Here is a 72,089-nt window from a genome sequence, read left to right as displayed (position 1 = left end):
AAAATTTTCAATTATATCTCTAAACTTTGAAGTGTTTTATTTTATTTTTTTTTTTTTTTGTTATCATAAGAAAAAAATTGATGTGACTATCGATATGATAAAGTAATTGGAAGATGTAGATGTGATTTTACAATATCATTCAAGTAAACTGAAAGTAAACTAACATCACAACAAATGTATACAATTTGGATATGTAAATGATTTTAACAAAATATTTTGAGATGTCAAAAAAAATGGTAGTAACAATCTTACACTTCGTTTGGAATTGTTGTAACTTATAAAATAATAGTTGTTAGTTGTGTTTTTAGAAAAATCAGTTATGAAATGAAGTAAAATAGTGTTTAATAAATTTCAATTTTAAATTTAAAATCTATAGTTATGGTAGTTGACAAATAAATGATAAATTAGTATAATTTTAGTTATATGAATCAAAATAGACTCATTATTTTAATGATTTTCACTTTGATAGATTAATTTGTAATTTATAATAATATATTTTTTAAAAAATTATATATGATTCAAATTTCAACTAATTTTATTTAGTTTGAATTATTTGATAAAAGTTTAAGAAAAATAATTGTTATAGAAATTTTAATCGATTAAAATTTAAAATAGATATGAAAAAAATATATTAATATGGAAGGATATTATAATAATGTATTTACTTAAACCGTTAACAAAGTATATATTTTTTGAAAAGTTGAATTTGAAAGTTACAAATCTATCAACATTTACACGTTAGTTAAACTTTAAAAGTGATTATGTTAGAATAATTAATAATTTGATTTGCCAAACAAGATAGATGGTTAATTAAGATTTTCCCACAATCACTTTTTAGGATTTCAAACACAAACCCAAAGAGAGCCTTAATCTTCTATATAATTATAAATAGTACCGCATATAAATTTATTATCATGTCAATTCTCATCATTCGCGAAAAAATAGATATATTTTTTTAAACAACATCAAAGTTTAAAGAACTTTATTATAACAATGTTAAAAAATTCAAGAGTACAAATGAAAATTTTGAAATCTAGAAGTATAACTAAATATAATCCTAAAGTTTAGGAGTATTGGTATATGTAGTTTAATGAAATGTTAATTACCATGTTTGTCCCGATTGATACTACAAATATAAAATTTTAGTTAAAATGACCTAAATTGTAGTACGTCATATAAAAAGTAAAGATTTATAATTTTATGCTCTTTCTAATAAAGATAGTTCCACTCCACCATGTTAAATTAGCCCATATAGAAATTAATTTAAATGGTCATGAATTAAAGTATGAGTAAGAACTATATGACGTTTTGGTGAACTATGTGACGAACCAAACTTTATATATTCATTAAAAGTAGCAAATTGATGCATGCAATTTGTTACGTAAAATAATTATAAATGTGAAATATATTTTTGTCCTTTTTTTTAAAAAAAAAAAAAGCGAAACCAAAACCAAAAAGCAGCTGGGGATGCCATGTAGAAAGGCATCAATAATTAAAAAAAACCAAGAAACGATGTCGTTTAGTCCAAAAGAGCTCCATTACCCCGAAAGTTTCCGTCAATTGTAATCCCACCCAAAGCCCATTTTATTTGACCTAATCCACAGCAGGATCAGACAGCCAATAAGAATGGTCCACGTGTACTGTACATTTAGCAAAAGCCAAAGCGAGAGCCATGATATTTGAAAAAGAAGAAACAAACTAAGTTGCTTTGATTTGGTGTTGGATATTTTTGTCAATTAATTCACAAAGAAATTGGATGTTTTTTTTTTTTTTTTTTTGCTTGGTTGTTAAGTACTTAGATGCTACGTTTTGTTTCTGATTTGTTCAAACCATTAAAGAATTAAATGAATAAATAAAGTAAGCTTCCATTATCTATTAATTCTTTCCATGCACTATCGTAATTCAACATATAAGAAAAACATGTCACAATTAGTTATAATTTTATGCTCTTTTAATCTATTATTATTTCATAACTTTTTATTTCTTGTTTTTATTCTTTATGACGTAGTAAATTTTATAGTTTGTGATTTTTTTTTTCTGTTCTTAGAAATTTTCTTGTATATATTAAATAACTACTAGACCTACAAATTTTAAGATAATATATTGGAATAGATACATTACGTGTGATAAGAAGAAATTGTAATTTTTGAACTTATGATACTTTTTCAAATAGAAAGTTTTTTTTGCTCTAAAATCATATTAAATTTTCACTAGACCAATCAAAAGCTCAAATTGATGTCATAAGTTATGTTAATATCTTATACACTCTTTAAGTTTTTGCAACCAACATAATTGTTATATGTATAGTACTTCTTAACAAATATTTTATAGCACTTAGAAATTGAAAATTATGAGGGTTTTATTTTGTATGATAATGTTTCTATTTGTTATGTCTAATTTAAAAATCTACGAGAAATTACCGTGAGAAATAACTTCAATAATTCAAGAGGCAAGTTAACAGCAAATATATGTATTAAAAATGTATTAAGACAAATAACTTGAAATTGTTCTCGAAGGCTTTTTCATTCCGAAGTACATTCGGAAAAATACATTTTGAAAATTACAAGACAATATATAGAGATTGTAATCAAGGATTGTTGAGAATTTTTATGCACTCATTTTAAGATAGATGAGTTATTTCACCTATTGTCAATTGATTTTGAGATGAAATCTTATACTATTAAATATGGTATCAAAGCCCATAAAACCCAAATAAGTACAATAAAAAAAAAAAATGAGAACCCATAAAAAATGGTGAACCCAAAAGAGGCAACATCTTGAGAGGGTATGATGTGGGATATAGATAAGCTACTCTTCCCATCGTTAATTGGTTTAGAGATGGAAGCACATGCTATCAAATATGATATCATAGCCCATTAAGCTTGTTAAATTGTAAAGATATTCTTATGTTATATTGAGATTTGTTAGGATGGTTATTAGGTTGAGTTTTGAGGGGATTTGTTAGCTTTTTTTAGTACTTGTATACCTATTTATACCTTGTACTTTACATTGTTAATGGATAGAAGATACACACAAATTCACATAGTATTGGTGACATACTACTAAATATTCAATATTTAGCACTTTGCCGGTTGTTCATCCTCCAAATTGCGCCAACAGCCCATCCTCAGATCGCGCCTGCCTGAACGGTCGATTGGTCTGCGTCGTTCGTTCGTTCGTATCGCGCCTTTCGTTCATCCGTCCTCCAGACTCCACACCGCCTCTCGTCCGATTGGTCCTCCAAGATCGCGCCTAACTCCGTTTGCATCTATCGTTGGTAAGCGCAAGTCGTCTATGTTCGTTCGTTCATCGAAGGGTTACCATCTGCCCAGATCTCCGTCGTTCAGTGAAGGATCGTCATTCGTTGCGTCGAAGTCATCTGGAACTTCTCTATCGTTCTTGTCGCCAAGCTGTGAAGACGAGCCACGGGAGTCGAGCTGGGTGAGTCGAGCCAAGCAAGCCAAGCCGAGTGAGCTGATCAAGCTCAATCTGTCTGTTTCTGCTGGTTTTTCCTCGCTATAATGGAAAAAAATGATGTATTTTGTCCGATCAGTACAATTCTTAATGGCATCAACTACATTACCCGGGCCTATCAAATGAAGAGCTTCCTTGTCGTAAACTGTGGCGAGTTGTTACGAGTGGTGTCGCTAAAACTATCATATAAGCTATTGAAGAAAACAACCAGTTTATGGAAAGACTAGAAGACTGAGACAACAAAAACCATCAAATAATCACTTGGTTGGGTAATACTTCTGGCCATCCACACCCAGTTTGATGCATTCGACACAGCTAAAGATCTTTAGGATTTTCTGTTTACATGGTTCCAAACGATTGGTCTTGCTCACTACTATCAACTTTATACTACTCTGGTTGGCACAAGTTAGGAGATTAGGCAGTCTGTGAATAAGTATCTTGCTATTCTTCAACCTATTTGGACTCAGTTAGACCAGGCTAAGATCGGTTTATATCATCTATGACTTATCAAGATTCTAATGGGGCTTCGTTCTGAGTATGAGTCTATTAGTACTGCCTTATTACATCGCAGTCCTCTGCCATCTCCTGATGCTGCGATTCATAAAATTCTCTTTGAGGATAAATTCTTTAGGCTAGTCTCCTCACCATCCTCAGACATTGCTCTCGCAACCACCCATTCACGGTTTTCAACTGAGTCAATTTTTGCAAGAATTGCAAACGTCATGGTCACAAGTTTTCCAGTTGCCCCACCATTGAGTGCAGATACTACCACAGACGGGGTCATATCTTATACAATTGTCCTACCAAACCACCTTGGCCTTCAAGGTACACCAATAAATCAAAAAAATTCCTCTAAGCATGGTTCTTCGTTTGTTGCGGTTGTTGCCACTACCTCTGATGTGGTAGCTTCCAATCTACCAAGTATCCAGATCAGCGATCTCTAGGACTTGCTGAAACAGGTGTTATCTCCCAATTCTCCTGCCCTTGCTGTCACCAAGTACATCTCGGCTTTTTGATTCAGCCTGTTGCAATCACATGACCTCAAATATGGCCTTGTTGTCTTCCTCTACCCCTGTAAAATCCCTGCCTTTGGTACATTTCGCCAATGGTAACCACATGTCTATTTCACATATTGAGACTCTTAGTACACCGAGTATTAACCTATCCACTACTTATCATGTCCCGAACCTAACCTTTAATCATGTTTATGTTGGACAACTGTGTGACCTAGGACTAACTGTTTTCTTTTCCTCTCATGGTTGTCAGGTTCAAGATCCGCAGACGGGTCTGATGGTTGGTACGGGTCGCAAGGTGGGAAGATTATTTGAGTTCACGTCCTTTCAGCCACCTATCTTGCCATCTGTTTCTGCAACTGTCACAGATACCAACATGTATCAGTGGTACCTTTGTCTTGGTCATGCGTCATCTGACAAACTTCGTAGCCTAATTTATGTTGGTACCTTAAATAATGTTTCTCAGTTCCATTCATTTGATTGTTTACATTGCAAACTGGGAAAATAGCCTGCTCCGTCTTTTCCTACATCAACATCTTTATGTGATAAACCATTTAGTCTTATTCATTCCGATAATTGGGGCCCTGCTCCTACCTTTACAATAAATGGTTATCGGTATTTTGCATTATTTATTGATGACTACTTTCATTTTACTTGGATATATTTTCTTAGGAATCGTTCCTCTTTACCCCAAATTTACATTGAATTTGCTAAAATGATTAAAACTCAATTTTCTCAAACCATCAAAATTCTTTGGACTGACAATGCAATTGAGTATAAGGACTCTCACCTACTCTTCTTTCTAGCTCAACAAGGCACTCTTATCTAACACCTGTGTCCTTATACTTCTTAACAGAATGGTCGGGTTGAATGAAAGCATCGTCATATTCTTGATTCTGTCCATGCATAACTTCTCTTTGCATCTTGTCTTGAAAAGTTTTGGGGTGAAGCATCACTCACATCTGTTTATGTTATCAATCACCTTCCCTCTACTGTTTTCCACAACTTGTTTCTTTTCGAGCAGTTGTATGGTACTCCTCCTTCTTATTCTCATTTCAAAGTTTTTGGTTGTGCATGCTTTGTTTTACTTCATCTCCATGAACAATCCAAACTTAAAACTCAGGCTCGTTTGTGTTGCTTTCTTGGTTATGAAACTGAACATAAAGGGTTCTGGTGTTGGGATCCCGTATCAAACTAGTTACGTATCTCTCGTCATGTCACCTTCTGGGAACATCATATGTTTTCTAGTATTTCTTCTTTCCATGCTTCCCTTCTTGGCACCTAGTCATTCTTCACTAATCTTGCCACAAATCTATTCTCTGCCTGTGATTCTTTATCTGGTTTTGAGTCTCCTACGACACCCGTCCCAGAGCTTGATCAGTCTTCTCCTTTTGTTGTACTCTCAGATCTACCATTTGTCTTTGATGCCGATCATGACCCTGCACTTGTTCGCCATCTACCCGGATAAGAGAAACCCCTCATTATCTACAACACTATCATTGTTTTCCATTATTATGTCCTTAGTTGAACCTCAGTCCTACCATGAGGCTTGTACTAACCCTCTCTGGCAGCAAACAAGGGATGAGGAACTTCAGGCTTTAGAAAAGACTTATACTTGAGAGTATGTTGATCTACCGTCTAGCAAGATACCTATCAAATATAAGTGGATCTATAAAATCAAGACCCATTCTGATGGATCTGTCGAACGCTATGAGGCTCGTCTAGCTGCAAAGGGTATTCACAAGAATATGGTATTTATTATGAGGAAACCTTCGCTCCAATTGCACAACATCTATTCGGAATCTATTGGTCGTAGTAGCTGTCAGGCAATGACCCCTTCTTCAAATGGATGTTAAAAATGCTTTCCTCAATGGCACTCTGTCTGAAGAAGTTTATATACAGCCACCACCAGGCGTCTCCCCTCCACCAAAGAAGGTCTATCTTCTTCATCGTACACTATATGGGCTAAAACAAGCTCCCCATGTCTAGTTTGTAACCTTCAGTTCTACCGTTACCCAACTTGGGTTTACTTTCAGTGCTCATGACTCTTCCTTGTTTATTTGGAAAATTTCTTGTGGACTTGTTCTTCTTCTATTATATGTGGATGATATGATTATTACTGGTGATGATCTTTGAACTATTTCATATCTCTGACGCTATCTAGGTGAACATTTTGAGATGAAAGATCTAGGAGCTCAGTTATTTTCTTGGTCTTCAGGTTTAATCATGCTCTGATGGATATTACCTATCACAAGCAAAGTATGCATAAGATCTTTTAGCTCATTCGGGTGTCACTGATTTAGCACCAACATCGTTGGATTCCAATGTTCATTAGACCTCTTTTAATGGTGTTCCTCTCTAGGATCCAGCACTATATAGACAACTGGTCGGCAACCTTATCTATTTAACAGTAACTCGTCCAGACATAACTTATGCAGTTTATGTTGTCAGTCAATTCATGTCCACTCCACACATTATCCATTTCACAACTGTTCTTCGTATTCTATGTTATGTTAAAGGTACACTAAGGCATGGACTTCAATTCTCCTCTCAATCCTCTTTGATCATTTTTGGGTATTTTGATGCTGATTGGGCAGGCGATCCTACGGATAGACGATCCACCGCAGGTTACTGTTTCTATTTAGGTGATTCTCTCATTTCCTGGCGGAGTAAGAAATAAAAGGTTGTTTCTTGATCTAGCATTGAATTGGAATATCGTGCACTTGATGATGCCACTTCAGAGGTCTTATGGTTGTGTTGGCTTTTGGCTGACATGGGGGCTCTCAAAATTCTACCACTATTCTTCATTGTGACGACCATAGTGCCATTCAGATAGCACATTGATGTTTTTCATGAACGGATAAAGCACATTGAGACTGACTACCACTTTGTCCACCATCATCTCCAAAGCTCTAATTTGCGCCTTCAATCCATACCTACAATTGAGCAACCGACCAACATCTCCTCTGGCCGCTTTCATCAGCTACTGTGCAAACTCAAGTTGATCTCTACCCTATCACCTTGTGTTTGAGGGGATGTTAAATTACAAAGATATTCTTCTGTTAGGTTGAGATTTGTTAGGATGGTTATTAGGTTGAGATTTGAGGAGATTTGATAGCTATTTTTGGTACTCGTATACCTATTTATACCTTGTACTTTACACTGTTAACGGATAGAAGATACACACAAATTCACAAAGCTCAAATGGGTATTCAGTCCAATATATATATATATATATATATATATATAATTGAGATTCGATCAAGATGGTGAACCCAAAAAAGGCACTAACTTTAGGGGCATGTTGAGAATTAAATTTACCTTACATTGAGTACCACTTTTAGAGATAATAATTTGTATAACAACATTTTAAAATAATTGCAAATATAGTAAAATTATCTACTAGTGATAATCTCTATCACTAATAGACTACTACTGGCGATATGGTCTATTATTGATAGACTTTGAAAGTAAATTTTGAATTTTACTATATCTACCAAATTTTTTGTATTATAATATATTTATAAATACTTTGAATCTGATTAATATATTTGCAACGATTCCTTATAACGAAAGTAAAAAACTTGCAACAAAAACAAGGGAAAAGAAATTAATGTATTAAAATAGCAAAGGTAGGTTAGAGCATAGACATAATTATTATTAAAAAAAAACAAGGGTAGGATAGCAATAACAACAGTATAACGGTATCTATTCAAAAGGCATATCAAAGTGTGATTATTTTGGCAAATATCTTTGTCTATTCATAAAGGGTCTTTTGTTGGCACATAATTAAATTGAAACTATTAAAAAAAATTGTGGTGTAGCGAGAAATTCATAAATTTGAGATGATTAAAAGAACAAATATAACCTTTATTAAAAAAAAATAAATAAATAAATAAAGAAAAGTTTGAAACTGATGAGAGAAAACTGAACCGTAGAATGGAATGGGTCAAAAAGATAAAAAAAGGAGATGATGGTGAAAAATATTATGGTGTGATAGCTTTCTAAATTTCTTCGCTCTTTTTGGCTTTTCCAGAAAGCTTTATAAATCTTTTCTGCCTGCCAAGAAATCTTTGAAGAGTGGCAAATATAAATGTTTATTTATTTATTTATTTATTTCAAAATTTTAGGGACATTAGCAGAGCAGGGTTATTATATGTATCTGAAGATAAAATTTTGCAGTAGATTCGGTTGTAATTTTCTCGGGAAACAAAAGGAATTTCTAAAGATTTTGACGATCTTTCTCCAGACCAATTATGGGCCCGACCGGTCCAATCTGTCATGAACCGGACAACCCCATCATAACTACCCTAACGCCACCCTTCTTAAACGCCTTCCATCTCTTTTTTCTTTTTTCTTTTTTCTTTTTTACATTTAATTATTCATAAATTTTTAAATACTAAATTTTTATTTTACGAATTTTGAGTTTTATTTTCTGGGTTTCAAACCGTATTTTTTTTAAAAAAAAAAGAAAGATACAACTATGAAGACAATTCGACCATTTAGTTGGTACCCTCTTAACACCTTTATCATTTTTCAACTCCATTCATTTAAATATGATGGATAAGTAATTCTAATGTGGGAGGATTTAGTCCGGAAGATGCAGAAATAGTCCTTCAAGATCCATTACGTGTTTAAGACTTTTTGTTTTTTTTTTTTATTTATTTTGCATATGTTATTTTGGCACAAATCTTTTTAGTTCTTAAAAAGAAACAGTTTGAAAAGGTTCAATTGTCTGAAATGAATTTCTAAATCGGCAGATTTATCAACATCAAGTTTGAAAAAAAATAAAAAACAACCAAATTCTTACTTGCAATTCTATGATTTAATTATGTATGATAAAAAAAAAAATTGCTTTGTTTTTTTTTTATATTTTTTTTCTACCGTATTTCTGGAATGACTTGTACCGTATTACTAGTCATAATATGAAATTACGAGAAATACTATTTTACCTCAAAAAAATACAGAAGAGTCTATTGGATAGAACAAAAGTCAGACAATAAAAAAGGATGGTTCGAGGATAGCTACAAAGAAGGGATCAAATAATTACATGAAAACATTTAGACTTTCATCATATCACAACCCCATTTAGACCAATTTGATTTTAGTTTTTTGTTTTTAAAAATTATGCTTGATTTCTCTTAAATTTCATATTATGGTTTATGCATTTCTTTTTTAGGAAACACTTGCATTCTTAGTTGAATTCCTAAGAAAAAAAAATACTTTTTAAACACTACTTTCTTTCTAGTTTTTAAAAATTGACTTATTTTTTATAATAATAGTGACAAGTGGAATAACAACAAATAAATTTACAGTGAATAATGTTCATAAGCATAAATCTTAGAAAAAATAACAAAAGCAAAGCAAAAAAAAAAAAAAAAAATCAAATGGGACCTACATATTTATTTATATCAGTTTGAAATTTGTTTTCATTTTGTCATAAAGTTTCAAGATGGTTTCAAGATATATATACTATTACCCCTTATTTTTCAACCTTATTTTTCAATACTCATTTGTACTATTTAGTATTAATATCTATTAATCAATTTAAAAGAATTAAATTAATCTCACCTACACTCCTACAAATCGATTATATTCTATAACTAATTGTTTTAAATTAAAATCTCATACTTTTATACAATTTTTTTACATCTATTTCATCCTATATCAATAAAATTTAGATGTATTCAGTGTTTTTTTTAAAAATCTTTTGATTAAATAAAATATATTTTTTTTAAACAAAAAGCAAACTTCATATGTGGTTTTCATAATTTTGCCTTTTTTTTTTTTATATATATATATATTTTTTTTTTGTTTAGTAACCAAAAACTGCGGCTTCATCTTTTTTGACGTTCAGGCTTCAATTACGCAGAGTGTTTTTTTTGGTTTCTTTTTTAGATTTTGTAATCATCCCCAATTTCAAAGGAAGAGATGTCGAGCAGTGGCTGTCACGTCATCTTTTTCATTAAAAAGGTAATGGATTTTCTTTATATTTTGAAAATTCAATCCAGAGTTTTTTATGGGACAACTTATTCATGTTGTTGAAAAATTTAGATTTCTTATTTTTGTCTTTTTATGGAGTTACAAAATATTTGAATCTCTGATATTTAAATCCACAATTCATATTTTATGATAGTTGAATTATACTTATATTGATCATTAAATCGTAATCTTATCTAATTTCATAAATAACTTTTTGTCAACACAAGTGAAATTGCAAAAAGAAAAAAAAAAAAAAACAAAAAACAAAAAACAGTAGACTACAAAATTGCTTTTTTCTTCTATGTTTTGCATGGAGTATATTAGTTTACTAATTTTTTGGGCTTTATACACATACTACCAAATAAATAGGTTTAGATATACAATTGTCTAAGTTTTTCTATTTTTTATATGAATAAAGCCCATGTTAACAAACCCTAAATCCTATTTTTTACATGAATAGACTAATGGGTTATTACTTTACACAAAAGTTTGGCCAATTTATATTTTTAGCCATCATTACCATTCAATATATATATATACACCAAAATAAACATATAAGGGAAGTTTTTCACGATTATGAATTTCTCAAAGCAATATTCTTTTCAAAACCTATGCAAGGAAAAGTTTCTTAAAAAATTCAAAATTTGTTTCCCTCATAAATAAAAACAAGATGTATTTGATATATGTAACACAATATATTCGATACATATTTGAATTTTCTAGAAATAAAATTATATTTGATAAGTACATAAACAAGACAACTATTGGTACTATATATTTTCTTATATACCAAATAATATATTTAATGTAATTATATTTTTCAATATATTTGTAAACATACCAAAAAAATGTATTGTGAGATTTTAGAGTGATTTTGAAATGTTAAAATAATCTTGTTGGATTTCAAGTTACTTTAAAATAGGATTTTAATTATTCAAAATTATTTTTTATTATACGAGGATTACATATAAAAGTATAAAATCAAATCATAAATTATTTTTGAATAATTAAAGACTATTTAGAATAAGTAATAATTTTAACTATTTCAAAATAACTCGTATCATATTGTAAGCTTTCGTAGGAATGGGCTGAGTTTAAAAGTAGATATCCCAAAAGAATATCGGCCTGTCATGTAACTACTGGGCTCAGTTAATGCATGGTGAGGCTCACTTAGGCCCAATAGTTAGCCCACAAGACAGTCTATTTCAATCAGGGCCCATGGGCTTATTTTGGGCTACGTGTCCAAAGATATATTGGACCGTTGTGTAATTGTCCAAGCTTTGGAAGCTTGAAAGTTGGAGTCTGGTTTTCAGCTCAAAAAATCCGGCATTCTGAACCCTGCTAAACCCCTTCCACCGGCCGAGGTCTTTAAGAATGGGGAAGAAGAAGCATAAGCGACCGGAATCGGAATCGGAGGCACTTGACAGAGACGACGTCGAAGCTAAGCATGAAACTGAGTGTAGTAATGGATGCTCTCCTGAGAAGAAGAAGAAGAAGAAGAAGAAGAAAGTCGAGAATGATGAAATCAAGGTAGAGAAGAGGAAACCGATTTCAAAACCTACAGTGAGCATTGCGGTTTCCGGTTCCATCATTGACAACGCTCAATCCCTGGAGCTGGCCACCAGAGTACGCATTTTCTCTTTTATAGGGAGTGCTTTTCGAGTTCTTCCTCCCTTCCCCTGTCCCCTGTTGGGTGATATTTTGTTATGGATTCATTTTCTCTTTTATATTTTCTGCTCTCTTGATGTACTGTTTCTACTTCTGAAATTGAGTGATGTGATTAATTTGGAAGCAACTTATGCACTTCTTTCCAGTTGGCTGGTCAAATTGCTCGTGCGGCAACCATATTTCGAATTGACGAGGTCGCCATCTTTCTAACTTGTTTCATCCTTGTTCTTTACTTAAAATTTTCTAGGATAGTTATTGGCTTCACTGGACTTGTTCAACTTATGAAGATAGTTTATGCACGTATCAGGTGGTGGTATTTGACAGTGGAAGAAGTTCAATGACTGGCTCGGATATTGCGGCAGCGAACAATTCAGATGAGGATGAAAGTGGTGCTGCGTTTCTAATAAGGATCTTGAAGTATCTTGAGACTCCACAATACTTGAGAAAAGCTCTTTTCCCAAAGCACAACAATTTAAGATTTGTGGTCTGTCCTTAAATAGCTCGGTTGCTTTAATCCAAGAAGTAACATTTCCTGTTTTTCTTCTGATTTCTTTTATTGTGAAATTTGTTATAGGGGATGTTGCCCCCGCTTGATGCCCCTCACCATTTGCGCAAGCATGAATGGGGTCCCTATCGAGAAGGTAAAATTTAAAAGCTCCATACGGGTTTTCTACTAAATTGGCATCTGAATCTTTGCCATCTCTCTGCATGTGAGGATATTGTTGCCTTTCTTGTTCCTAGCACACTAACAGCTTTTAATTGCATTAATCACGGGGGTCTTTGTCTTCCTTTTGAACTTTGGGTCATACAACAGTTCCGTTCCTGGAGATTCATCTTTACCTTGCTATCGAAATACCGCGCAGATTGAAAAGTTTGGAAAATAGTAACCTATATTCTGTGCTAAAGAACACTGGAAGACTAAATGAAACTGGCTTCTGTCATTTAGTCTGTGCTCATAAAACAGATGCTTGGGTTTAAAAGAAGATTGGTAACCATCTCAGTTGCAAGTTTTAGTCAATTCAATCTGGTGTCGCAATGAAGAGCGCCACTTCGCAGTGGAGAACTCCACTTTCTTAGGCCCGTTTTCCTTCCAAATACCTTTAGTTCCTTCATGGCTTCTTTTTGTCGCAGCGTGATTAGGAAATTGCGATTTGCACAAAAATGCTTCTGAGGAATGAAGAAGCCAAATTCTGGTGTCTACTTGATTTCTTGGTTTCCTGCCATTAATAATTTCCCAAAACCTTGAGACTCTGTGCATCTCTTTCTCCTATAGATGTCTTCTTCTCAAACTTCACGACTTTTGCTGTTGGAACATCATTTATTTTCCTGAGGTTACCAATGATCAAGCTTCATTTTTTGGTTGGTACTTTGGTAGTCTCATATAATGTTGTAGTTTACTAGATGCCTGAGCTTCCTTCCTTTTTCTCGACGCCTAAGCTTCTTCTTATCATTTCTCAGACTCTACAAAGGCATTGTTAGTATTTCTTTTTCATACCCAGGCAGATAATTTCTTTAAAGCTTGAGTGACATAGTTCAAGAGAAGTTCTCCGCTAATTTATGTGCACATTTGCAATTGTACCCTGAAAAATCCAAGTTTCTTTTATTTATTTTGGGAGACTCCTGAAAGTTGAGTCTAGGACTGGGACTATATATAGATGAGTATCTATTAGGTTATATCTTTGGATGACTTATGATTTATTATGTAGACATCCTCGGCTACTGGTGTTTCTTCTTGTTCATGTTACATTTTGGACCTCATTTTGTTATGTTAAACTTAGGTGTTACCCTGAAAGAAAGAGCTCCAGATGCTAGAGGAACACCAGTTGATGTTGGACTGAGTAAGGTAAAGCCATATTTGATTAAGGCTTCTTAAGTATCTAGAATGGAAACACAAAGTTTCTCCCACATTAAGCTTGAGCTATCCTACCATGTTGTTTTTTAAATGGATTGGAAGGTGTAATTCGATTTTTCTGTGATTTTTTAAAAGTTTAATGCCTCCATCAACCATATTTTACTCAACCAGGTGTTGTTCTTTGTGTTAATAAATTTCATTTTAAATTATTATGCAGAACGTTGTTGTTGATGAAAGACTTGAACCTGGAATAAGAGTAACGGTAGCTATGGGAACAGATCGCAATTTACTTTCTGGTAATATCTGATGCCTTTTTAATACATATTTGAATAAAATAAAACATAAAAATTGACTGTTGTTTTCATCCTAGCTAATTTGTAGATGCCTTGACGAATTTTGGCTTTACGCTTCTTTTGAAGTTTGCAAAACTTTATATTGTCTACAAGTGTTAAGGAAAAAACTGATAAAATAGAGAACATGGAGATCAAAAACTGGAGGCTTATAACTTAGCTGCATTGCAAATACAATATTAGATAATAGCTTTTAATTGTCGTCTGAAGAACCAATAAATTAGTGACTGCTGGTGCTGGCTAAGCTCGTACATCTTACTCCTGAAATCTAGCAGTAACCAATCACGTATAGCTCTTAAATGAATGCATAGCAAGGACTTCTAAAAAAATACTTTAACTAGCTTCTATTTTGGATCTGCCCAACAAAGTTGACCAATACAACAAGGAAGTGCTGATAACAACTTTTACACACAACTATGAAAACATTTCCGGCAATCTTTTCTTTAAGCTGATGTTGTGGCATTCTAACAAGGGTTGATAGATCTTTTCTGCAAATCTTCAAAGAGTATCAAACCTACTTCAGTTGATTTGATAATATCCTTGGTGCACATAAAATATGTTGTCAATATATTGAATGGTTGTTTCAACATGAGATTCTAAATTCACCTTGTATAAGAAGAGAAATCTTGTCATAAATTTATGCACGAGTTTGACTTTTCTCAAATAGTTGAGGTGGGTAAACATATTTCAGCTATAATCTCGCACAACCCTAGTTCAGTTCTCCATTTTCATGGGCAGTTAAGCCATTATATAACATCTTCTGTTAAGAGAAATGAATTTATGATCATTTTAGAGCTCGTCATATATGTAACAGTCATGCCATGCAAGTTTTTCATCAATGGAAAACAAGTAATTGCTCATGGTAATGGATTTCAAGATCTTGAACTTCATTTGTCCAGATCTACCCCACCAAGTGGTCTCATCCTCAAGGCCTGTGGAAGAAGGATTTTACTGGGGCTATAGAGTGCGATATGCTTCTTCTTTGAGTGCAGTTTTTAAGGAGAGTTCATACGAGGTATACGACTTTACCTTTCTATGAATCTTCTAACAATTACTATAATGTTCTTCACATTTTATTGTTGTTTTGTTCCAAGGGTGGTTATGATCACTTGATTGGCACCTCAGAGCACGGAATAGTAGTCAAGTCCTCGGAACTAACACTACCTTCTTTCAGGTATTTTGCTTAAGTCCACCACCATGTGACCTGGATAGTTTGGTTTCTAGGTGATACCTTCGGCAAATTTTGTTAGTTCATTTATTGGTACCCTTATGCTATGCTAACTAATTAGGTTTCAATATAAAAATTAATGATTGCTGTTGTTCTTTTTGTTCAAATTTTCTCTAGACATTTACAATGTCATATCACAGAAGTTTGCATCATTAGTGTCCTTTGAACTATATGGTCAGTAGTTTGAATTGAAATCTTGAGAATTTTTCCATAGCTCTACGAATATCCCCTCATAATATCCACCAAACGTACAAAAGTATTCCTCTCCACATGGTGGCTTTATTAACAATTAACATTATAGTTTGTAATGTAAAAATGTGTAAAAGAGGGGCTTCTAAAGAACAGTATTAAAGGCATCTTGTCAATCAAATGCATGGTGAGCCTCTGTTTTATGCATTGTTCAGTAGACGGTGTGAAAAGGTTAATACACGTTTCCATACATGAACAATTCGCAGTACGAGCCATTCTAAGGTGCAACTTTTTGGCCGATTGTTCCAGTTGACAAGCTTTTTTTTTTTTTTTTTTTTTTTTTTTTGGCTCTTTTTCCTTGGATTTCCCCCCCTCTTGAGTTGACCAATTGTTGTCATTGGCAGGCATCTGTTAATTGCCTTTGGTGGACTTGCTGGTTTAGAAGAGAGCATTGAGGAAGATAACAACTTCAAGGTGTCCATTTTTAATAATCTCAGGCACATAGAACCGAACCATAGGGGTTAATCTTCCAATAAATTGATAATTATTAAAAGCACACATATAGTAATCTTTTAGTGTGTAAATCAAAACATTACAATGAACTAAATTAAAGTCATGTTTCTTTCTTTGGAATACTTGAGTACAAAGTTAACGAACATGTTGCAATTGTTTTGATGGGTTAGAGTAAAAATGCTCACGAGATCTTTTCATCATACTTGAATACATGTCCACTGCAAGGAAGCCGAACAATTCGAACAGAGGTACTCTCCACCATTATCATCTCTTCTCATTTCGTTATCGTCCCTCTATATTCTCTAATCCATGCATGTTTGGTCATTAGGAAGCAATATTCATCTCTCTCCAGTATTTCCAAGAACCGATAAGCAAGGCATTGCAGATTGCAGCAGATTAGATTTGATTGTTAGAAGCTTCAACATTCATGATCCTGTCAATGAGCTTGAACTTGGCAGCTGGTTCAGTTGTGCTCTGTGGTTCATTTTTTTTAGTGTAACAAAAGGGTTTAAAGATACATCCTTCCCGTCAGTGTTGTAATTTTAATTGTCCTGGAAATTTGGGACGCTTTAATTTATATATTATGTGCTGTTTTGGGGACACCCCAAATTTTTGGGTTTTTTTTTTTTTTTTTTTGTTTTTGTTTTTGTTTTTTTTGTTTAATTATTTGGGGTTTACTTTGGTTTTGAGGTTGGATTTTTTTTATTATTATTTTTAATTTTTAATTTAATTGAGATATTTTTCTTATTGAAATAAATGAGTGAGGAATTAAATTATATAAATAAAAGAGACTAGGGTTTTGGGTTTTAAGTATTTATATATACATATGAGGTCTCGGTTTGTGTGCGTTAAAAAAAGGAAAGAAGAAAGTAAAAGGGGAGGCTCCCCCCATCTCTTTCTCTTCCAGCTGCCCACGTACGTCGATCTGTCGAGTTGCCTCAGCCAGTTGCCCGTCTGCCTGAATCCAGTCGATTAAGATTTGTAAAAGAGGCAGAGAGAATAAAGGAAGAAGGGGAAGAGACAAAGGTCAGAGATTTTGTATTTCTAATATCTTGAATTTTACATTGTACAAGGTTGTATTAAATACACATTTATAGGAAATAAAATGTTACAAAAAAACACGTGTCAGTCAAGGAATGGTGAAGGAATAATAGAATATTAGAAGAAAGAGAGATGGGAGAGAAATTCATGTCATTGGCCATGTCAGGATAAAAAATAGACTCATTAATTAACATCCTCATTAGCTATCTTAACATCCCCTTAAACTTTGGGTGGCAGCAGCAAGATCAAGTTTGGTTCTGAGATAGATAAATTGAAAATGGTTGAGGGAATTTGTTAAGCTACAAGCAAATTGCTCATCTGAAGAGACATATCGAACAACCAGATGTTGTTGAGCACCTGATCACGAACAAAATGGACATCGAGGTCAATGTGCTTTGTGCGAGCATGAAAAATCGAATTTGATTGTAGAGCCCCAACACCGATATTGTCACACCAAAGGACTGGTGTACCGTGAATAGGGAACCCAAGTTCAGTGAGTAGATGTCTGATCCAAAAGATCTCAACAGAAGCGTAGGCAAGAGCTCGATATTCGGATTCAGTGCTAAAGCAGGCCACTGCTGACTATTTCTTGGAAGACCAAGAGATTAATGATAAGCCGAGGAAGACACAGTAGGCAGCAATGGCCTTACGGTCATCAACACTTAGGCCCAATTAGCATCAAAGAATGTCGTTATAGTAAGAGACTGAGATGGTCGAATGAAGAGCCCATAATTCATAGTGCCTTTTAAATATCGAAAGATGCGTTTAACAGATTTCCAATGTACATCAGTAGGGGATTTAATAAATTGACTGAGACGGTTGACAATGAATGCTATGTCCGGTCGAGTCTTGACAAGATATTGTAGGGCACCAAGAGCATTGTGGTATGGAAAAGGGTCTGCAAGAGGAGAGCCATCATTAATCGATAAGGTTTGACCGATAACAGTTGGTGTTGGACATGGTTTGGCTGAGGACATATTGAATTTGGTTAGGAGGTCGGATATGTATTTTGATTGGTTGAGATGAATGCCATTTGGATGGTAGGAGACTTAAATTCCAAGGAAATAGTTCAATCGGCCTAGATCTTTTAAGGAGAATTTCTTGTCAAGAGTAACCACCAGTTGAGAGATGAAGGTAGAGTTATTTCCAATCACAATTACATCATCAACATATATAAGTAGTAGAACAATGAGAGAAGTCTTAGGAAGTAGAGAGAGTTGTCAGATTTACTTATGGAGAAACCACACGAAAGCAGAAACTGTTTTAATTCATCGTTCCAAGCACGCGGAGCCTGACATAAGCCATAGATAGCTTTGTTAAGTTTGTAGACGTGATGTGGCCGAGTAGGGTCCTGAAAGCCCGGTGGTTTTGACATATATACATCCTCCTTCAACGTACCATTCAGAAACACATTATTAAAATCAAGTTGACAGAGATGCCATCCATGTGAGATAGCAAGAGATAAGACAATGCCAATTGAAGAAGCTTTGACCACTGGACTGAAAGTCTCGAAGAAATCAACTCCTAGCATCTAGTGGAACCCTTTGACTACAAGGCGAGCTTTATGACGTAGAATTGAGCCATTAGCATTAGTTTTTAGGTGGAAGACCCATTTGCAGCCAACTACATTATGATGAGGAGAGGGTGGAACAAGAGACCAAATATTCAATCGTTGGAGAGCAAACAACTCTTCAATCATGGAAGCCTTCCACGAAGGACAAGAGAGAGCATCTGATTATTTGGTGGGTTCAGTGGAGGGCTGAGTGATGGCCAATGGTGTAGAGATAGCAGCCTAAACCTTTGGTCAAAAAGCACCAGCCTTACCTTTTGTGATCATTGGGTGTTGATTTACAATCAGCGGTCGTGTAGCACTAGGTTCAGGGGTAGGAAGGATGGATGGGGAAGTGGTAGCAGGGTTGGATAATTTGGGTGAGGAGGGAGTGGGGGAATGTGGAGCAACTGAATTTGAAGTGTTATAATTGGGATGGTTGGTGTTAGATAGGTTGGCAGTAGAAAGGGAGGTGATTTGAGAAGGGAAGGGAGGAATAGGTTCAAAATGAATAGAGGAGTGGGATTGGGTTGTAGGGAGAGGATGAGCATGAGTTGGACTAATGGGGGAAGGTACCGAGACAGGACCTGAGCAATCAGAAGGGCCAAATCAAGACAGAATGGAGTTATTGTTGGGGTTGATGCCCTAAAGTCTCGTGTCCTGTAGTTTGTAAACAGTATGTACGAACACTTGTGTTGTTAATATATTATATTTACTTCACATCTTGTATTTTGCTCGGTTAATTGTTTTATTTGCTTTACCACAAACCAATAGACATAAAATCTCTGGTTATCTGTATGTGACTCAAGCATGTATGTGGTGACATACAAGTGGATCATGTCTTAAGTGATAAAAAAAATGATATGTAGTATATGGATAAAGGAGGGAAACATTATCCTGGTAATGCTACAGATGCAGCTTGCTTTTTGGAATGGTCACAAGTGTTGTGACTTGTCACAGATGGTCTGATCCTAATCATTCGTGTTGGGGACATGCGAGCGAGGGCGTCTTATACAAAGAATTTGTATAATACTTGACCACGAAGTGTTAACGTCTCGTTATATAACACCGTTCATGACAGAGACTTCACTTCACTAGGATGACCATAGGTAACATGACCTCAATCTTGAGTGAGTTGAGAACTTCTACCATTGAGGGCAGTCCTTTGATTTGTATGGGTGCGAGTGGCCAGGTCGCCGATTCAAACCTAACATTTTGGGGATTCGTCTGATTTGGGAGCTGGGAACTTAGCTACACAAAATGGAATTCACTCCTTCCCTGAGGCAGGGGTAAGTAAATAGATGGCTCCCTTAAGGGCTGATTCCAGGGCTTGAACGATATGGCGCCACATACCTTCTCTTGGCCCGAGAGGTGTTCACACATAGTTGGACTATGTTATATTGTTCTTAGAGGAATCAGCGGTACTTAAGAAGTGAGATGTAACTACAGGGGCAAAACGGTAAATTGGCCTAGCTGTACTTACGAGCATCTGTGAAGGGTCATCGTATTCATGATTGGTTATATCCGATGGACATAGAAATATATCTGTGGTAAGAAGAGTTTAACTGTTGGTCTTTAGTGGAATCACTGACAGTTAACGGATGGTGGATCTCGTAGCTAAAGAGTTTAGTCAGCTATTCACGTACCGTTGGATCTTCAAGCCACAGGTCCATTAGATCCCCTAGGTAGCTTGGATAAAGTTGAGAACCAGTGTTTGGTTTAATTTGAAATGTTCAAATTGACAAGAGGAAGTTTAATTATATATGATATAATTGGACTGGTTAATTATACATGATATAATTGGCTAAATGTATGTGATACATTATTTTGGAGGAAATTAGATATAAATATGATTTATATCAAGTAGAGGAGAAAATACTATAGTAGATATGTGATATCAAACTATAGGATATAAATATAATATGATTATATTAATTAATTAATTATATGATAATTAACCAATTCTTCCACCTTTGGACGTGGGTAGTGGGCAGCGTTGGTTAAGGTAACCGGCGGGTTAAAAATGAAAAGAGTTTTCATTTTTCGTATGGTTCATTCATTAATTTCGTTTGCCCAAAAGAATTCATGAAAACGATTACCCGAGAGCCTATACGATAAAAGCTCTTCATCTAAACGATCGTCTATCTCACGATTTCTCTAAACGATCATATACATTTTTCCTAAACGATCGTTCAGCTTTTCATACACGATCGTGTAGCTCTTCTATACGACAAGCACTTTCGCTATACGATAGCACAACATTATCTCTTACTTGCTTATCGTCTGCACGAATCGTTGTCCTCCGTCCTCTACCAAACTTACCAAAGCCCACTCTTTGGATTTTCACTCCGAGAATACTCGAGTTTCATTAGTGGTGGTGTCGTCCCCGCTGCAGTGTTCATGTTTGTATTGATCATGCTATTGCATTCGACATACCCGTCGGGCATTGGTAGATCTGTTGGAGGGTTTCCACTGCATTGGGTTAAAAAGTTCGAAAAGAGTCTTCAACTGGTATGAACCATTTCCCTGTTATTTATTGTGTTCTGAGCATGCCGATAATTAGAATAATGTGCATAATTGTATGTGTTGAGTGTATATCTTTTGTATTTCGGTCACTATGAAATCGGAGCGATTTGAACATACTCATAGAACTCTCGATTTGAGACCCTTCAGTTATGAGCTGGAGGGGCTGTTAGAGTAGGTGAAGAGGTGGAAAACTCAGTGTAAAAGGGAAATTCTTCTTCATTGAAGACAACATGTCTCATGATGAATATCCGACCATCTTTGTTCATACACTGATATCCTTTGTGTAGTGGTGAGGGCCTAAGATACACACACTTTTCTGTATGGAAGTCAAATTTGTTCTTTTGATATGGCCATAAGTTTGGATAACATGCACATCCAAAGACCTGAAGAGATGAAATGTCTATGGGTCGTTGATGGAGGAGTTGAATTGGTGTTGAACCCTGTAAAGTAGAAGAAGGCAAACCATTAATTAGAAAAGTAGTAGTTTGAAAGGCATACCACCAAAATTTTAGGGGCATTGAGGCATGAGCAAGCAAGGTGAGTCCAGTTTCAACCACATGACGGTGCTTGCATTCTGCACGTCCGTTTTGGGAAGATGTATACGGACAAGTGATGCGAGTTTGAATGCCTAGCTAATTGCAAATGGACAGCACTGGTTTATATTCACTTCCCTCATCAAGTTGTAATGTTTTAACATTTGTGCTGAATTGATTTGAAACCATGGTGCAAAAGTCCTTAAAGGCTTGAACAGTGTCACTCTTCTTTCGGAGAGGGTATAACTAGGTAAATCGAGTGAAATCATCAATAAAAAGTACATAGAATCAAAAAACCTTAGCAGATAGTATAGGGGCTAGACCCCAAACATCCGTATGGACCAAGTCAAACAGTTTAGAGGCATAAGAAATAGAGTGAGGGAAGGGAAGGGTATGAATTTTTCCAAACTGGCATGCTTCACAAAACGAAACACCATCATTAGATAAAACTTTCAGATTACAACTTTTGATAACATTTTCTAGCGTTTGGGAAGAAGGATGACTAAGCCTTTTATGTAAAATTAATTTGGTCACTATTACATTTGTACTAATGGAAGGAGTATGCAACTCATCGAGGAATAAACAGTAAGGAAAAAGTGAGGAGACAACCCTTGAACCTTCAAATCTTCCTGCAGCAAGGATCTGATGCTTATTTATGTGCTGGTTAGGGATAGTCAGCTGATAAAATCCATCTCTAAGCATGCCCGTCACTAACACCTCCCCCAAAGTTTTATCCTTAATCACACAAGAATCAGAGTGAAACTTAACAATAATGTGATTATCTTTGGTTAATTGAGAGATACTAATAATATTTTTAGCAATGGAAGGAACACACAACACATTAGTCAACTTAAGAGATCTTGATGGAGAAGATAAAACAATATGTCCAACACGAGATATTTTTAGTGCAGAACCATTTGTAACAATGACATGATCAATACCTATATAGTCCGCCTTCTAATTGAGGTAAGATGGGTTGAATGTCACATGATTTGAGGCTCCACTATCGACATACCACGAAGGATCAAGGACAGGTTCAGGAGTGGTCATCACAGAGTTGGCCATGAAGGGATTTTGGGATGGGCGAAACATGTGACTATTGGTTGACGAAGGTGAAGAACCAGAGTGCTCACGCAAATGAGTTTGATTAGGATTATTAAAGTCTTTGAGGAAGCGCATATAGCACACATTTGCTGTATGTCCTACCTTGGTATAGACTTGGCAAACAGGGCGATTTGAATATCCACCACGCCCTCGGCCCCTTCCACGTCCACGATGGTTGGGAGAAAAATTTCATTGCTGATTGCGATTGGGACTGGAGGGAGGGTTTTGATTGGCTGAACCTTTTATCTGAGTAGCATTGACAGAGGGAGATTGACTAGAACCAGAGGATGGCAAGGTCAAAGTGCTTACTCCCGATTTCAGGGTCGTCTGATACTCTAGGCGTCTTTCATAGGAGAGAAGATTAGATTGTAGATCAGTCCAGGTTATTTCTTGCTTTCCTTGAACCACAACAACTACTAGGTTGTATTTTTCATCAAGACCTGAAAGAACTTGAAAGATTAGATCATTATTAGAAATAGGGTTACCAATTAATGCAAAATTGTCAGCATATTTCTTCATGGTTGTCAAATACTCTTCCATTTTAAGAGAACTTTTTCTTGTTTGTTGAAAGACTCGTTTCAAGTAGTCTATTTTTGCCTGGGATTGGACATCAAATAGCTCCTCGATAACATCCCAGAGGCTTTTTGAGGACTGATGACCCATGACTTGGATGGCGATGTCCGACGACATTGAGTTGTAAAGCCATCCAAGAAGTAGCTGATCAACAACTACCCACGTTTCATACTCAGGATTTAGGATCTGATGCTCCCTGGTGGTTGTCGAATCCGAGCTGGATCCTTCCCCTTCAGTGGCGATTTTTCTACTTGCTTCTGTTAATCTACCGATGAACCGATTGGGAGACACTTTTTCTCCAGTTAGGTAGCCTTCAAGGCAATAGCTCCTTAGGATTGACCAGGCTAGGTTTTGCCATAATAGGAAATTGGTTCGATCCATTTTAATGGATGTAACTTGGTTGACTAATTGATTCAGGGGAGGCCTGGAGTGACTTTCTTGTCTGGAGTTTGCAAACTTTGAAGGTTGAAAGGCTATAGCTCTGATACCAGGTTAAGATTTGTAAAAGAGGCAAGGAGAATAGAGGAAGAAGGCGAAGAAACAAAAGTCTTCTTCAATGAGATTTTGTATTTCCAATATCTTGAATTTTACACTGTACAGGGTCGTATTAAATACACATTTACAGGGAATAAAATTTGTTACAAAACAGCACGTGTCAGCCAAGGTATGGTGAAGGAATAATAGTATATTGGAAGAGAGAGAGATGGGAGAGAAATCCATGTCATTGGCCATGTCAAGATAAAAAATGGTTGACTCATTAATTGACGTCCTCATCAGCTATCTTAACACAACCACTCGACGTCGGTTAGCCATGTGCCTCCTCCACATTGTCGTCGCTCAAGTAGTCAGCATCGATCATGTGGTTGTTGGAGCTTTGCATCGGGTCGTTATTCGCACGAGCCGTCAAGGGTGTGGTCTTCCGATTCGCGTCGCACATCCGCTAACGTCTGCATCGCTACCATTTTTCGCTAATCGTCGCTGGCCACTACACTCAAGTGTCGTTGTCCTTAGCTTCTGACTCTCTCCTTTTGAGTGAGTTTTGTATTTTTGGTTGGAAGGATTCTTCATAACTTGACTCACCACTAACTTTTGGTCCCAATTTATTGTTACCCACAAATTTTGGGTGATAGGTTGGAGAATTTGGACGTGGTGGACTGCTGCCTGGTGTGAGTTGAGACTAATTTGGTTTACGTCTAGTTTGGGTTCGTGTTTTTGCAAGTGAGGTTATAATTATGGTTGTTACTAAACGTGGTTTGTTTCTAAGGAAATTTAAGAGGGTTACTCAAGATAAGGAGGGTTTTGGTTCATTATTTACCTGGACTTAATATCAAGGTAAGTTACTTATTGTTGGTTCGCCTTCGAACCCAAGTATATGTTAAGTATGGGTCCCTATGTTGGCTTGGAAAATTATGACATGCTTGTTGGTCAGTTGGATTTGTGGAAGCTTATGTTTATGCCATGGAAATCTATGTTTTAATGCATGTTTGATTGGTAGATGGATTTAGAGACTATTTTAAGCATGATTTATGACTATGATTGATAGGATATACTAGCATGCAACAGAAGCAAACAGAATCAATAAGCACTCTAATTACATTTAATTTGAGTTCTAAAGCATGCTTAATGCAAAAAAAAAAAAAAAAAAAAAAAAAAAAAAAAAAAGTGGGTTTCATTTTCAACATACCTTTAAAGAATTCTACCTAATCCAAGTTGCACTTTACGTTAATTCAGCTCCAAATCGACAGTGAACCACCAAGTGATCTTCTCTACAATTCTCAGTCTTGAATTTGAGTAAATTTGTGAGGAAATTTTTATGGGTTTTTTTCAGGGAGAAGAAGATGAGTGCAGAAACTTATTTCTCAGCTCAAAATTCTCTATCTTCCTCTTCAATTCTGAGTGTTTTATCACTCTTCACCATGCAGGCATTTCAAAAGACATCAATGTCAGCAACTACTTCAAATTCAAGTGGAAATTGATGTGTGATTTTTGCATGAAGAACACCTCATGCTTGGATGTTTGTGGGAAAAACCCACTATCAAATTCCTAATTTCCAATTTTTTATTTTAAATTCAAATTTCAACCAATTCTTCAATTAACTAAAATTTGATTCTGATTAATTCATAATTAATCAAATTTTAAAAATAAAATCCAATTTCTTAAATTAGATTAAAATTGAAAATCAATTTGATATTTAATTAATTAAACACATTTTATTAATTAATTGATTTAATATCAAATATTAAATTAATCACACAACTAATTTTAAACATGAATCCATTCATGTAATTAATATTTAAATAGTAAACTCTCCAATTTTGTTTAATTTCAACAAATTAAACTTTAATTAATTATATCAAATATAATTACACAAACCCTAATTTGATTTTGAATACCCTTTTCAAATTGAAATTCAATTTGAACAATTCAAATGGATAACATTCCAAATTCACTCAATTTATTAATTCAAGGTGTTCATGTTTTACGAGCTAGTAGAGGGATCTTATGGACCTACAGATCATGAGCTCCAACGTTTAAGATTAATTGGCTAAAACTCTTTAGACCAAATTAATCAGTATTCATTAACTATCAAGTCACACCATTATAGCTCGATAGTCAAACTCTCCTCACTGTAGATATATTTGTGTCCACATGATTTAACCATAATCAGTGAGCCGACCATTCACAAGTTGTTCATAATAACGACTGGGTCAATATGTTGTTTTACCTCCTATATTACGTCTTATTCCTTAAGTTTTTACTGATCCTCTAATGAACAATTGGTTTATGATCCAATCACTAAATCAGATCCCTCTCGGACCAGTGAAAGGATGGGGCCCCTTTTTTAAGACCTGGATTCAGTATTTAAGAGAACAACCTTTCTTCTATCCCTAAATCGAGTACATGTGAATTCCGTCTTACACCCTATGTCCCCAGATATCTACCCGGTCTTACTCCTGAAATGGAAGGCTTATTGAACCGACGCTGTTGAGCCAACCCTCACCTATGCAAATCTAAGGATAATCCCGAATAAACAGAAGTTCATAGTTAGCTCAGGATTAAGATTGAGTTACCTAGGTCATCTAAGCGAAATAGTCAGTCTTAAACAATAAACAACGTTATAAAGTAAGAGTGACTTATTTCTTGGTTCGATCTTATGCAAACTCATTGCATAGGACGCCCCCACTCCTCATGTCAATACATGAACGAAGCAGGATCACTTCGTTTGTAACACCTTTAAGACAACTTGTAACAACTACAGAGTATGTCGCATCCAATATTGTTACCAGAATAAGGCACTCAACCTTATTCGTATACTATAGACCATTTTGGCTATTTACTCAAAATTGATCCATCTTTATGTCTCTACATAAAGTTCAAGTATTCATATGATAGCCATAGATTTTAATTTATTGGATTTAGACTTTATGAATGCAATTTATAGATTCAATAAGAACTTTATTGAAGAAATGTTAAATAACATCTTTATTGATAATAGAAAATGTTTAACTTCATAAACTGCGAGTTTTAGGACATACAACCTAACATATGATTGTATGCTTATGCCAAAGTTGAATTATAGTGGTTGTTAGCATCTTATCGGGTTATGCACATCGCATGTAGTGAGCTTTCGGACTCACACCTTATGCCCATGTGGTGCTCCCTTGGGATCACCACTTATGTTTATGACTGTGTCCCTCCTGGGTCACTACCTATGAAAGCGTGCCTCCGGGTCTGCCCTTTATACTTTTGTCTATGCCTATGCCTACGATGTGTACGGTGCACTTGAGTCCCAATAGAAAGGCCAACAGTTCACCTAGTGGGCCCAGTAGTGGGTCGCTTATTAGGTATATTTATATACTCATCCTTTTCCTTTCAAATTTTCAAGTAAAGGTAGAGATAGACCGGCAAATGACAAGAGGATCTGTGACCCGGTCATCTGGACAAGTTATCGCTTCCGCACTTAGGTTTCGTTTGATAGGGTCTGATTGAGGAGTTTAGCATTTTAAAATCCATGATTATTTCTTTAATTCATTTGCCAATTTATTTAATTTCTATTTATTTTAAGTTTGGGTCAGGGGTACCCCAAACGTTTTTTTTAGGATTTTATTACTTGAGCTTTATTTAATGAAATAAATGTTTTATTTCTTTTATTTTAAATTTTTTTTCCCTCAAGAAAATTTATTATCAAGCCTTACATGTACATAGTAGCGTCCTAGAAGTATAATAGAAATTTTGGGTTGTTACAATTGGTATCAGAGCTTAAGTTTTAGGTTTTGTAGACTGATTTACTGAAAGAGTTAAATAACATGCAGCGGAAGTATCAAGGATCCATAAGCATTCAAATTCACTAATTTTGACAGAAACTAAAGCATGTTTTTCTAAAAAGAGGGTTTTAAGATCATACCTTTGAAGAACTCTCCAAGAAACCGAGTGTACAGGAGCAATCTTCCCTTGATATCATGGTGAACCACCTCAAAGCCTTCCCTACTATCCTCTTGGAGCTTTAGACAGAGTTGTGAGACTCAAGAACAACTTGAAAAGGTGAAGAACAATGAAGAACTTATAGCAGCCAACAAGAAGAACAGTTTCTTCTCACAATAATTTTTCTCTAAAAAATTCTGCATTAATTCTTCTCAAATGACTCTAATCTCCTTTATATATTATAGATGAACATGCAAAGAAGTGAAGTGCATGGCTTGCAGCTCATGTTTGGTGGAGCAATGAAGATAAGATAATGGCCTTTGTGTGAGCATGAAGATGAAGGTAATGGAAAAAAATCATTCTCCATTTTGTACAACATGCAAAACGATTTTCACTTTTCTTTTAAAACATAAAATGATTTTAAAACATTTTAATTGAAAATTTATTTTCTTAAATTAATTTAAAATATTAATTAATTTAATATCAAATATTAAATTAATTTTTTCACAATAATCATCTCCATATATTTAAATCATATTTAAATATATATTCTCTTGTTCCGTTTAATTTGAACGTTTCAAATTAATTTCTCAAGCTACCCTAAGCTTATCCGTTTACGAGCTAGTAAGGGGACCTTGCGGACCTACGAATCATGGGCTTCAACGGTTCGAGATTAATCGGCTAAACTCATTAGTCCGATCTAACCCTCATTCGTTAACTAATGGGACACTCCACTATAGCCCATAGTTGAACTTAGATATATTATGTCCACTTGATAACCATAATCAGTAAGTCAATCCTTCACAGGTTATTCGTAATCACAGCTAGGTCAAAAATACCGTTTTATCCTTGTGATTACATCTTGTTCCTTAAGTTTCTACTGATCCTCTAATGAATAATTCTGATTGATAATCTCTATGAATCAAATCCTTTCTCTATCATGAGAAGGTGGGGCCCCGATTGTTCAAGACCTGGAGTCAGTACTTAAGAGAACAACCTATCTGCTAACCCTAAATAGGGTAGGAGTGAATTCCATCTTGCAAGGCTATGTCCTCAGCTGTTCATCCGGTCTTATCCCCAAAATGGTAAGCTTATTGAGCAGTACTGTTGGACTACTCTCACCGTTTGCAAATCAAAGGATAATCCCAAACAAACAGAAGTTCATAGCTAGCTCAGGATTAAGATCGAGTTAACCTAGGTTATATATTAAATGAAATAGTCAGTTTTAACAGTAAACGATCGTTATAAAGAAAAATGACTATTTTCGTGGTCTAGTCTATATGCAAACTCATTGCATAGGATGCCCCCAATCTCATGTCTCAACATGAAAGATTTGTGGATCACATCGTTTGTAGCACCTTACAACTTCTTGTAACAACTACAGAGTGGGCCGCATCCAATAGTGTTACCAGGATGAGATACCCAATTTAATCCATATACTTATTAGACCATTTAGGTTATATACTGTCAACTTGATCCTGTTTATGTCATTACATAAAGTTACAGCATTCAGACTATAGTCAAGGATGCGTTTATTGGATTTTCATAATAAGATACAAAATCAACAAGTCATTGTTATTGACAAAATAGAATGTTTAAAACAAACTGCTTGTTCTAGGACATTCCCAACATTTACATCGTGAGTCCAAACTGTCCATTATGGCCTACAAACAGATCCTTCATCATGGCCAAGTATGTCCCTTAAAAGAAAGTCCTTTAGGAATGTATGCATGAAACTTTACCTGAATTATAGTCATAATTGACAAGATTTCTTGTAAGCGTTTGTTAAAGTGTTCTATGTGGTTATCAGGATATGGCACCACGAACTAGAGGAAGAAGCAGTTGAGGTAAGAATGTTATTGAGGAGTAGGACCCTGATGTACAAGACCCTGAGCTGCAAAGCCCAGAGATGCGGGATCTGCCACCTCTTGACCCTTCTAGGTCAACCTGGCAAAGGGTTAGACCAAGAAGGGGGCCTCAAAATTCGACCGTGCCCCCGCCAAGACCGTCACCCTTAGAGATTCCGACAGAGTACATTGCCATGGTTATAGCAATTGGGAATTTCGTCACGAAGGCTGTAGTAGGGCAATTAAGGGATATTGTGGCCGAACAAATAACTCAGCACGCACAGTTGCAGTAGATGCCACCCTTGCCCGGGCTGACACCACAAGTTTAGAACCAAGACAGGGTACCGAATCAGGCTATGGCAGGCCTCTCCTTGGAGGCCGGATATCTACGTGACTTCAAGAAGTATGATCCTCTGACGTTTCACCGGTCCCTGAAAGATCCTACTAAAGTAGAGTTGTCTCTGTCCCCTGTGGAAAGGATTTTTCTATACATGAAGTGCCCAGAAGAGCAGAAGTTGCAGTGTGCTATCTTTGTTCTCGTCGATAATGTCAAGTGCTGGTGGCTCTTAGCGAAAAGAATGATAGAAGCTAATGGAAGCCAAGCAACATGGGACCAATTCAAAGAGCGATTATACAAGAAATACTTCTTTGCCCATATGAGGTACAACAAACATGCCGAGTTTATGAACCTGAAGCAGGGGATCATGACAATGGAGGAGTACAAGGAGGAGTTTGACTGGCTATCTTACTTCGCCCTTAACCTGGTGCCCACTAAAGCGAAGAGAGTTAAAATATTTATTCAGGGGCTTCGAGACGAGGTGTGAGATATTGTACAAGCTTTTAAGCCTTCCACCTATGCAGCAGCGTTTCTAGCGGCACCACGAGTGGGTTATCCCTTGGGGTTAGAGTTCCTGAAGTCCTTGACGGCAGAACCTGCCTCAGGTCAAAAGAGGAAAGTTGAGCAGAAAGCACCAGAGCCTCTACAGAAGGCTCAGAACACAAACAGATCGCTAGGGCACATCAAGCAGCAAGCTACTAATTCAGGAGAAGTCTGTAGGGATAGGCTTGTGTGTAAGTCGTGCAAGAAGCGCCATTGGGGACGTTGTCTGATTGGTACAGGGACTTGCTTCAAGTGTAAGTAGGCAGAGCATACGGCCAACCAATGCCCTAGTGGTGGTTCTAGGGGTACGGGGAGGTCAACCCCTAAATTCACATCAAGGTAGTTCAAACCAATAACAATAGCACGGTCGGGGCTATGCCACCAACCGTCGAGAGGTTGAGTAGTCTGGAAAAGTAGTGATAGGTACGCTTTCAATCTTGGGGCACCATGCTTTGGTGTTATTTGACTCTAGATCATCTCATTCTTTCATTTCGTCGTTGTTTGTAAAGCATGCTATGCTAACTCTAGAGCCTTTGAATTATGTTTTATCGGTGTCTACTTCGTCAGGAGCAATTATGATCGCAAGCGAAAGATAAAAACATGTCAGTTAGAAATAGTGAACTGCACCCTTGATGTTACTTTAATAGTGTTGGACATGTGTGACTTTGATGTGATTTTGGGCATGGATTGGTTGGTTGCCAATCATGCCAGCATAGACTGTTCTTGTAAGGAGGTGATTTTTAATCCTTCTAGGGAAGCAAGTTTTAAGTTCGAAAGGGTCGGGATTGTGGTATTGAAAAGATGATTTTAGCTGTGAAGGCCAAAAGGTTACTTAACCAAGGTACCAGAGTATCTTGGCTAGCATAGTTGACACCAGAAAAACTGAGGTTGCCTTAACCTCAGAACCAGTTGTGAGAGAATACCCTGATGTGTTTCCAAAGGAACTTCCAAGTCTGCCTCCACCTAGGGAGAATGATTTTGCGATCGAGTTGCAGTCAGGCGCTATTCCCATATCCAAAGCTCCGTACAGAATGGCTCCGGCGAAATTGAAAGAATTTAAGGTCTAATTATAAGAACTGCTTGATAAAGGGTTCATACGACCCAGTGTATCCCCCTAGGGTGCACCAGTGTTATTCGTGAAGAAGAAAGATGGCTCATTGTGGTTATATATAGATTACAGAGAATTAAATAAAGTGACTATTAAGAACAAATATCCCCTCCCTAGAATCGACTATTTGTTTGATCAGTTGCAAGGTGCCATGATGTTTTTCAAGATCGATTTACGTTCAAGATATCATCAGTTGAGGATTAAAGAGAGTGATATTCCCAAAACTGCATTTTGTTCTAGGTATGGGCATTACGAGTTTATTGTAATGTCGTTCGGATTGACAAATGCTCCTATTGTATTATGGATTTGATGAACATAGTGTTCAGGGAGTTTCTGGACATTTTTGTTATAGTTTTTATAGATGATATCCTGGTTTATTCCAAGACGGAGGCAGAGTATGAAAAGTACCTACGTAAAGTCTTAAATACCCTAAGGTCAAACAAGCTATATGCTAAGTTTTCCAAGTGTGAGTTTTGGTTGAAGTATGTGACTTTTCTAGTCCACATGGTGACTAGAGATGGAGTTTCAGTGGATCCAGCAAAGAATGAAGTGATTACTAGCTGGTCTCGACCTACTACAGTTAGTGAGGTGTGCAGTTTTCTGGGGTTAGCTAGATATTAACGACTGTTTATTAAAGATTTATCTCAAATAGCTACACCTTTGACTCAGATGACTGAAAAATGAACCCCTTTTGTTTAGAGTAAAGTTTGTGAGGAGAGTTTTCAAGACCTTAAGTAAAGACTTGTTACTGCCCAATTTTTACAATGCCAGGTGGATCAGTTAGCTTTGTGATTTACAGTGATACCTCGAAGAAAGGGCTGGGGTGTGTGCTTATGCAATAGGGTAAATTGGTTGCCTATGCCTCCCGCCAGTTGAAGAACCATGAGTGAAACTATCCTACTCATGACTTGGAACTGGAAATGGTGATTTTTGCCTAGAAGATTTGGAGGCACTATTTGTATGGGGAAAAGATCCAGATTTTCACCGACCATAAGAGTCTAAAATACTTTTTCACCCAGAAGGAGTTAAACATGAGGCAACGCAAGTGGCTCGAGTTAATGAAGGATTACAACTGAGATTCTTTACCACCCAGGCAACGAATTTGGTGGTCGATGCTCTCAGCAGGGAGACCGCTCATTCGGCTGCCTTGATCACTAAACAGGTTCAGTTGTGTAATGATCTAGAACGGGTGGAAATTGCAGTGGCAGTGGGGGAAGTCACCTTTCAGTTAGCTCAATTGATGGTGTGATCGACTTTGAGGTAGATGATCATTGATGTGCAGTAGGGTGATTCGGACCTTGTTCAAAAATTTCGTCAAGTGGAGTTAGGCCAAATTAGTGAATTTTTAGTATCTATGGACCAGGGTCTTCTGTATCAGGGACGGTTTTGCATACCTGCAGATAATGGCCTAAAAGGCGAATTGTTGGCAGAAACTCATAACTCCCCATTCTCGATACATTCGGGCAATGCCAAAATGTATGAAGATTTGAAGTGGTATTATTGGTGGTTCAATATGAAAAGGGAGATAGTTGATTATGTCAGCAAATATTTAGTATGTCAACAGGTGAAGGTCCCAAGGCAGAAGCCAACAGGCTTACTACAGCCGTTGAATATGCTAGAATGGAAATGGGAGAGTGTGTCCATGGATTTCATTATGGGTTTGCCCAGGACAGCAAAAGGTTTTTCAGTAATATGGGTTGTAGTGGACAGGCTCACTAAAGTGGTACATTTTATTCCAAGGAAGCCCACATATTCGGTGAGTAAGTGGATTCACTTGTACATGAAAGAGATAGTAAGATTGCATGGTGTGCCAATGTCAATCGTATTCGGTAGAGACCCTCGTTTTACCTCTAGTTTTTGGAAGAGCCTCCAGGAAACATTAGGAATGCGGTTAAATTTCAGTACAGCCTTCCACCCTCAGATTGATGGACAAACGAAACGCTTGCATCATACGTTGGAGGATATGTTGCGTGCTTGTGCATGGAATTTTTTGGGAGTTGGGACTCCCACTTGCATGTGGTAGAGTTCACATATAATAATAGTCATCAGGCTACCATTGGCATGTCGCCATTGAAAACTCTGTACGATAAGGGTTGCAGGTCTCCTATTTGCTGGAGTGAGTTTGATGAGAAAAAGTTGGTGGGAACTGAGTTAGTGAAGATGACGAATGAAGCCATGTAGAATATTAGAACTCGAATGCTAGCAGCGCCAGAGTAGACAGAAAAGTTACCCCGATGTTAGGCGCAAAGATCTTGAGTTCGAGACAGGTGATGAAGTGTTCCTGAAAGTAGCACCTATGAAAGGTGTTCTGAGGTTTGGAAGGAAGGGAAAGCTAAGTTCGTGTTTCGTTGGGCCATTCGAGGTATTGGAGCAAATTGGCCTTGTGGCGTATCAATTGGCCTTACCACCATCTCTCTCTACAGTTCACAATGTTTTCCATGTATCAATGCTGAGGAAGTACATAACGGACCTGTCTCATGTGGTGGATTTTGATACTTTGCAGCTAAATTAAAACTTAAGCTACGAAGAGAAGCCTGCACAAATTATTGCAAGGGAAGTGAAAGTTTTGCGCAACAAGGAGGTGCCACTGGTGAAGGTTTTGTAGCATAATCACCAGTTCGAGGAGGCAATCTGGAAGCGAGAGGATGGGACGAGAGTACATTACCCAGAGCTTTTTCAAGACTAGAACCTTCAAGGATGAAAGTCTCTTAAGGAGGGAAGAATGTAACGTCCCAAATTTTTTGGTATTTTTTTTGTTTAATTATTTAGAGTTTATTTTGGTTTTGAGGTTGGATTTTTTTTTTATATAATTTAATTGAGATCTTTTTCTTATTGGAATAAATGAATGAGGAATTAAACTATCTAAATAAAATAAATTAGGGTTTTGGGTTGAAAGAAAGTATTTATATATACATATGATGCCTCGGTTTGCATGCATTTAAAAAAAAAGGAAAGAAGAAAGTAGAAGGGGAGGCTTTCCCTTCTTCCTCGAGCAGCACGACCCCCCATCTCTTTCTCTTTCAGCTGCCCATGTATGCTGATCCGTTGAGCTACCTCAACCATCCACCCATCCGCTTGAATCCAGTTGCTCGATATCGGTTAGTCGCGTGCCTCCTTCGGATTATCGTCGCTCAGGTAGTCGGCATCGATCGCATGGTCGCTAAGACTCTGTGTCCGGCCGTTGTTCGCATGAGCTGTTGAGGGTGTGGTCTTCCGGGCTGTGTCGTGCGTCCGTTAATGTCTACGCCGCTACCGTTTTCCACCAATCTCACCGGCCACTACTCTCAAGCACCGCCGTTCTTAGCCTCTGATTGTCTACTTTTGGGTGAGTCTAATGTTTTTGGTTGGAAGGATTCTTCATAACTTGGCTCACCACTAACTTTTGGTTACAATTTGTTGTTACCCACAAATTTTGGGTGCTAGGTTGGAGTCTTTGGACGTGGTGGACTGCTGCCTAATGTAAGTTGAGACCAATTTAGTTTACGTCTAGTTTGGGTTCGTGTTTTTGCAAGTAGGGTTATAATTATGATTGTTACTAAACTTGATTTGTTTCTATGGAAATTCAAGAGGTTTACTCAAGATAAGGAGGGTTTTGGTTCGCTATTTATCTAGACTTAATATCAAGGTAAGCTATCTATTGTCGGTTCGCCATCGAACCCAAGTATGTGTTAAGTATGGGTTCCTATGTTGGCTTGGAAAATTATGACATGTTCGTTGGTCCGTTGGATTTATGGAAGCTTATGTTTATATCTTGAAAATATTGATATTATGTTTTGATGCATGTTTGATTGATGGATGGATTTAGAGACTGTTTTGAGCATGATATATGACTATGACTGTATATTTATGCCTAAGTTGAACTATAGTGGTTGTTAGCATTCTTATCGAGCTATGCACATCGCATGTAGTGAGCCTTTGGGCTCACACCTTATGCCTATGTATGGTGCTCCCTTGGGTTCACCACTTATGTTTATGATTGTGTCCTTCCGGGGTCACTGCCTATGAAAGGTGCCTCTGGGATCGCCCCTTCTACTTATGCCTATGCCTATGCCTATGCCTACGATGCGTACGGTGCACTTGAGTCTCGATAGGAAGGCTAACAGTTCACCTAGTGAGCTTAGTAGTGGGTCACTTACTAGGTATATTTATATACTCATCCTTTTCCTTTCAAATTTTCAAGTAAAGGTAGAGATAGATCGGCGAATAACACGAGAGATCCATGACTTGGTCATCTGGACAAGTTATCGCTTCCGCACTTAGATTTCATTTGATAGGTTTTGATTGAGGAGTAACATTTTAAAATTCATGATTATTTCTTTTATTCATTTGTCAATTTGTTTAATTGCTATTTATTTTAAATTTGGGTCAGGATACCTCAAACGGTATTTTTTTTTTTTAAAAGGATTTTATTACTTGAGCTTTATTTAATGAAATAACAGTTCTATTTCTTTTATTTAAATTTTTTTCCTCAAGAAAATTTATTATCAAGCCTATACATAAACGTAGTAGCATCCTAAAAGTATAACAAAAATTTTGGGTCGTTACCGTCATGATGTTCTAGGCCTTCAGAATACGGACAAGATTTGTAGGAAGGAAACATACCCACGATTTTGGGCTGTGGTTAACTGAAATGGGACCCCATTTTCATCTCAGCCAATGGTTTATTGTTGGCGTCCGTACAGATCTACAATCAGCAGTGGTCTCCCAAACGCGAGGATGTTGGGCAAAACTAAAAAGAGAGAGATGAAAACATAGGGTTTCCATTGCTATGGTTTATTTCCTTTTTTTTTTTTTTTTTTTTTTTTTTTTTTTTTTATGTTATAAATTAAAGGTTAAACTAATGTTCTGTTTTCCTATTTGGTTTCTGATCTTTCTCAATTTTTATATATATTTCAATTTTGATCTTTTTTTCAATTAATGGGAAGAAACTCAACCTAAGTAATGATATTTTTTTTTCGAGAATCGAATCTCTAACTTTGAGATTAAAGGTACAAGTTTTATGACAAACTCAGATATATATTTAGTTTAAATTCAGCATTCAAATTTAATGAATTTATTTTTCTCATACAAGAAACATAAAAGCATGCATTTTAGACTAAATTTTATATATATACTCCTAATTGCATTTTGTTTTTTAAAAAATATTCATGAACTTTTAAATTTTTCGCTAATACCTTAAATTTTAGGAGAAAAAAATATCCTAACCATTGGTATATCAATGAAAATCATTGGTATCTGATTTCAAAAATATCCTTGAACAGTACTTTAACTTTTCAAAATAACAAAATAATAAATTCTTTTGGATGGAAACCATTTATCTACCCACTGTCGTCTCTTCTCTTCTACTTCAATCTATGACCTAACAATGTCTTCTTCTAATTTTTCATCTTTTTTTTTTCTCTTCTTCAACATTCTCTTAATTCTTTTTTTTTCGTTCATCAATCTCTAAAACTTCTCTCGATATTCTCTTTTTTCCTTCTTCAATATTAAAATTTTAATTAAACAGAGGAGCTCCATCATTTTTAGTATAACTAAACATAAATATAAGAAATTCAACATTCAAGCAGTTAATTTATTATTATTATTATTATTATTATTATTATTTTGTATAGATACTTTTAATTTTTTTTCCTACAATGCTCTTTTTTTTTCACCATATGTTCAATTCTTACACCAATTTTTTCAACAATAAAAATAACACAAAATTTTAATTCGAAGTATTAAATTTCACAAATCTCAAAACCAAAATCTCTACCCAAAATTTGGCAAAACATTGAATTAGTAAATATAAAAAGAGCCAACAAAAGAATAACATTTTCAATCATTTGGGATCCTTTTGAATTGACCACAACAAATAGACTAATTTAGACTGCAAAAAATCAACAAAATCTTCGAATCTACAAATTTTGTGATGGACTTGTTTTCTTTCTTTTCTCTGCCACTGGTTGTCTTCAAAATCATGAGCTAAATTCTCAACATGTCTCTATGTATATTAATCCCAAATGTGTTAACTTTCACTCAACTACTATGGAAAATCTTATTAAAACATTTAATTCCTAAGATTTCTTCTGGTTCCACTATTCTCATTTCCCATTTTATAGTCTATATACCTTGATTGATGGAGTGTTTTTTTTAGATGGGGGAATGGAAGAAGGGAAGTGAGAGGGTATGGAAGAAGAGGAGAAGAAAAGACGAAAAATAGGGGACTATGAGGCCATAAACCGAAGCAGTGGAGAGAGAGAATGGAAAAGAGACAAGATGAGGTGTAGATAAACATTTCTCATCCATGGACTAACGATACGGATTTTTTTCTTTTTCTTTTTTTGGAAAAGTTAAAAAATAATAATGCAACTATTGAAAGTTCATTATTGTTTTTGAAACAAAATAACATCGGTTTCTACTCACATACTAACCAAAAGTATAATTTTGAACTTCTTTAAAAAAAAAACTTAAAAATAATATTAAAACTTTTGAAAATTTAGTGGTATCTTTTTTAAACAAAGAACAAAATCTAAAAATATTCTCTATAATTCAAACTTAGATTTCACAAAAGGATTATCTCATCAAACTCAATTTTAATAACCAAAGAAAAAGAAAAAGAAAAAAAAATCCAATTCAAGTTTTCAAAACCAAGTGCAATTTTATAATCAATTTTTTGTACCATTATAACAACGACTATCTATTATTTTAATTACTAGCAATTGGACATCAACCCCTTATTAAGAATAATTTGTATTATAAGATTATAGTAGTAATAAGAAGGTAGTCCATGCCTTAAGTAGGAACTGAAATTATAATGAAAGGATTTCAGTTGCTCCAATCAATACAAACAAACTTTTTAAGCTCTCCCAATCAAGTACAGAGCAAGATTCATCATTCAACTATTCCTCCCTCAAAAGGGGGGGTCAAGGGTGGAGTCACTGACAACAAAGGATGCAGATCCAGTTCATTGCAAAAATTCCTAGTAAGCAAAATAAATCCTACAACTACAGTCAATCTATTACCATGATGCCCATAGGAATTTTGTCGATGTTCTAGTCGATCGATGTTAAACTAGTTTCAATGCTCGAAATATACTAAAAATCCAAAACTAAAACAACATATGCCTCTCTTCAAATACTAAAGTCTGAGAGACAAATCTCGCAACTAGCCTAAATCAAAGAGGCTCATAAATAAAGAACCTCTCTAGTTCTCATGATTAACTTCAAGGTTCTTTAGTTTTGATCCCAATTCATCCTCGTCGTCGTCATCTGCTACAGATTCCTCGTCGTTGCCATCTTCCCCTTCGGGATCATTTTCATCCAAGGGCCCAAGCATATTTGGAAATTTCTTGAAAATATCCTTCAACTCATCAATGCCTTCATCAGAAATGAAATTTCCATTGATGTTCAGCAGTTGAAAACCAGGCTTCTGAACCACAGTTTGAGCTAAAACCCGAGCACCAGCTCTCCTAATTAAGTTAGTATTTAAATCAACTTCCTTTATTTTGATGAGACCTTCTAACGCCTTACTGATCTGGATAGTTCCTTCATCCTTCAGTTCATTCTCGGCCAAACTTAAGCCGGTCAGATGGGGCTTTTGAGCTATGCAAGCAGCTAATGCAGAAGCAGCTTCAGCTGTAATGTCATTTCCAGCCATTTCCAAGACTTCAAGTGCAGGAGCTGTGTCCTTTAGTATATTGGCTATGGCAATTGCACCTTCATCTTCCAAGTTCAGGTAACTCAAATACAGCTCCTTGAGCTCTGCATGATGTGAAAGGGCTTTACTCAGAGCAACTCCACCTTCCACTCCAAACATGTTGTCCCGAAGGTCAAGTTTCTTCAATGCGGTACAAGTCCCAAGTGCTAAAGATAAGGCAACACCCCCTTCAATGTCTATCCTTGTAGAGGAGCAACGAAAATCTTCCAATATAGAACAACGCTTTACAACTTCGGCGATAGCAAAAGCACCTTCATCGCCAGTCATGTTATTATGAAAATGTAGGATTCTAAGCTTATCTGTTGAAGGAATCAACTCGGATACCGCCTGAGCAGCTTCCTTGGAAATTCCATCATTCATCAAATATAGCTCCTCTAAACAAGACTGTGATTTCAAGAGAGAGCCAAAAGCTCTAACACCCTTCTCACCTAAGGCATTGTTTGAGAGGTTCAAGGATCTCAAGATGCTGCCTTCCAAAGCATCAGAGAACAATTTCATGACCTCTAGAGCTTCTGACTCTGGTCTTCCTGCAATAAAATCAGAGAGATCCACTTCTTTTAATTGATCCTTGAGGGACACAAGAATGGGCTCAGTAACACGAGCTGCTCCTAAACCAAAGCTTCTGTTGCTGAAACATATCTTGGTATAAGAATTCCCTGGCTCTTTCAAAGGCTTTAGAAGTTCTTCAGCTTCCTCTGCCTCGATAAAGGCTCGTCGACCTTTTGAGATGTCAAACCAGATTTCACGAGCACTAGTGATATCAGATTCAGCCTCCTTGTCTGCCTCAACTTTAGGACCTCTCTTAAGAACCTCAAGAAGAAGCCTGCTGCATTCCTTGGCATAGAGTTGCACAGCAGCACCCCCATCACCATTCCGCTGCTTTTCATAATTCTGATTAGCTGTCTCAAAAGCAATATCTTCAATTTTCTTTGACTCATCTGTAGCCTCTTCCTGACTAAGAGTGCCATATTTTTGGGTGAAAAAGGATTTGCTGGTTAGGTTATTTGTCATCCGCTCCACAAGCATTTTCCGAGTATTTTCACTAGGAGGCCACAATTTGATAGAAAATGGCCTACGTTCTGAGTTCATGGTTACAGAGTCCATTATCAAACGAGCTCTAAATCCAGCCGCCTACAGCAGGTACAATAAAAAGAAACTTAGTATTATAAGGAACATAAGCATTAAAAAATGACAGAAGTGTCTAGTTCTCAAGCAAATCCTATTCACTAGATAAGGGAGACAAATTAGAACACACAAGTCATGAACCGAAAACTCGCCCTTATAAAAGCAGAAGCAGAGTTATTTACCATTTCTTTTACTTCCACTAAGCAATCAGCCAATCATTCTTGGAGTCCAAACAGTAGAAACAAAACAGGACACATATTGGAAGAAGAGCTTGCGGAGTAGAGACAAACAAATATTCAACTTAACTTTGTAACATACAAGATAAAGAACCAAAGATCTAGAAGGTTAAAACTGAAGACAGGTTGTTGTCAAACCATTTCAAGATGACTCCTTTTTTTTCACAATAAATCAAAGAAACAAGAAGCAAGAAGCAAGAAGCAGTTTGGATTACAAATCAGGACAAACAACAGACATTCACGAGTAAAGCTTCACTCCCCAACCCCATATCCAACTCTGTGGGGGACTCTTCCCTTCCAAACTATTACTCTATATTATCCCTAAACAACAAGCAAAATAGATATGATAATAAAAACACTACCCGAAGCGGCCAAATGTCAAATACAGTTGAAGTGAAACAGAGAAGAAGAAGAATGTCAAAGAGATTTAAGGACATCTACCATGGATCTAACACAAGACTAAGCTTCATACACTTAAAAAACGAAGTTGAGAAGAAAAAAGAAGCAAACCCAGAAACGGATACAAGCAACAAAAAGGAAGAAAACCCTAGTAATGAAAAGAAAAGGGAAGAAGAAGAGAAGAGAAAAGGAGCGTTCTTCACCTGGTGGAGATGTGTGGAGGCGTCAGAGAAGAAGAGATGATAATATGATAGAAGGGAAATAGAAACTGAAAGAGAGGGAAAACGGAAAAGAAGGGAATTTGGATTATTAAACAGTATTTAGAGGGGCGAAATGCGAAGTCTGGGAAATGGTTCGGGTTTCGATGACGGCCTTTGTATTGCGTCCAACTGGCGGAAGCCAAACAGAGGAGTTTGGCAAATTTGAACTTTCAGGCTGTCCCCTTCCCCAGCTCCCCATTTTCCCCAAACTTTATTTATTTATTTATTTGAGATTAAGAGAAAACAGAAGAAAAAGCTTTCAGCTATTTTTTAATCATCTAGCGTATACTTCTCATTATTATTGGAGAAAAGAATAATAATTTTTAAGTCTAGTTTGATATTCCTTTGGTTTATAATTTTTTATTTCTAAATTTATTCTTGTTTTCTTTATTTTTTATTATAAATTTCTTATTTGTTTTAAGTTTTTAGTTAAATTCTCAAAATAAAAACTATTTTCAAATTAGGTAATTATTTGGCTTTTTTTAAATAAAAAAAATTAAGTCTATAAACATCTTTTTTCATCTATTCGTTTTCACCTTTTTTTTTTATCTACCGTTTAAGAGTGTTTACAAAACCATAACCAAATTTTGAGAACTAAAAAAAAGTTTTTTAAATTTTGTTTTTGTTTCTAAAATTTGGCTAGTTCAAATATGTACCTAAAATATGTGAAAATCACGAGTAAGAAATTATTAGAAAATTAGTACAATTTTCAAATATGAAAACCAAAATTCCAATAGTTACTGAATGAGATTTAAAAAAAAAAAAAAATTAAAAACATTATTAGAGAGGAAATAACAAAACAGAAAAATGAGTAGGTGCAAATGATGTTTATAAATTTAATTAAAAAAACACAATATATATATATATATATATAGTATTCAAACGGCCCTAAGCAAAGGTGTCACTTTACTTGTAATATTTTAAATAAATCATTGATTGGCATTGTACTAAAAACATTAAATCTCGGTATCCATTTAGCTGTCAAAAAAAAAAATCCATATCGAATTAGTCATTATTGTCCTTTAAAGTATGTATTTGAATTTTAAATGGTGCTTTTATTTTAGTCCATGTCACTAACATAAGATGAGGAAAGATATTTTATTAGACAAACATGTTTTCCTAAGCTTAAGTAACGTTTTGGACAAATTACAAAAACCACCCATGAAATATAGTAAGATATAAAATTAGACCATTGAACTTACCATTATTATAGTTACAGTTGGAATAGAGGCACACATATAGGGGAAAAGACAATCATATGTAATTGGACCCATGATGCTCCCAGGGATGATATGAATTATGATGAAAATCAAGAAATGAATGTAGGAATCACGTGGGTGAGATGAAAATGTAATATGCTCACCTTTTTATCTATTTACATAATTTAAAGTAAAAATGTTGGCAGAGGAGCATGTGCATGTGGGTGCTCTTAACAGATTTTTATCTTATCTCAAACAAACTCAATCTCTACCATCATTTCCAACATCTCTAAATTCTCTCCACACATAACAAAATTCAAGTTTGTCTCTTCAAAACAAGATCCAATTCTTCCATACACCCTGCTTTTCAACTTTTACCTATTGAGTTCTCCATTTATTAAAGTGATTTTCAAAATTATTCTTAAATCAATTTAATGTTTGATTTTTTACTTCTAAATATAATTTTCATGTCATGATTCTAACCATTTCAAAACTCAGACCAAAATTCTTCTGCTGCTTATTCTACTTCTCTCTTCCTTCTTTGTTCTTAATTTTTTTTAAAAAAAAAATGCAGTTGTCTTATGAGGAACAAGAGGAAGGAGCGAGAAGCAAGAGGTCGAAGTAAGAAACAAGAGGAAGAATCTGAATAAAGAAAAAATCAAAAAAAAAATTAAAGGAACAAGAAAAATGAGTGAGAAGCGAGAGGAAAAATCTTGACAAAAGAAAAAAATCGAAAAACAAATTTATAATTATGTTTGATAAGAAACAAAAGGAAGGAGTGAGAAGCAAGAGGGAGGAACGATAATTTGTTTGAACATCAAACCCTCCCAGAACAATCTAGAGACAAGATAGTACTTTCACACACAACTGACCTAAACAAAATACCATTGTTCAGACAAATTTAAATCTTGGGCTAAATTTCATTTGGATTCCTAAAAATGGGCCTTCTGTAACAAAACCTCCTTCCAAAAGTCGCATTAACTGAAAAATGGGTGAATCAGAATTTAAAGATTTAATTTTTTTATTAGAAAAAAAACCATTTATCATTTTTCTCAAGTGTAAGCAGTAATATCTATATTGTCGACTCTATTAAACGTCTAAATAACTTGTACCATAATATTTTGGCTAATTTCCCTAGACCATAATCAAGAATTCTGATCTTAATGACCCAATAGCAATCAAGTTTGTTGAAAAAAATTACACAACACTATAACAAATCTAATTCTAACACCCTCATCTATTTTTAAGTATTATAACAAATATCCAATTTATAGAAGTATAATATATAAAGTTTTTGTAACTCAAAATTATTTCAAAAAATAAACCTTAGGAAAAAAAACTCTTAAACCCCTGAAATTGATATTACTGGTGTCAAATTTACAGTGTTCTCCAACTGAATGCCTCTTCACCAGAGCTTGGTCATTTGCGAAGATACATCAATTCATAAAATAAATGCAATGCATTTCAAGGATAAGATTCTTGTAAGGACTAAGGTCATTCTATCTAGCAATGGTATTTCTTACGACTTTATACAAAAAGATCAAAACCCTTACCATTAGGGAGGAAAAAAAATCAAAGGATCATGAGCCATAAAACAAATCAGCTAATTCGAACCTCAATCTAGCTCGGCAGCAGCAACCAGATCTACCACTATCTGTACATCGTGTTTTTTGGTTAGCGATGATGAATAACGACACAGTGCAGCCATCTACAGCCGTGAGCTCTGGAGATTAACCTTGGTCAGGGCTTTAGCAAAATAATTGCGGATCTCAGGAAGTATGCGCTGAATTAGAAGAGAATGCCTGCAAATATTGGCCATGAAGAATGGCTTAGAAAATGCAAGCAGAAACCATGTTTTTCCATTAATGCTTCTTTAGCTGTGCACTGTACATCTCTAAGGGCTTCTGATAGTGATACTGATACTCTCCATTCAAAGCAAGCACTGAAGGATCTAAATCTAAGAGTTTAAATCCTAAGTTTTTTTTTTTTTCTTTGATATCCATGAGTGTCCAGGCCAGGCTATATGTTGGTTGCAAAAATTAAGGAACTTAGATGGAGTTTTAAGTTAATTGTTTGATAATTTGTGAACTAGCACTTGAACAAGTTCGTAAAAGTTTCGTTGACTGCAGAAGAACTTCAGGTTAAAATTCAAGCAGAGGAAGGGTGAGAGATGAGGATAAGGTTCGAAGGAGGAACATACCCTGGCATTACACTGAGTTTTTCAAATTGTTCCAAGATATAGAGGATGCACGTGTGTCTCAAAGATATGGCATTAAAGGCCTCTGAGAGTTCATACATGCTTGAAACATTTTCCAATGATATATCCTGGCAAAGTTTAAGATTAACATATATATATCATATACATGTATAACAGCTTGAATTACACAACATGAGAATGAGAAATATCAGAAAACAAAATTAAAATTTGGTCATTCTTAGCTCACCTGTGCAATGGTATATTCGCACAATCGTTTAAGTCCCTCCAAGAGATACTGATCAGCAGCTCTCAGGAGATCTTGAGCAATATCCAATGAAACATCCACAGATCCGGTGTAAACAAATCTGTATGAACAGCTTAAATTCAGTTAATCGACATAATACTCTTTGCATTTATATTCTGATAACTTTTGGAACTGGAATTTTGCAAACCTCATCATTAGCTCAAAAACCTCCCATCTAATATTTGGAATTTCTATATCCTTAGCATCCTTCTCCTGAAACGCATATTAAAAGCAATCGGTGAAATTGGGCATTCTGAAGTGTACTGTTCCAAACTTCCAAGTACTTTAATTAATAGAAGTAAGAACGTGCTCAAGAACCATAAATATTAAATGTATCAAGTATGATCACCGACACCAAATGGGGGGAAATTTCAACATAAGCCATTATGACTGGTGATACAAAAAATACGGCTTGCAGTTGAAAGGCTAAGTCCCAAATTAAGCTAGAAACAAGGATGACAAAATTGGTTTTGAACACATTTGGACACTCACCCGATAGCCACCGTCAAACATAGCACGGAATGCATCCGACGAAGCAAGCAAGCAAATTCTGTGGGCATGGAAGCGTCTTCCTGCAAATGTCAAACGGAAAAACCAAAATTTAGATGAGGTCATTGGAAAAGGAAAAGATTATAAGTAGTTTTAAACATTAAGAAAAACAATAAACGACCTTCAACAAGAAAAGTCACATCAGATAGTGTCGGATTGTTCACATACTGCTCACCCAGGTAAACCTGCATGACATATGTCAGAATTACAGTACTAAAGAGAATAGTATCAAAATTATAGATCCTATGCCCAATTTTTCAGGTAATAAAATCAGAGGAGAATAAATACTTCAAACTCCAAGAAACTGAAACAGATATTTGAGGGACGCATATTTTTAACCACAAACTCAAAGGATCAAGGGCAAGAATTCTCAAGCTTGCCCACCACTCTCTCCCTTACACAAAGTCAGGTTTTCATTCTCAAAGTGAATGTGTAAAGTATATTTCAAGGCATATGTTGGAAGGGTAATAAATCTACGAACATCCTACCTGTGGTGTTGGGGATGGTGGAGCAGCATCCACAGGAGAAAGAGTCATCGCTTTATTTGCCAGCTTGTACAGCGCAACAGCACCATCAAACTGCTGCTTGAGACTTGAAGAACCAAGCAGACCAAGAAGCAACTCCAGACCTGGAAAACACATGCATTTATTCTACAATAAAATCTCCATTCATTAATAACAAGTTGATCCAGAACTGCACCCTCAAGGGAGAAAAAACCACAATGAAATTCTAAGAATATGACATGCCATTATTGTCGATAAATATGGTCCTCTGATCATCGGGTGAACAAAGATGAGCAAGAGCAAGAGAGACTCGTCTTTGCACAGCTTTCTCAGCTACACGCATTAGATGTAATAAGTGATTTAAAACCTAAGCAAGGAAAAGAATGTTATTAAAATTTGGAAAGTGTCCATATTGACAAGTCAACAGACTAGAACATCAGGAACGTCAAAGTCCCAAAACAAAATCGGTAAAAGTTATAGCTTACCCTTCCATGTATCTTCTCCTCTAATCTCTTGAGTGTCTTTGCTACACAATCTTTTGTTGCCTGAAACAAATTTGCCAATTTATTTAAGTCGTGACAGAGCAAGACAGTGAGGAAGCACAACTACTGAATAAGAAACTGTGGAATGTGGATAGCCTCCAATAATGCACACAAAGAGGGGGGGTATTTAACAGTTACAACTAGATAGATAAGGAAGGTTAAGTTACTTGCACTATAAATTCTCCATCTTGAAGCTTCTGAACTCCTCCGACCCTAATAAAATCAGATACATTATCCTGCAGAAGGAATCAACAATTACAGTTCATATCAAATTATTTAATGATCACAATTGTTTGGTAAGGCAGTAGGATTGAGACGCAACAATTCATCGTTAAGTTTATATCACTATCAAAGGTAACATACCTCATTATCTGCAAGCCCATAAAGAGCAAACGCTGCATTGTGTTGCAAAGAACCATTTTTTGAATCCAGAAGCTTCAGTAATGGCATTAGACCACCATTATGTGCAATACCAGCTTGATTATGAGTTTCCTGATAAGATAATTTTTTTATCAGTTTCAGCCAAGAAATTCACAAGACCTTGTCATTTAATCCTTTTTTTTTTTTTAAACAACTTAATACACAGACATCCAAAAACCAAGCCCACCAAAGGGGGCCCCCACTACAAGAAGGGACCCGAACTATACAAAATCAAATCTAAAGGATAGTTACAAAAAGACTTCAAAATCGAAGCCCCATGAAAAATATGAAACCAAACAAGAGACCAAATTTCTCTAGTATCCCTTTCAACCCCTCTAAACACCCTACTATCCCTCTCACCCCACAGCACCCAAGTAATAGCACAAACACAAGCACACCAAAGAAACAGGCCTCTCTCCCTAGATGGTGGATTGAGGAGAAATTCCTCGATCATATCTCTAACATCTCTGTGTCAGGCACTCAACATGCCAAATGTCTGGAAAAAAAAAAAAAGAATCCCAAACATAGCTCACAAAATCATAATGCCAAATAATATGGTCCAAGTCTTCCTCCACTTCCGACAAAGAATACAACAAAAAGGCCCAACCATCAGCGGCATCTTCCTCACAAGCCTATCCAACGTATTAAGACGGTCATGAAGAACTTGCCAAGTAAACAACCTCGCCTTTCTAGGAACCTTAATCCTCCACAACAACAAAAAGACAGACTCGCCAAGAGGAGAAGGGTTAACCAAACACCGGAAAAGAACTTACACAAGAAACCTTTCACAGGAACAGGACTCCAAACTCTCGCATATCTCCTACCACAACAAAAGGGATGACTCTCAAGAAGAGAACGGAGAACCACCACGTGCATCGTTTCTCCATTGGAAAGAGCCCGACGAAACCCGAAGGAAAATGTACAAGAGCTCTCATTCCAAACAAGAAAATTTGTCACAAAATGGTTTTTAAAAGAAGGTAGATGATATAACCGGAGAAATAACCCACAGAGAGGTCTCTCCCCCACCCAGTGATCTTCCCAAAAGTACATCTCTCTCCCTTCCCCCACCACACACTAAACCCAACGAGCAAAGACAGGGAGCTCTTTCGAGATATCTTTCCAAAGATTCCGGTAGGTGCCTTTAATCCTAAGAACACTCCATAAGGAAAAATAAAAAATGGGACAGCCAGAAGGAGAGGAATAGTGCTTTAGAACATCTTTATGAAGAATTATAAAATTTATTATTGGGTAAATGGAAGGCTGCTCTACCAAAAGGAATAAAGACTTTAAGTACTGAACTTGGAAAGCACACAAGGTGCCATTCTAAATGGAAGATAAAGAATATAGAATACGGTACCTGTGCCAACCTCCCCAATGCAAAAGCTGACATTTCTCGAAGCTGTACATCAGGTGATTGAAGCATCTCAATTAAGGGTCGAACAGCACCTCTCTGTACAATATGAATCTGCAAATGTTTGATTCATTCAGTAAGAAAATTAAAAATAAAAGGAGGATGCGCAACAGAAATTGAAGGGTGAAGCCATCCTTTGTAATAAAACAAATATTTAAGGAAATAATGGTCTATATACATAGGGCACTCTTAGAAAATGAATAGTTTACCCTTCTGTTTGCCAAGAAATCAAATAACAAGGACATAGATTCTCAAATCTCCCTTTCAAACTTGTTGGCATGAAATAATAAACCATCAATTTTTATTCACCTTACAATCCGAATCAGTTGCTGCAAATTGTCCAAGTAATAATGCTGCCTCCCTTTGGCTCTCAGAACAGCAAGAACTAACACAAAAGGGAAAACCTAATTCAGACTAATGGAGGTCAACTTTTTCTTCACAGCATAACTAATTATGATTGACAGAGCTACAATGGTATAGAGAAAATTTGAGAAGATAGGCACGAGAAGTGTGCTGACGCAGTAATATACAAAACAAGTTACCAGATTCCTGAAGTTACATGTAATGAAGAAGTAACAAACAAAAGATGCGACAAGAACCCTGAAGGTTGGAATACCTGAGTAATCCAATAACAGGTTGCAAAGCTCCTGCAAGAAGAACTTCTCTCTTTATATTCGGGGATGAGTGCACCAGATTTCCAATAACGCCAACCTAAAATCCATGAAATCCATATATTATAGAATGCAAAACAAATGTCACTTCATTAACAAATGCTAAATATTCAAGCTTGTGACATAGAAAAATCCTACCGCTTCATAATGTATAGCAGCATCCTCAGAACGAAGCATCAAAATGAGTGTAGGGAGAGCATTGCACTCAACAATCTGCCAGTTAACCAAGATAATGAATGATTTACATATAAAACCTACAGTTAAACATCCAATTTGAAGTAAAATGCCAATTACCTGGTTTTTGTTCTCATCGTTCTTAAAGGCCAACGTTCGTAATGCCCCAGCAGCAGCTCTTTGCACCTTTGTGTCAGTAAATTCAAGTAATTCAACAAGTGGAGGAATTCCACCTTCCATCCTGAATGTTTAAATCCTCATTGAGATCAGGTTTCAATCACAATTGTAAAAGTTAAAAGTTAAACCACTAAACATACCTAACCCGTGTTTTGATGAAACTGTTCTCATGGGCAAGATTTGTAATGGCATCTGCAGCTCTACGAATAACACTGTTTACAGCTCGAGAAGCACCATCCTTGTGTCTCTTCAATAGTTCGACGAGGTGTGATAGAGCCCCAATGTCAACTATCAGTTGCTGGTGCTCTGGCTGTTGATAAAAGGAAGAAATGGGTCAGAAATCATTTGCAGAAATGAATAGAGAATTGGAAGTGGGATGAAGTGGATAAGTTGATAACTGATGCACACGCATTACTAAGCGATGTTTTATTTATATTTAGATGCAAACGTCCAACAAAAGCCTGAAAGGGGTGATGCATGAGCTACAACTATAGACATGCAATCCAATTGAAAGATTTCATTTACTCTTGCAACACCTTGTGGAAAAACCTCAGACAAAATGAACGAAATAGTTCCCAGCTAACTCAAGTAGAGAAAATTTTGGCCAGTATCTTCTTAAACTAAAAAAAAAGGTGTAAAAATAAGTCATACACGCTATCGAAATGATAACTGGAAAACTTGTATGCAAATACGGCAGGTCAAACAGAAGAGATTAAATTTGACCTTTACAGCCAGTAGTCCAAGAGCAAAAGCACTTCCTTTCTCAACCTCGTGCTCAAATGGCTTAAGACTACGATCACCTTCAACAGTAGGCGGTGCTTGTAGATGTTTGACTAAAGCCGGCACGGCTCCACCTTCCACAATCACGTTTACTACTTCTTCTGGCAACCCCAAGAAAACGCAAAAATTCCAATCAATTAACGAAAAACTTCAAAAGAAAACGAAGTATAATCATCCTAAACAAGATTAAACCCTCGTAACTCTAAAGATCGAAAGAGAAGAAAAAAGCGTAAAAACACAACGAGATCGAAAGGGCGTTTCGGGAAAAAAAGAGTATACCGTTCTTAGCAAGCTCGGCAAGAACATGAGTAGCTCGCTTAGCAGCAGCTCGATCGGCTTCCTTCCATGAAAAAGTGGAATTGAGAATTTCAACTTGATCACTGACCTCGGTGAGTAACGCTTGCTTGGCGTCCCCTGTAGGTACAGAGATCTCCCGTTCTTCTTCAAATTCCTCCTCCAGTTTCCGCTTATGGCCTTTCCTCTCTGGGAGACTCTGATCTAGGCGCTTCGGAAGCTCCATAAACAACCAGAGTAGCTTGGATAACGAGAGATGGAAGGAGGCTGATCCAAAGAACCAAATCTGAGGGGGGTTTGATCAAGTGGGAAAAGCCGAAAAGGGAGAGAAAGAGGAGAAGAGAGAGAGAGGGGGGGGTGTTAGAGGGTAGTTTAGGAAATTCGCACGGTAAATGTTTATTTTTCAGATTTCCCTCTTCTTTTGTCTCTGTGTTTTCGTTCTGGCTCGCATTTAATCAAAACCGGTCAAAAACTTCCCCCGCTCTGGACCGCACTATTCATTGTCGATTCGTAAAAGCTAACGTGCGCTCCCGCCGGAAAAGTAAAAAGGTCAAAAATAAGGAAACTTCTGCTAATGTGCGCTAGAGGCTGCCCCACAAAATTTTAGTGGGCCCGAATAAATCCACGTTTTGTCAACAACGGAGGCCCATCTTCCCCTGACATGTTAATGGGCCGTATAATGATGGGCTTCTGCTCTCGTGAAAATAAATGTCCGCATCATCCAACGGCTCTCTCTCCCACCATCTAAAGTAAATGGGCTTATTCATGCACGTAAACCAATTGGACGTGCGTGATTGTCCACGTGTGCTGAGATGAGAGCCCACATTTCTTCTCCTTTTCCTTTATTATTATAATATTGATATTTTTCTTCCTTTTTTTTTTAGTTAAACAAAGTGAAGAGTAAAGATTCAACAATCAAACTGTGTGGAATCGAATTGGCTATAATATTTGATTGATTTCAATACTAACAGAGTTGCAATCCTCAAATTGGAACGCAAATTGTCGGTTAATGCATTTGGCTTCGAATTAAAATTGTGAAATGGAAATTGGAAGATAAAACCTTTTCTTATTTGTGGTAAAAATGGGAGAAAAAAAGTAAATTCTATTCTTATAGTTAAATGACAACGAGGAATTCAAACCTACTTGATTAAAGTAAATGTTTTAATCAAGTAACTTATCTTTGAGTAGGTAAGAAGTAAAACAGTTAAAGAATATGTATTCATATGAGGTAAAGAAAGTAATTGCCTTAAGTTTCAAAATTATTGCTTCAAAAAAAAATCGAAATTATAGAAAACTCATTTTTCTACCGTCTAAAATTATACTATGCCTACCATCCGAGTAATAAAATTGACAAAAAAAATTATAATATAACTTTAAATATATAGAGACGGATAGAAAAGTAACAAAATTAAATCAGTAAACATAAATTTTACCTATCAACTTTATCATAATTCTACTTGTGCATGTGAACACGAGGTACTCGTGTTTATTTTAAATCAACCCTCTTTGCAATAAAATTTGACAAAAGCTTCATAATATAACTTCAATGCATATAAACGAATGTAGATGTAACAAAATTAAAGTAAGAAATATATATTTTAATAGTCAATTATAGCTGAGTTCACTTCTGCGCACGTCTGTGTGCATATCATTTGATGGGGTTCATTCTAAACATGTTTGCAAAAATCGAATTATCTGAAAAATATTTGCAAAAAATGGTACTATTTTTTGTTTGTCCAGTCTCCTTGAAAGATTGAATACATAAAGAATTCAGTCTCCTTAAAGGATTGGACACTTTCTTAGTCAATTGGTCGACTCCAACTCAACAATGGCGCATCGGTTCAGTCTTCTTAATAGATTGAACTTGTGGGAACTTGTTATATTCCCTGTCGTCCGACGCCAATGATGGGACGACGCACTAACGCCATTTGACCCTTTTTTCCTATTATTTATGAAAATTTGATATCTATTTTTTAGGTTAAAAAAATTATACTCTCTCAAATTTGGTACTTCAGAAATTATTTTTAAAAATAATGTAGATATAAAAAAAAAATCAAAGGTAGAAACACAAACTATTGACAAAAATAGGTAGTTAAAACTCGTACATGGTACACGAGTTTCCATCCTCCAAATCAACATCCATGTGTCACTAGTAAAGAGAAAATTTGGTCCTAAATCGTGTACTAGGTATTAAGTTTCCTTAGTTAATAGATTTTTTTTTATATGGAATTGTTTGTGTGTGTGTGTGTGAGATTTTCGTAGCCCATGAAAAATATTTATAGAAAATATGGCGAGCGATTTTCAACTCCCTTTGTGATTTTTTTTTTTTTTTTTTTTTTTTTTAAGAATCGCATTCGTAGAAAATTTTCAAATATCGACCGTTATTGACTAAATTATGGAAAATTGATTTTTTTCCCTTTCTAATCGATTAAATTCATGGTAATTAAATTAGACCTTTGTTATGGGCTAAATCCATATTTAGTTAAAAACTTCCTTCCATTTTTAATGGAAAATTTACTAGATCATTATTGTGATATTTTTATTAAACATTAGAAAATATTATATTCTTAACAAATCAAACGTAAAAAATATATTTTTTTTCAAATTACCAAATCAAAAAAAAAAATCTTTCAAAACCATGTAAGAATATGTGTGCAGATCGTGGTGTGTGCACGATTAATCAAACTCGTGTATCACATCCATGATTTAGCAACTCTTTTTTTTTTGGAATAGTTTCTTTTTAACTCTATTTTTGTAAGTAGTTATTTAAATCACATTATTTATATAAAATCCAAAATTATATACCCATGATTGTTGTTTTTAAAAGACAGAACTTTTCAATGAATAAATAAAATACGTTCTCTTGTTAATGAAAATGGATTGTGAAAAAATAATAAAGATTTTTCTTTAAGAAAGATGGAACATGAAAAGATAAATAAAAAGGATAAATTACGTCTTCCTTAAATACGAAAAAAGTTAGACTCGACCAGTTGACCACGAATTAATTAAGTGTTGACCACGAATTAATTCAGCGACAAGGACACTCATTTCATCAATCGCATTTTCAACAAGCTTCTAATTAACTACAATGTCCATCACAAAATTGTGATAGCTTACCATCCTCAAACAAATGGGCAAACTGGGGTGTCCAACAGGGAGATCAAGTTAACACTTGAAAAGGTTGTTAATTTGACGCAGAAGGATTGGGCACAAAAGTTGGATGATGCGTTATGGGCCTACCGAATGGCGTATAAGACGCCTATTGGAATGCCCTCATATGTGCGGTAAAGCTTGATACTTGCCTTTGGAACTTGAACACAAGGCATTCTAAGCCACCAAGAAGCTCAACTTTAATATTGAAGCATTAGGAGAAGCAGGAAAGTTGCAGATGTATGAGCTGAATGAGTGGAAACTACAGGCATATAGAACGTTAAATTTTACAAAGAGCGTATGAAGCATTGGCATGACCAATGCATTAGTAAGAAAAGTTTTGATATTAGCCAAAAAGTTCTGTTATTTAACTCAAGTCTTCGTTTGTTTCGAGGAAAATTAAAATCGCGTTGATTAGGACCCTTTGTTATTAAGAAAATCTACCCTCGTGGAGCGGTAGAACTAATACATGAGGATGAGTCAAATGCATTTAAGGTTAATGGCCAAAGGATTAAGCTATATTATGGAGGTGATATTGATCGAGAAAATGCCTTGACTTGGAAAACCAGAATGATGCTGATTGAAAAGTTATTGTGATAAAATAGTGTCATCTTTTCAGGGACGCATCATATCTTTTTTTTAATCATTTTATGCTTTCTTTTATTTCTTTTCTTTCTTCTTATTAATTTCTTTGCTTTATGAGATTGGATTTGGTTGGGATTAGTTGCGAATAGGGTCTTTAAAAAAAAAATGTTTAGTGTCGCAATGAGTTTTGGAATGCATTGAAATCTCAACTCAACGCATCCCAACTAAACTCATTGCAAGAGAAGGAACTTTAAACATAAAAATTTGACCATTGGGATCACTGAAAAGACGTCATCACGGGCACTACCTGACACTATTTCACATCAAACTTTCATTTGATGCGTGTGCATCACGATGGCATCAATTCTCCAAACAGGCACCCAATCATTTCCTCTTCCCTCTCGTGCCTATTTAAACTCTACTTTCCCCCTCATTTCTTCTTACGTTTTCAAAGAGCCCAACCCTTACGATTTCTAGCCAACCTTTGTCCGACGATTGTCAACTTCACCTTCTCTTCTCTCTCCATCATCAAGCTTCCATTTCAACACCATTCTCTACCTATTTTCTAAATGGCTCACCAAAACCCTACCTCATCTACTCTCGTGGCAACTTCATCTTCTTCCTATGAAGTAGTGGTGCCATCAACGAGCATCCACCTGATGTCCTTCCCTATCATTCCTGCATCGGTCTATGCACCGCCACCAAACATGGTGGCTCATCCATTATTCAAACATACCCTCCTTATATATGCCTCCACAAATCTCCCAAAGCCCATGTTATCGCAATATTCATTGCTGCAAGAGCGCGTTCAACCACCAGCCTCCAACATTAGCGAAGCAAGACATAGAGACGAGAGAAAAGTATACGGAGACATCTTGAGAAATTTGAAGTCGCTTGAATCACTTAAAGATGAAGGTGTTGTCAATCAGCCCAGCAAGGTAGGGGTTGGATCAGAAGTCTCATTGCAAGGGTCTAGCCATGCGATAAGTGGCTCCGAGGTGCTGCCATCCAATGTGTCAAGTCCTGCTAGCATCAAGGAAGGACCCCTTAGAAAAATGTTTGCTACATTTGAGCAGAAGAAGAAGGCTAAGAAACAAAGGCAAGGTGTTGAGGAGATGATCACAACACATTGCGTTGATTTGATAGATGAAAACGATGAGCCTATCCAACATAAAAACACCAAGGAAGGAATGAGGGGGATTAGTAATATTGCCCGCCTCATTTGGAGAGCGGTTGGTGGCCAGCTTGGCTGCTAAAGTGAAGAAAGTGAAAGAAAGCTTTCAGAAGTTGAGGAAAAAAGTTGAGTCACTCATCACTGCAATAGAGTTTCATCACGAAACATGCGATGGGGACATTGAGGAAGCTGGGGCCATGACGCAAGTTAGGCCAGAGAGATCAGTGGATAGTGCGGAGCGTGCCGCACTTGAATTTGAGAAGAAATGGAAAGAAGTGACGGAAAGAGAGAAGTGCCCATAGGAAGAAGGAAGAAAAAAAAAGAAAAAGGTAATTGGCAAGAGAAAGCAATCTGAGAAAGAAGGGATAAAAACCACAAAGAAAGATGCAGCGCCAAGAAAAGTGGCATTGAATAAAGAAGATAAAGGTAAAGCGTCCATATTCGAGGAGGATGAGAAAGCGCCAAAGGGAAGGCCTCCAATTTTTCTAAAAATTGGATTCTTCCCAGAGAGCACGCTACTGCCTGACTTCATCACAAACGTTGTTGATGCAATAGGGTGAAGAGATTTTTGTGAAAGAGCCTAAACAATCAAACCAACAATCGTTCGCATGTTCTATGATGGGGCACCGTATTCAAACCGGTATAAAGCAGATGTTGGTGATATAATGATTGGATTGGATGTTAGAAAAGTCAATGCCATGTACAATTTTGAGGATATCCTTGATGTTGAAGGAAACATAATTATAGAAGAGCCAACCAGTGAGGAGCGAAGAGAAGTGCTGATAGTGTTTGCCAAATCAAGGACCAAATGGATCACGTTTGCCAAGGGGATGAAGACTTTGTCACCACACAGCTTAACGCCTGAAGAAAACATGTGGCTATACTTCATCAAAAGAAAGTTGCTCCCCACAATGCATGACTGTTCAATTTCTAGGGAGCGCATGATGGTTATTTACTGTATAATGCAACTTATTTCGATTGATGTTGGCCGCATTATCGCTGAATAAATTAACTATTCTTTTTATCGCTGATTACGAGGTTGTGCACAACACAAGGCTTGTTTGAAGATGAAGAGGAGTTGGTAGTGAGGGGAGTACTTACAAATCACTTTTTGCGCCACCTCATGATATTACTAACACTACAAGTTGAAGTTGATCAGTCGAAGCGACCAGCAAAGCGGCGATCCCATTAGAAAACCCAATCTCCTCCCGAGCCTTCTCAACAAAAGAAAAGAAAAGTAGTTACTACACCTGACACTCATGAATAAAGGGTGATCGAATCACCTCAAGTTGAGAAGACGCCTCCTCCCCGTCGAAGCAAAACCTCATCGCTTAAGCATAGGTTGGACACTTCCCCGCATTAGGATAATTTTGATGTGGAATTAATTGCATCACCTACACATAGGGAGTCCCCTAGATTAGGCATTGATTTGAATAAGCGTCATCCCCCTCTTGAAGCACCCTCTCTCATAATTTTGTCTGTCGCACCCAAAATACCAACACCTCCACCTTCCCCCAAAGAAACGAGGTAGGCTCCAAAACCCGAGGAGCCCAAGGTCTCAAGCGTCCAACCTACCTTGCCTGTTGTTAATGACCTAAGCCTACCAATTTCTGCCCTTGAAGTATGCGAATGATCCAACATTGGTGAGGCTAGTAGGCATCCAGCTGGTAAAAGTAGCCAAAGCCAAAATCCTATCACGTCTGAGGAAGAAACTGATCTGGACGATGACGAGTGGTACAAATTCCTCCACGATGACCTTCGAGAACTCATCTTAGGTGGTTTTAACGAATTGTTGCAGCAACAGAGCACTATCGTAAATCAACTGAATGACCTGATGCGAGAACAATAAGAGCTTGTTAGCCAAAACAATGAGTTGAGAGAATTTGTCCAATGCCAGGTCTAGATAGTTCAACATTAATAGACTGTCATTAGGAGCTTCATACTTCAGCAGACGCAGAGGCAGCATGAACAATTTCACTTTATGATACAATTTTTCCAAGATGTTATTGCTCCCTCGTTATTGGACCAGCCATTTCCCCACATCTCCAAGCTCCTTTACAATTTTCGGAGGAAGACACACCATCTCAGGAATAAAATGGCAATGATGCGGATGAAAACTAAATTTGAGGATGTTTGATTTTCATTTTCTATCTTTGTATGTTTGTCACCGCATCTTTATAATCAATTACTATGAATTTCATTCCAAGTGTCAATTTTTCTTTGCCTTTTCTTTAAGCTTGTTCCTCGCATATCTTTATTGATTTCTTAATATTCTTCTTTGGTTGGCTGCATTCCACAAATGACCTCAATGATGATACTTATGCTACCAACTCGATGATTAGTATAACTAGTTTTAGTACTTAGTTTTAGGACTTTGCCTTAGGAAACATTTCTTGAAGTTAGTATGCATGCAAACTTTATCTTAAACCTCTTTTGCGATATCTTCATGAAGCCATCGCATAATTCGATGTTCAACAATGAAAACCTTGTTGCTCTCTAAATTTGGGTGTGGGAGAGGTTTGAACTAAATGCGTTCAAAATATATTTGTTTTTTAATCAAATGCATTCAAAATATATTTGTTTTTTAATCAAATGCATTCAAAATATATGTATGTTTGCACGACACCTGTGGGGGAAAACTAGAACGAAGATGAGAATAGTGATCAACGCATAAAATAATTGATTGCAACTCTGTTGCCTATGTTAAAAATTTTCAAAGGCATGAGTTAAATCTAAAAAGAACGCCTTGCTCGTAGTTGGATGTTTGCATGACACCTGTGGGGGCAAGTCAAAACGAAGGTGAGATGCTCGAATCAATGCATGATCAAACCAAAATAAGCGTATCAAGGAGAATCTTTTTACTAAAATTTGAACCAAAAGCCCATTCCTGAAAACGAAATATAAGATAGCTTTGGAAATGAGTAAGGGATTTTCGAAAAATAAGCTTGCGGCAATCTAAAGGCTAGAAATATTTCCATAGGTAAAAGAATAAAACTAAGGAACTCACTTATCTAACAAATTTAGAATAGAAGGCACTTTGAGAGGTTTAGACAATGCGTCAAAACTATCAAGATATATTAAGACTCTAAATATATGTTTGAGGACAAGCATTGTTTTAAATTTGGGGTGTGATAACTTGTGGAAATTCAAGTTATTTTACCTTTTTTATCTAAAACAATTAAGAAAAATCTTGAAAAATGCGACAGCTTGGTAAGAAAATCATGAAATTAATTATATCATGCAATCACATATGTACAAAATATCACAATCCGTGAAAGATATAAGAATCATGCTTTTTGGATGCAGAAAATCTATTTATGCAATCACACATATCACCGCGAAGAAATTCCTAAAAGCAACATTGGAATCGCATAGTTGAAAGCGCACAACCTCATGCAATAGAAGGTGACAAGACGCATGAGCGGTGACATGACTAATGGGTGGTGGAGATCAATTGGTAGTTGACAAGAAAGCTTCACGGCAGAGCCAATGAAATTCTGACGTGGAGCAGGCAGCGCAACACATGGTATGGAAATTAATGCATCCTATCAATACAATCATTAGTCATAGATGAAGAAGTTGCTTCTTGACGCCTATAAATACTCAACGAAATTTCCATGCAAGAAAGAAAAGAGGAAGAGAGCCAAGACATTGGAGAAAACTTTGCAAAAATCCTCACTTAAAAACAATTCCCTTCGAGCCCTCGTGAAATCTTAAGTGAAAGCTCAAGATTTCTTCCTGAAACAAAAAGGAAAACGTCACCTTCAACACAATCCTTGTAAAGCAATCAATTACAGAGCCGGAAGGAGTAAGGAATCGCACCTCACGACTTGATTTTCTATCTCTATCTCTTTTTCTCTACTATTTTTGTGGTTTATATTGTGTAAAACATTGAAAAACTTTTTTTTATCAATGTGAATGCATCCATAGTTTATTGTTTATCCATCTCTCCATCTTCAATCATAAGCAATTAATTTCTAAATGGGTTGAGAAAATTGCAACTAACATGAACTAAGTAAAGCATAATCGTGCGTTCAACTTGTTTTATATATGCTTCATGACTTATTTTGATCAAGTCGAGAGATTGCTCTAAATAGAATGAATCTATATTTGAAAAAGAAAAAGATTTAGACCTCATAAAACAAGAAGAGATTACTTTTAGAAATAAATAGACATCTTTTACATCAAAGACTCATCGCGTGCATCCTAGAAAGGTCCATCTTTTTGTTCACCATAGGAGGATTTCACTAGACATTGCTCTACATGATACTTATTATGTGGTTGTACATTTCCATTATGTACTTTCTATGAGAATCATTTTTTCTTTATTTGCAGGATTTCACTATTGGGTGGTGGCTAAATGCACCGAGAAGTGCAGCTTATGATTTTGAGTGATTTGCTTGAACACATGGTTTATGCATTTGCTTAGGAAGTAATAGTGAATATTTATCTCAACCCTATTTTATTCATTAGGAATCTACATCTCTCCGTTTAGGATGTTTTACTTATGATTGTGACCCTCATTGAATTCATCATTATTTACTTGCATTAGCGATAGAACAGGTACATCAACTTATCGCATATTTAACAAAAACTCATGTCAAGATTGAAACAATCGTTGTCTTCGCATCAATAGAACACAATCTCTAATTTTGACCCTAGACTCACCAAGATTCTAGTTAGATTTATACTTGGGTCTAATTAGATAAAACAATGCGTTTATAAGGTATCACATAACATTCATTACATCGCATAGTAAAAAGCATCAATAGCACTTTACAACAATTATAACAACTACAAAGTGGGTTGTATTCGTAGTGTCACCAAAATAAGGTACTCAGCCTTATCCATCTACTACAAACCATTTAAGTTATTACTTAAACATGATCCACCTGTATGTCAACCACATACATGTTTTAAGTTATATAAAATAACCTTGGATCTTAGTTTATTGGATTGAATTAATGCAGTCTAAATGTTAATAAAATACCATTCATTTTATTAAATTTTATTATTTGCATTTACAAACTACAAGATACATGAGATTTAAGATACCAAATCCAACATTCTCAAATTCGGTTTGCATGACTTTGCCTTATCTACATAATTAATCTAGTCTTCCTGGCTCTGCCTCATATCTGAGATCAATTCTGGTCCGTCTGACTTCGTCTCATATGCGTGATCAACTCTGGTTCGCCTAGCTCCACCTCATATGCGAGATTAACTCCAGTTTTGCTGACTCTACCTCATTTATGAGATCAATTTCGATCCTTCTTGCTCCGCCTCAAACGCGAGATCAAGTTTGGGTTGTCTGGCTCTGCCTCATCTACAAGATCGCATTTGGTTCGCCTGGTTGCGCTTCATATGCGAGATCAAGTTCGGTTCGTCTAGCTCCACCTCATATGCGAGATCAAGTCTAGTCTGTCTGTCTCCACCTCGTACGTGAGATCAACTCCGGTCCGCTTGGCTCCGCCTCTTATTCAAAATCAACTTTAGTTCTCATGGCTCTTCCTCATATGCGAGATCAAGTTTGGTCCATCTGGCTTCGCCTCATATGCAAGATCAAGTCTGGTCTACCTGGCTCAGCCTCGTATGTGAGATCAACTTCAGTTCGCCCGGCTCCGCCTCTTATGCAAGATCAACTTCGGTCCTCATGGCTCCGTCTCATGTGCAAGATCAAGTCTAGTCCACCTGGCTCTGCCTATCTACAAGATCGTGCCTGGTCCCAAAAAAGGCACCCTACGATGATCTTGTAGGGAAACTATTCGAGGCTCAAAATATAAAAGGCATCATCTGCAAGACTCCAGGTTGAAGAAATTGTTCACATGCAAATTTCAAACTATTTATTTGCGAGAAACTGTTCAAAAAATTTCTTTAGTTCAATTTTTAAAAACTCGAGGGTGAAGATAGCCTCCTTTTCGCGAAAACACAAAAAGGCATAACCAACATGATAAAAAAAATAGCCAATATGTTTTATCCTTCAAGTTGTCGTTTATCTCAAGTTTTGCAAATAACATATTTTTCCTACTCAACCATTCCCAAGACTTAATCTTTGTACCGTCAAAATTTTGGGTAGACCGAGAGCGAGAGGCTTTCTTTTATTTCCACGTTGTAGGCTTATCATATTTTCAAGCCCATAGGAACCAAAATGAAATCCAAGAACTAATAGTCACTAGGGAATCATTTTTAGAAAATGTCGTACGATTGTTCCTCTACAAGCACACTATTGAATAATAAGTTTGAAAAAGATGTTCACATATCTTTGCAAGATATCTCTCATTGTCTCGATAGCTAGTTAACTCTTGAAAGGAAGGAATCAGCTCCTCATAAAAGCTCTCCTTGATTGGAAGGCCCCCAAATGATCATAGGTCCTATAAATAAATTGATAAGTCGTCTGCCATAGTGTAAAGAGTGTTAGTTGAAGGACACCAAACTTCGCAAAAGGCTTAAACTACATCACTATTATGATCATATGTGTACAGAGAAGCCATCACCGCATCAAATAAACATACATCATAAAGGAATCACTCGTTTCGGTCGACTATACTCCTAATAGCAATCAGTAAAACTAAATTCCCTAAGGGACCTTCATTATGACGTACTAGCAAGTCTGATCCTCAATCATACAACGTTCGAGAGTTAACACTTGGTTGGAATTAGGGGTCTCGCCATGAATAGAAAATTGTAAGATTCACATGCTTTCTCCCCGAGTCAAAGGCATTTCTGTTGATAATTTAGAAAGAATCATATTGTTGGCTAAACTTGGCCAACGATCTGAAAAAGGGCCAACCAATGACTTTTCCAAAAGAAAACTTAGTTCATCTTTAATTGGTTGACCTTTATCTGCAAGAATCACAAGGTGTCTCTTATCATACGAGATGTGTTCAGTAAAGTGAACTATCGTCCTGCAAAAAAATATCATCATAAAAGAATAAGTATCGATGACATAATCTAAAAGAAATTAGACATGAAAGACCAAAAGTAGGGTGAGGTCCACAGGGCTTTATTATATTCTAAGCCCAAGTGGATGGAGAGCACTAACGGATGCTATCACTAAAATATGCATTAATCTTATAATATCACCATCCTTAGTACACGATATAACAAGGTTGTTTAGACCTTTTCGGGGTTATCCCTACGTCGATCAATGAGTGATATAATAAGGTTGTTTAAACCTTTCTTGAGTCATCCCTACGTTGATCAAGAAGTGGTATAGTAAGGTTGTTTAGACCTTCCAGGGTTATCCTTATGTTGCTTGAGAAGCAATTTAATAGGGTTTTTTAGACCTTTCTAGGGTCATCCCTCCGTTGATCGAGAAGTAGTCGATTCGAGTTGTTTAAATCTTTCCAAAGTCATCCCTATGTTGATCAAGAAGTGATATAGTATGATTTCTTAGACCTTTTCGGGGTCATCCTTACGTTGATCAAGATGTGATATAATATGGTCGTTTAGACCTTTCCGAGCTTATCCTTTTGTGTGTCAAGGCGACAGTCGCATATTGAGGCATTTCTACAAAAAAAAAAAAAGTACATTTTAAGAGGAAAAGTTCACTTAGCTTAGAATTTACCTTTATCAAGTAGTGATTGAGCTTCAATTCTCAAAGTAGAATCTGCAAAAAAAAAAAAAAAAAAAAAAAAAAAGTTGGGGTAAAAAAAAAAACAGAAAAGTTATAAAATTTAAAAGGAAAATGTGAAAAAAAAATGAAAGAAAAAGATTGTTAGAACAAATACTGTGAAGAGTTGTTGCGCCATGGAGGAACCACTACCCTGAAAGCAATTACGACACAACTTCGGTGCTAATCTCTATGCCCGTTACTCTCCAAGGTTAATACAACCTCCAATTTCAAGTGTGCACTCGCTGGAAAATGGACTAGAATCAGAAGAAAAGTTGTTTAGAACAAATGAGAATAATATTGGTGGAAAGAACACATACATATCTATATTTCTCTTAAAGCTGATGAATGTGTTAAGAAGAAGAAGAATGGAAACGACTAGGATTTGGAGAAGAGAAAACAATCATATACAATAAAACTTATGTAATATTAAAACGTTTAATTTGAAATCGGGTTAACAAATTAAATGGATAAGTAATAAAAATTTAGTTCTTTTTCATGCAAGCGCGATTACCCGAACTCGCTTGGATAGCGACGCACACATATGATGAAAGGGTTATACTTCCACCATCAACATGGTTAGACTCACATTTAGCATGTCTTGGTATTTATACTCTTTAGGCATTGTTAAATTTTCCAATGTGAGACAAAACCCTCCCACTCCCTTACTTTGCTATAGGCCTAAGGCCAAAAATCATTTCCAACAATTACCCATAAATGACTGTTAAAGAAATGTTAACAAGTAAAACAAAAAAAAAATGAAGAAACCGTTATGAGCAAAGAAAGGAGATCAAACTTAAACATCAATATCTATCGATTTGAATTGATGCATGGTGAAGTAGGGAAACAACCTTGTTAGAAAGAGTGAGTGATCTCTTGAACTTTCAATAACACTGGTTTAGATTCCCACAACATGTTTTACTCCTAGTCCTTTTCTTGATTATGCAATATAGAGTGTGCTTATTATGGCCATGCACATAAACCTCGGGTCACCATGAACGCTCTAGAAAGAGACATTTTCATAGAAGGCAACCACACCTTTATTATCACATCAGATACTTCATCAAGTTTGTTAGAAACAAACCACTCAAAACTGAGTTATGAAGACTTTGTCATCTAGTCTGTGTGAGAGCCATCTTCATCAAATCTGTCAAAGATAAACCATTCAAATACCAAGCTATGAAGATTTCATCATCATCCATCAAGTTCATATCAGGACCACCTAAAGAAAGGGATATGGAACATTAAAAGGTTTTAGTATTATCCATCAAGTCCTAATGGCATACCTACGTGGATAAAGAAGTGATATAATAGGGTTGTTTAGACCTTTCTTGGATCATCCCTACTTTGATTAAGAAGTGGTATAGTAAGGTTGTTTAGACCTTCTGAGGTTATCCCTATATTGATCAATAAGTAATATAATAAGGTTGTTTATACATTTCTGGGGTCATCTATATGTGGACCAAGGAGGAATATAATAGAGTTGTTTAGACATTTCTAGGGACATTCCTATATTGATCAAGAAGTATTGTAGTAGGGTTGTTTAGACCTTTCTAGGGTCATCCCTACGTTGATCAAGAAGTGGTATGATAGGGTTGTTTAACCTTTCTGAGGTCAGCCTTATGATGATCAAGAAGTGTCATAAAAGGGTTGTTCAGACATTTCTGGGGTCATCCCTATACTGACTAAGAAGTGGTATAATAGGGTTGTTTAAACCTTTATGAGGTCATTCCTATGTTGATCAAGTGATATAGTATGGTTTTTTAGACTTCCTGAGGTCATCTCTATGCTAATCAAGAAGTGATATAGTATGGTTGTTTATGTTGGGGTTTGTGCCCTAAAGTCTCGTGTTCAGTAGTTTGTAAACAACTTTGTACGAACACTTGTGATGTATAATATAAATGATATTTACTTCACTGCTTAACTTTGCACATTTAGATGTTTTTCATTTTACCACAAACCAATCAACTTAATATCCCTGGTTATCTTTATGTAACTTAAGCATGTATGTAGTGACATACAAGTAGATCATGTCTTTAGTGACAACTAAAATAGTCTGTAGTATATGGATATAGGAAGGAAACCTTATCTTGGTAACACTACGGACGCGACCTGCTTTGTGGAATTGTTACAAATGTTGTGACTTGTCACAGATGGTTTGATCCTAATCATTCATGTAGTGGACACGCGAGCGAGGGCGTCCTATACAAAGAGTTTGTATAAGACTTGACCTCGAAGTATTAATGTCTTGTCATATAACACCGTTCATGACCGATACTTCACTTCACTAGGATGACCATAGGTAACATGACCTCAATCCTGAGTGAGTTGGGAACTCCTGCCATTGAGGGCGGTCTTTTGATTTGCATGGGTGCGAGTGGCCAGAACGTCGACCCAAACCTACCATTTTGGGGATTCGTCTAATTTGGGAGCTGGGAACTCAGCTACACAAGATGGAATTCACTCCTTCCCCGAGGCAGGGGTAAGTAGATAGATAACTCCCGTAAGGGCTGATTCTAGGGCTTGAACGATGTGGCGCTACGCACCTTCTCATGACCCGAGAGGTGTTAACACATAGTATGACTATGTTGTATTGCTCATTAGAAGGATCAGTGGTACTTAAGAAGGAAGATGTAGTTACAGGGGAAAAACGGTAAATTAGCCTGTTGTAATTACGAGCATCTGTGAAGGGTCATCGTATTGATGATTGGTTATATCCAATGGACATAGAAATATATCTATGAAAAGAAGAGTTCAACTGTCGGTTTTTAGTGGAATACCTGGCATTTAACAGATGGTGGTATCGTGACTAAAGAGTTTAGTCAGCTATTCACGTACCGTTGAAGCTTCGAGCCATAGGTCCATAAAGGTCCCCTTGGTAGCTTGGATATAAGTTGAGAATTAGTTTTTGGGTCAATTTGAAATGTTCAGATTGACAAGAGGGAGATCGATTATATATGATATAATTGAACGAGTTAATTAAATATGATATAATTAACTTTATGTATGAGATCCATTAATTTGGTGGAAATTGGATATAAATATGATTTATATCTAGTAGAGGAAAATATTATAACTAATATATGATATTAATTATATGTTTGGATATGATAAGATCACATTCATTGGATGGTTATAAAGGAAATGGGAAGGCGCCTCTTCTATTCTAAATAACGGATGAGTGCATTATAAATAACTGACAATGTGCAGAAGACAAGTGCGCGGACATTGTGAAAAAGATAGTGTCATCATTTAGAAAAGCAATGCCTATACGATAGTGACTATACGATCGCTTACATATACGATATTGTTAAGCGGTCGCATACCGATTACACCATCGCACGCTATTATCTAAACTATCGTTTACCTTTTTCCTAAGCGATCGTCTAGATCCCGATATTTACTAAACGATCGTATAGACGATCACTTAGTTTTTCCTACGCGATCGTTTGGACAATCGCTCACCCTTTTCCTACGGGATCGTTTAGACGATCGTTTACCTTTTCCTACACAATTATTTAGACGATCTCTTACTTTTCCTACACGATCGTATACTTCACCTAAACGATCAATCATCTTGTCTATGCGATAGACAACCACATCTCCCACTTGCTTGATCGTTGTGTACAGTCTCTCTTCCTCCTTCCCTCTACCAAAGTCGAACAAAGCCCACACTTTGAATTCTCACTCCAAGAATACTGAGGGCTCTGAGTGGTGTTGTCTTCTCCTTTTCTTTCTTTCTGGGTGGTGTTTGTTCGAGGTAGACGGTTGGACTTCAGACTCGCTGTGAAGAAGAAATCTTCATCTGGTATGATTTCTTGATCTCTTTAGCATTATGAAAGTATGTTTGAATGTATATGCGGTAATTCTGTCACAATGAATTGGAAAGATTCACTTCCACTCGTAGGTACTCTTGAATAATAGTTCCTTCAATTTAGACCTTTTCGATGTCATCCTTACGTTGATTAAGATGTGATATAACAGGGTTGTTTAGACCTTTCTGAGGTCATCCCTATGTGTGTCAAGATGGCGGTTGCATATCGAGGTATTTTTGCCAAAAAAAAAAAAGTACATTATAAGAGGATAAGTTTAGTTACCTTAGAATTTACCTTTTGTCAAGTAGTGATTGAGCTTTCAATTCTCAAAGAAAGAGAATTTTTAAACCTTTCATTTCAAAATGTGACAATAATAATAACTTGGTATTACTTATTGTTTCTATGTTTATTCCAAAGATGAACGTATCATAAACATACAAACATATAATCACACACTCAACTTCAAGCAACTTTGAATAAACACACATATTAGAGGAGTTCACCTTATACCCATTGTTTATTAAAGTATCATTGAATTTTTTTCATACCATTGTTTAGGAGCTTGTTTAAGACCAAGATTTTTTTTAAAGTTTACATACTTTATTTTTCTGATCGTCAACTATAAAGCCTTCAGACTGTATTATATAAATCTCTTGTTTTAGATCACCATTGAGGAATTTTGTTTTTACATCCATTTGGTGAATTAGAAGTTTATGGATGGTAACTAATGCAATCAAAGCTCTAATTATAGCTATTTTTGTTATAGGGGAATACGTGTCAAAGTTGTCAATACCTTGTTTTTGTGTATACTCTACTACTACTAATCTAGCCTTGGATCATTCAATTGAACCATTCGATCTTGTTTTCCTTTTGAAAATCCACTTGCACTTAATAGGTTTACTACCTTTAGGGAGATCTACTAAGTCCTAAGTTTGGTTCATGGTTAGAGAATCCAACTCATTCTTAATGGCTTCCTTCCATAAGCTAGAGTCTACAGAACTTAAGGCATCTCGATAAGTTTTAAGATCCTCATCTGTCACACCCCCTCCCAGATTACCATTCTTAATCCATAAGTGAATGTGACGACAGTAGTTACCAACCCTTTTGTGGCACTTACTGTCTAACGAACATCCTTAACCTGCTTAGATCCCTGGAATACATATATAACATTCACCAAACTAAAGAAACTTTAAAAATAACCTCAGAACACCAGAGATCAACAACAACATAACTACAATATATTAACAGGTATAGAGTTCAGTGGGTCTCAACATACTTTACTAGTCCCTAATATGAGCATCACATATGTACAAACATTTACAAAATAAACACCTAAATTTGCTCTTTAGACTTTTAACTTTTAACTAGAGTCCTTGAGTGGCAGAGCAGGATGACAGCTAACCTCTGGGGAGATAACCACTACCTGGGAAAAGAAAAACATTTGAAAGAATGAGCTACTCGCCCAGTGAGTGACTTAATAAAAATATAAATCTCATGCTTAAACTGAAAGCTAGAAAATAGAATACTGGAACTAAAACATGCCAAGAAAACGTGTACATAAAACTTTTAAAACCATTAATTGTATCTAAAAACATAACTAAACTGATTCCCGGTTGAGAGAGAACCCTCGTGGTTCAATCTTAACGCCGGATATCATGTTCAAGAGAGAACCCTTTTGTTCGATCTCTCAAACATAAGCCTGGGCTGGGGTGAGAACCCTTTTGTCCAGCACCTTTCAGCCAATGTTAGGAAAGAACCCTCGTGGTTCAATCTTATCGTCGGATATCATGTTTAAGAGAGAACCCTTTTGTTCGATCTCTCAAACATAAGCCTGGGCTGGGGTGAGAACCCTTTTGTTCAGCACCTTTCAGCCAATGCTAGGAAAGAACCCTCGTGGTTCAATCCTACTGAACTGATTAACTATCATACGTGCACGTAGAGCAAACTGGATTCTGATGTCAAGGATCATAACTGAAGCAGGGTACCACTACCTATCACTAAACTGAGTGAATTATTTTGATACCTTCTCTATGTACTTCAGCATCAGAATCATAACATAACTGAAGCTAGGTAGTACAGCTCGGATACCTTCGCCTTGTACTTCAGTATTGAGCTGAAAATACCTGATAGGAAAACATTTTCATAAAACAAGCCTACTGAAAGCTTGATCTCATAAAACATAGTTTTCATAAGAATATCATTTGCTAACGCATGCTCAACAACTTTAAGAGCACATATGCTTTAAAACATAATACAAATACTTGTAACTTAAACATGTCATAAAATCTTCTTTTGAAAACTACCATGGCTCAACCATTGTACCAAAGCATATTTCATAAACTTTGTAACCAGCATGCGTTTATAAACTTTAGAGAAATGTGTTGCTTGGAACTTCTTGTAAAATAACCAACATAAAAATAATTGTCAATAAAGCATGGATTATTAAAATATTTATAAACCATTTATAAATCATTTATAATCACTCACAGGTCCTTCAAGTTTGCCTCCTTAAGGCTTGATCGGTTTTTCCAATGGGCATTGAACCTACACGTATAAGCATACTACTTAGTGTTTACATTAGCCTTCCTTTTAGGCCTACTCAATAAATCAAGCTCACATGCCAAACCATCACATTGTGCCTCCTACCATTCACTTTAAGGGTTGGACACTTAGCCAATTTGGAGGGATTAGGTGTCAAAAGAATGCACCCTTTGATGACCCACACTCCCCACAGTTAGAAAAATTTTGGAGCATCAAACTGCAGATTCAATTTCAACAATTCATAACTAAATTTTCAGAACTCATCTCAAGAAACTTCCTTCTACAAACTTGTTTAGAATCAAGTTACAACATTATCTTAAAATTTCAGCTTGAAATTCCTCGTCATTTTATCTAGAGATACAAAACTTCATCATTGGCCCCAATTCAAGCAGCTACCTGCTTGTTCAACAATATCCAGTTCAAATTTCAAAAATATATAACTCGATTTCCAAGCCTCATCTTAAAAAGTTTCATTCTACAAAGTTGTTTATAACTAAGTTAACAATATTATCTCAAATTTTTAGCTAAAAAATCTTCGTGATTCATCCTGGAGCTTTAATTCTTCACTGATGACCTAGATTCACCCGAGAAACGAACCCTTCGTATTTATTTTGCTCCTCCGACCTTATTCCGGCTAGTTTTCCCTTTAGCAGCATAGCCATAGAAAATAGACGCACAGAGCTTTCGAATGCCACTGAAATTACATAAATAGCCCGAGTGATATGTTCAAACCATTTAAATGAATGTGGCATTTCTTCCTATGCGACCGGCAAACTTCTTGCATTAAATCTCCTTGGGCCACTTAGCCCACTAATGAAGATTAATGGCTGAGATTTGATTAAGACATTTTCTTCCCACTCCATCACAACACAATTCAGCATTAAATCTCATAGGATAGCATGGTCTCTTCTTGGTTTCCCATACTTAGCCAAAATTTGACCATTCTTTCCTACATAGCCATCTGAGAGTTCTCTTGCTCCTTAGTTTGCTTTCTTCCTCCATCACTCCTAACCAAAACATAATCTCATTACAACTCATTGGAAGACATCACATAACTTATACTTGCTTACTTAAGGTAATTAAGGTTCGGGTTTTACATCATTTATTAGATACATATATGCAAATTGACAGTTTATATCATTTAGCCTCTCAAATAAAAAGGTAGTAAAAAAAACCAGGACCAAAATTTTTCTCAGTTCTCTATCTCTTATTCTTTTATGTTCTATTTCATGCATTCTATCAGAAATGCTATTATTTTCAGTTTCAGGCATACTACCAGAAGCTATATTATTTCCAGTTTCATGCATAACACTAAAACTATTATTATTTTTAGTTTCAAGACAAAGAAGGCATAAAAACAAATACATTCTCATAATTAGATGTTCTACTAGATTCAATTTTTTCTCTTTTCAAGGAAAAAACATACTCAACGAATTATGCATCCCTATATTCACATATGGATCTATCATTCAAGCACATAAATCTATATGCAACACTATTTTAAGCATAACCAATAAATACACAATAAAAACTTTTAGATCTTACCGTAGGTTTCTTGAATGCAGGATATGGTATTTTAGCCAAAACATTCCCACACCCTCAGGTAAGTGAGATTAAGTGTATAGCCCTTCCAAAGTTCGTAAGGTGTCTTATCCAGTTTTTTGTGAGGTACTCTGTTAAGAATAAAACAGGCAGAAGCACAACTTCTCTCCACATATTTCAGGTAATCCTTAACTTAACAACATAACATTCATCATTTTCTTAAGAGTTCTATTTTTACATTCTGTTATACCATTTTGTTGTGGCGAATAAGGTGTAGTAAATTCATGAATAATGTCATTGGATTCACAACATTCTTTAAGAAAATTATCACCGTATTCACCACCTCTATCTAACCTTGACCTTTTAATCTTCTTATCTAATTAGTTCTATACTTGTGCTTTATATTTAAAACATATTACCAGTTTCATCTTTTTGTTTTTAAAAGATAGATTTTAGTATATCTAGAAAAATTATCAACAAAAGATATGTAGTAATTTTTTCCGCTTCTACTTGTGGTATTTTTGAAATGAGCTAAATCAGATTGAATCAATTCAAGCAATTATGTACTTCTAGATGTGACGAGTTGGTTTCTTGATAAAAAAATTTTCTATACAAACAAGAAGTTTACTAATTTCATGTGGTTCAAATGCATTAATCAGTTTTAGTTTCTTAACTGATGCAGTATTCATGTGACCTAGTCTACCATGCCACATATCAAGAGACTCAGCTATGTAACCAGAATTAGAAGCACCCATATTCATCATATTCACAATAGGGACAATATTCAATAGAAAAAGACCATAAGTACCCTTCCAAAAAAAAAAAAAGTCTCCACTTTTTGTGAGGACAATCTTGTCAATTTCTAGTATAACCCTAAGT

At 36.0% G+C, this 72,089-nt stretch overlaps 3 protein-coding genes across 4 annotated transcripts; 1 reads left to right on the top strand and 2 right to left on the bottom strand.

Moving 5' to 3' along the window:
• The first annotated feature begins 11,751 nt into the window (after nucleotides 1-11,751).
• On the top strand, nucleotides 11,752-16,878 carry LOC120071412 (methyltransferase C9orf114 protein). The gene is made up of 11 exons (XM_039023687.2): nucleotides 11,752-12,095; nucleotides 12,284-12,331; nucleotides 12,445-12,621; nucleotides 12,712-12,778; nucleotides 13,916-13,980; nucleotides 14,207-14,285; nucleotides 15,239-15,354; nucleotides 15,434-15,513; nucleotides 16,161-16,230; nucleotides 16,440-16,517; nucleotides 16,598-16,878. The coding sequence occupies exons 1-11, from the start codon at nucleotides 11,844-11,846 to the stop codon at nucleotides 16,667-16,669; spliced, it is 1,104 nt and encodes a 367-aa protein (XP_038879615.1). The 5' UTR covers nucleotides 11,752-11,843; the 3' UTR covers nucleotides 16,670-16,878.
• A 21,809-nt stretch (nucleotides 16,879-38,687) lies between these two features.
• On the bottom strand, nucleotides 38,688-41,810 carry RANGAP2 (RAN GTPase activating protein 2). 2 transcript variants are annotated; one of them, XM_039050688.2, is made up of 2 exons: nucleotides 41,514-41,810; nucleotides 38,688-40,681 (listed from the first exon to the last, which is right to left on the bottom strand). In XM_039050688.2, the coding sequence occupies exon 2, from the start codon at nucleotides 40,652-40,654 to the stop codon at nucleotides 39,038-39,040; it is 1,617 nt and encodes a 538-aa protein (XP_038906616.1). In that variant the 5' UTR covers nucleotides 40,655-40,681; nucleotides 41,514-41,810; the 3' UTR covers nucleotides 38,688-39,037. The 2 variants fall into 2 exon arrangements, with proteins under 2 accessions (XP_038906616.1, XP_090171532.1); XM_090315406.1 differs by lacking the exon at nucleotides 41,514-41,810 and adding an exon at nucleotides 40,858-41,414.
• A 2,285-nt stretch (nucleotides 41,811-44,095) lies between these two features.
• Nucleotides 44,096-51,258, bottom strand: ARIA (ARM repeat protein interacting with ABF2). The gene is made up of 19 exons (XM_039050765.2): nucleotides 50,777-51,258; nucleotides 50,441-50,598; nucleotides 49,858-50,027; nucleotides 49,661-49,781; nucleotides 49,505-49,579; nucleotides 49,312-49,406; nucleotides 49,005-49,080; nucleotides 48,642-48,749; nucleotides 47,228-47,356; nucleotides 47,032-47,100; nucleotides 46,808-46,867; nucleotides 46,566-46,689; nucleotides 46,308-46,447; nucleotides 45,941-46,004; nucleotides 45,763-45,842; nucleotides 45,419-45,483; nucleotides 45,214-45,331; nucleotides 44,970-45,094; nucleotides 44,096-44,571 (listed from the first exon to the last, which is right to left on the bottom strand). Exons 1-19 carry the CDS (start codon nucleotides 51,015-51,017, stop codon nucleotides 44,478-44,480), a joined length of 2,112 nt encoding a protein of 703 aa, XP_038906693.1. The 5' UTR covers nucleotides 51,018-51,258; the 3' UTR covers nucleotides 44,096-44,477.
• Nucleotides 51,259-72,089: the final 20,831 nt, after the last annotated feature.

This window comes from Benincasa hispida, chromosome 1 (assembly GCF_027475165.1).
Source record: "Benincasa hispida cultivar pf3 chromosome 1, pf3_genome.v1.1, whole genome shotgun sequence".
Classification (NCBI taxonomy): Eukaryota; Viridiplantae; Streptophyta; class Magnoliopsida; order Cucurbitales; family Cucurbitaceae; genus Benincasa; species Benincasa hispida.
Note: the sequence above shows the minus strand (reverse complement) of the source record. Positions and strands in the feature narration are given on the sequence as shown.

What these genes read in the sequence shown, in the direction of transcription:
- LOC120071412 (XM_039023687.2), top strand. Translation starts at nt 11,844, where the DNA reads ATGGGGAAGAAGAAGCATAAGCGACCGGAATCGGAATCGGAGGCACTT. An exon ending in CCCTGGAGCTGGCCACCAGA is followed by an intron (nt 12,096 to 12,283) that starts GTACGCATTTTC and finishes ACTTCTTTCCAG; the next exon opens with TTGGCTGGTCAAATTGCTCG. An exon ending in ACAACAATTTAAGATTTGTG is followed by an intron (nt 12,622 to 12,711) that starts GTCTGTCCTTAA and finishes AATTTGTTATAG; the next exon opens with GGGATGTTGCCCCCGCTTGA.
- ARIA (XM_039050765.2), bottom strand. Translation starts at nt 51,017, where the DNA reads ATGGAGCTTCCGAAGCGCCTAGATCAGAGTCTCCCAGAGAGGAAAGGC. An exon ending in GTTTTTGAGCTAATGATGAG is followed by an intron (nt 45,332 to 45,418) that starts GTTTGCAAAATT and finishes CTGTTCATACAG; the next exon opens with ATTTGTTTACACCGGATCTG. An exon ending in GCGAATATACCATTGCACAG is followed by an intron (nt 45,095 to 45,213) that starts GTGAGCTAAGAA and finishes AAACTTTGCCAG; the next exon opens with GATATATCATTGGAAAATGT.